Source organism: Cryptomeria japonica, chromosome 7, assembly GCF_030272615.1.
Source record: "Cryptomeria japonica chromosome 7, Sugi_1.0, whole genome shotgun sequence".
Taxonomy (NCBI): Eukaryota; Viridiplantae; Streptophyta; class Pinopsida; order Cupressales; family Cupressaceae; genus Cryptomeria; species Cryptomeria japonica.
In genome coordinates, this window is record NC_081411.1 from 469,109,691 (window position 1) to 469,181,779 (window position 72,089).

The window sequence follows — 72,089 nt, forward strand, 5'->3', positions numbered from 1 at the left end:
GTCAATGATGTTTTTATTATTAAGTTTTTATCTTATAAATTAAACCTTTTTTATCTTAGAAATTAAAATTGAGGTAAAAAAAAATTGGTTTTTGAAAAATTGAATAAGAGATATGAATTTGACATATTAACATCTTGTAATGTTTATTTATTAACATATTATAGTAGAATCATAAATAATGATTTTCTTTCTATAAAAATTAAAGACAAAAAAATTATGGTGTGACAAAATTTGTCAAGAATTTGAAATAAAATTTGTTTACAAAAACTTTGAAGTTAATTTATGTTAAATAATTAATTAAACAATATTAACTTTTTTTTTTAAAAAATATTTACCAAATATTTATATATAATATATTTTTCAATTTAATTCATAATTAAAAAAAAAAAAATTAATAAGATATGTTTGTATTTTATTCAATTATAAAAATTACATGTAATTTAAAAAATACAAATTTTTACAAATCTAATCTCAATTTAATATTTTAATTATAAAAAAACTAACATTCACTTAATATCGATTAAGATTATTGTTACTAACTTTATAGTCAACTATAATTACACATTTATTCATTTTAATATAACTCACTATAGCAAAGTGTTTAAAAGGAATTAAAACATATAAACGTATATTTAGAGATGCATTTTCAGCAATAATGGTTCTACTTATTTTTTATCCAACATGGTATGGATTAAGGTGTTAGTTTAAAAACAAGTAGAGAAAACACATAATGGTGAACAAAAATAGCAGAAAGAATAATAGACACAACAAAGAACTCAAGGCACAAGACTAACGTGGTTCACCACTAAGTGGCTACGTCCACCAGAAACGCAGGGAGAATTCTTATTAACCAATATCCAATTACACAATACATCATGTATGGGATGCACACAACCATTTATATAAACATATCAAATATGAAATGAAGAGTCTTCTGGGGAAGACAAACAACTATGTGACTGTTGGGCTTCATATACCTAACAATCTCCCCCGTGAAGTCCAACCGGCACAGCCTGTAACCTTCCCTGCATCTCCATTCCAAAGCTCATACTGCAACCAGCTCTTGAGAAGATTTTAATATCGCCAAACTCTGTTTATGAATAGTGCAAATTAATCTTCTCCAAGTCAGAGCAGAGTTAAAAACATATTCTCTAACTACTTCATCGGGTAATCCATAATCGGGAACACTACTATCAACAAATGCATAATATACTCCTCCATCAAAGTCTCTTGCTCTTGTGCTCCCCCGTAATAAAATATCTAGAACATCACCATTATCAGATTTTCATACCCAAATATAAAACTCTCGTATAGGTGTGAATAGCCTACAAACATCACTTCCAATTCTCATGGTTGCCTCACTAAATGAATTCGTTGTATTTTGTGCAAAAACTTGTGCAGTACCTGCAATCACTCCACCTCTATTTCTGCAATCTAGAGCAATAAATCATCACTCTTTTGTTCTTTTTGAAATTCATTTTCCTCAAAGACCTTATCATCAGCCTTTCCGAAGTCTTCTAGATCTTGCGCAGCCTTGAGCCAGAGGCTCTCTCCCGCCTCCGTGAGCTCTATAATCCCTGCGCTCTTGGGATATTCAATCTCCAGGAACCCTGAATCCTCTTGTGGATTCTTTCCACCAAAGAAAGGCTTTCCTATCAACAAGGCATACATTTTTGTGAGGAAAGAGTCCTCAGTTAAGAGCTTCCCATCACTTTCCTCTTGCTGAAATACGGTCTCTTCAGAAAAATCTCATTCTTTCTCAAAGTTATCTTTTCCAATATTCATGATGCGACACAAAACCATCAACTTCTGGTCCATACAAATCAGTTTGTCGGTGAGTACGAGATTCTCTTCCTTCAACCTCATAATTTTTTCTTTTTCATAATCCTCCTGAGACTTGGTCTCAACCTCATCAACTTCATCCTCACTTGCTTCAGCGTCCTCCTCTTCAGCATCCTCTTCTTCAGTCGAATCAAGAAAATCTTCAAACAACGAATACTTCAAACCCTCTTCTTCTTCAACCGAAGTCTCCTCATTTTTCCAGCCATCCCACCAATGAACATGGTGTTTTGTTTTAACTTTTGCTTGCACAATTTTACTCTCCACCGAGTCTAAATTTGCAAGAAAATCTTCGATGACTAGATCAGTGTCTTCGTCTTTTGGCTGCCTTTTAGCCTTCTCGAGAAACCAACAATTTTTTTTTACGTGGCCTCGCTTGCCACAATACCAGCAACTAGTTTCTCTAACTTTGAACTTCTGCATCTTCTCGAGAATTTTCAATCATTTATCTATCTACCTTTCCATCTCTACTCAATCACTTCACCTAAGCTCTGATACCAATTGTTAGTTTAAAAATAAGCAGAGAAAACACATAATAGTGAATAGAAAACAGCAGAAAGAATAATAGACACAACAAAGAACTCAAGGCACAAGATTAACGTGGTTCACCACTAAGTGGCTACGTCCACCAGAAAGGCAGGGAGAATTCTTATTAACCAATATCCAATTACACAGTATTGTTAGTTTAAAAACGAGCAAAGAAAACACATAATAATGAACAGAAAACAGCAGAAAGAATAATAGACACAACAAAGAACTCAAGACACAAGATTAACGTGGTTCACCACTAAGTGGCTACGTCCACCAGAAACGCAGGGAGAATTCTTATTAACCAATATCCAATTACACAATACATCATGTATGGGCTACACACAGCCATTTATATAAACATATCAAATATGAAATGAAGAGTCTTCTGGGGAAGACAAACAGCAATGTGACTATTGGGCTTCATATACCCAATAATCTCCCCCGTGAAGTCCAACCGACATAGCCTGTAACATTCCCTGCATCTCCATTCCAAGGCTCATACTACAACCAGCTCTTGAGAAGATTTTAATATCGCCAAACTCTGTTCATGAACAGTGCTCCCCCGTAATAGAATATCTAGAAGATCACCATTATCAAATTTTAATACCCAAATATAAAACTCTTGTACGGGTGTGAATAGCCTACAAACATCACTCCCAATTCTCACGGTTGCCTCACTGAATGAATTTGTTGTATTTTGTGCAGAAACTTGTGCAGTACCTGCAATCAATGCATTCCACTCTGCCTCCACTGCTGCAATCTGCAACAATAAATCATCACTTCTGCAATCTGCCTGTTCTTCTTCAGGGTCATCCTCATTCGCTAGATTTGAGACTACATCCTCCTCACCTCGGGAGGCATCCTCCTCATCTTGGAAGGGAAACAAACCAATCTCTTCTTCAAACAACGAATGCAACAAACCCTCTTCTTCTTCAGCCGAAGTCTCCTCCAATTTCCAGTCATCCCACCAATGACATTTGGTTTCAACCTCCACTTGGACATCACTCTCTACCGAGTCTAGACTGCCAAGAAATTTTTCGATGACTGATTCGACTTCATCATCTGATTCGGCCTCATCATCTGAAACTTCTACCTGTTTATTGATAACATAAAAGCACCTAACTCCATAATCAACTATCCAATTGGATCCCGTCTTTGCTCAATATTTCACCATAGCTCTGATACCAATTGTTAGTTTAAAAACGAGTAGAGAAAACACATAATAATGAATAGAAAACAGCAGAAAGAATAATAGACACAACAAAGAACTCAAGACACAAGATTAACGTGGTTCACCACTAAGTGGCTACGTCCACCAGAAACGCAAGGAGAATTCTCCTTGATCTCCTCTATGTTTGCAATCTCCACCATGTTGTATGAAAATGGAATCGCCATCAAGCACAACGAAAGAAGAAAAAATAGCTATGTATGCAAGACCCTACATTTATACTTCCCAAAGCAACCCACTTGGATGAAATTTCTTAGCATTCCCCATGGTGTCTATCACCTGCACAGACTGAACTGCAACAGTTAGTTATAGGCAAAACTTTAATATTGTATGCAACGAGACTATATAGTTTATTTTTCTCAAATTCAATATCAATATTGAAAAGAAAATCTGAGACCCATTTAGCTCCGTTGTTTACATGCCGAGAGCCAGATGTTGCTAATTCACGATGACACAAGTAGCTTCCTAAATCCCCTTCCAAAACTATCTTTTTTACCAGATTTGTTCCTTCATTCCCCAAGTGGGAGGGATCAAAGTGGTAGGGTGAAGTAATCGAGGGCAAGACAAGAGGAAGGCGCCAATAAACCCAAGCGATTGAAGCAACTCGATGACCCAAAGCGGAAGTGAAGTGAATTAATGGGTAAGAAAGCAAAGTCTGGTTGAAGTTCAGTGAAGGACTAGATACAACAACAAAAGCAACATTCGATTGCAGAAATAATGAGGGCAACTGTTGGAAGTGAAGACACTCTGAGAGGGGGGGTGAATCAGAGTGTAACAAATTCGAAAAGAAAAACACCTTAAAAATTGACAGCCTTGACTAACAATAAGGACAAGTGAACAACAGTGAGCAAGAGTATTGTAAATATGAGCAAATGCAACTTAACATCTTAAACCAACACTGTTATCAAAGAATATAAAACTGATTGAAACAGGGATAGATGAATAGTCTTTGATTTATGCCTTCAGAAACCAAAATAAGATTGCCATTTTCACAAAAACATACAACTGTTGAATGTAAATTACAATAATTCCATACAATACATTCAAACACAGCAGAGTATGAAAAAGCAAAATAGAAAAAAACTAAAGTATCAGAGCATAGACAAATGAGACAAAAAGAGACAAGATTGGACACATGACATCATAATTTTTCATGAGTGGAAAACCCTCTTGGGGTAGAAAAACCACTAGTTAAGGGATTTCTTTTATTATCTCCAGAATGTCAACTCAATACACTGAATTTAGAAGCCACAAAGCTTCAAGGAGCACCCACCCCTATGCCTTTTATAAAGTAGAATATTAACTCAAGTTCCAGACAATGGTAACCTTGTCATTTTATGAAAGAAATCACAAGATTATCACTGGTTGGAACAAGTATAATAAAAATCTGACTATGGTTCCAAAACACTTCAATATATCAACATCAGAGACAGTAAGCTTGATCTCCGGATTACACAAATATTCTCAGTCTCCACGATAACCAGAAACACAAGATACTCTGTAACAAGATCAGAGTTCCCTTTTTGTTTTCAAAAAAAAATGTGTCACTGTATATTCCTGCAACTGCTGTATGTATACAGTTAAAAAAAAACATGTGTATCAATTTCTAGTCCTCTTTTCTTTTCTTTTTCCCCTTCTTCAGAAAAACTTCTCATCTGATCCTCATTTTTATCACAGAGAACTTCAAATGTAACCCTCAAAAAGAAGTTACCCAACAGAACTTCAAATGTAACCCTCAAAAAGAAGTTACCCAACCCTAGTTAGAGTTGTCATCAACAAAACTGTTCTTTGTAACAAAAACTGGGTCTTCCATCTGATCCGGAAGAGCGCGATGAACTGAAACGAATTTCCTTCTATATCTCTTTTAAATACACGGAAACACAAAAAAAATTGTATTTTGTTTTTAACAGAAAATCTTCAAGAGTAACCCTCGTAAAGGATTACCAAACCCTAACGGGTTTTGAAAAAAACAAAACAAACTGAAGCTACCAAGAAAAAACAATTTTTCAGTTGCATGAAATTACCAGAAATTGTTTTTCGTTTCATTTCATTTGACCAAAGAACAAGTATAAAATTGCACGATATTACCTGTAGTATGAAGATAGAAACGTGAGAGATTGATGGTAAGAAACCTGTACAAATCCCCATGAAATCGGCCACAAAATCCACCATCTGAAAAATTCCAACTTATCGCTTATTTTGTCTGACACCCACATCAAGATTTTACAAAAACAGAGCATATTAACTTCCTTCACCTCTATCGTGCCGGCAACACAAGTTAGGGTTCAAGAAAGAACTCAAACGGAGACATAATGTTGAGAGAGTTTAATTTTACTTTAAACAAAATACTGTTTGCTTTTTAAAACTGGTTTGAAATCCGCATCGTCAAAAATAAACCAAAGATACTTTAATTAAAAAATGCCAACTCATTCTCACGTGACCGCAATAAGAGGGCCCACTTCATATTTTGCAGATATATAACAAACAGCTGATAACCCGACCAATTAAATGACACTTTTTTGTCACCAAGGACAACTACGGGCAACAGGCAACAATATCACAACATACTAAAGCAAGCGATAAAATGACCTGCATACTGCGTTGAAAAGAATTCAAAGCGATGTGGATCAAAGGTGCAGGGAAGGCGCAATGATGAATGTTAGGGCATACCGAAAAATGGTTGGTGAAGCAAGTAACGCGAAAGAAGTTGCCAACGCTAGGACAAAGAAATGAAGAAAAAGACACAATCACCAAACATGATTTAGGCTAAACCTTTGTGAGTAAAAGGCAATTTACTTATGAAGGAAAGAATCTACAACATGAGTATGACTGTCATGATCATTCAAATTTGAAACAAGGGCGATGAAAGGTAAATAAGATGTGCAGTACTAATGCCTATAATCTGAGGTATAATGAGCATCTTTCATGTTGGATCGATATGCAATGAAAATCATCAGCCACATTTGCAATTATGATTTTAAGAAACGCATTCTCTCTGGAACATGAAGATCGGGTTGTAAACCATGAAAAATGAGATCATTCACGTGCTGATATATTGATGAAGGGAGCGATATATACGAAAGGAGTCCATTACGGGAATATTAATCCAAGCCCATGTTTCCTCCTTTCCTTTGAAATAGACTTTATTTCCCTCTTTTAATGGAGTTCATAACTTTAAATTGAAATGCTTCAAACAAAAAGGTTTAAGATTCCTTTAAAGTGCTTTCAATAATAGTTTAAATTATTTTTAAAGAAAGGCATATATCTAAATTTCTTTTCTCTTTGTCGGAGGTGAAATGATTTGAAGAGAGAGATTTTGGGAGTACAAAGGATATAAAGGAAGTGGAGAGGAGGCAAAGTTGGAACAAAAGTCAAATTGGAGTCAAACCAAAAGAAAGCTCAACGTCAAAATCAGAAGGTTTTTGTTTTAAAGACAAGTTAGTTTTTGTTTTAAAGACAAGTTTGCATCATCAACTCGAGTCAATCTTGAGTTGCAAATGAGAATTTTCCTTTTTCTAGAGTGCTTACATGCACAAATTGAGAATCGATCTGATGTTTCTAAATTGGGGAAATATCTATAAATTGGAGCTGAATGTTCATTGTAAGGGGTTAGATACTCAAAAATTAGACCTTTCAAAATTAGGAATAGCTTAGTAGCTAGAAAGTTTTTGGAAACTGGCTGAAGGTCATTCCAGATTATCCTTCATTGCATTTTCATGTTAATGTAGCTGAGAACAATTTGATTGAAGGCAGAAATTAGAAGTTTTGATGTGTTAAATATGTTGGACGAGTGCCTCATTCGAAGGTGAATTTATAAACTCTAATGCAATTTCATGTTTCTTTCAGATGTTTTCTTTTCATATGATGAATGTCTGATATCTTTTTATCTGATTTAACTTCCTGAATTAGGAGAGAGCCATGTTTGCATTGCTTGAATTTGTGCATGCATATTCTGATTGATGTTAATGTCAATGTGGTTTAGTCTTTATTTCCATCGAATCTAGCTTCATTGGTATGTTAAATTGTTGATTTACATGTTGATGTATGAATGTTATGCTTTCCTCAAGGTTTAGTTGATATTTTTAGATGGATTGAATGTCATATGTTTATCATCTTCTTGCATTCCCTTTCTCTTTTGTTGTTTCTTTCTCGTTGGTTAGTTTAGATTTAGTTTTAGTTTCCTAACTTATGCAAATAAATCAGAAAGTTATGAATCGGCAGGCCCCTTAACAAGTACATCTACGTCAACCACCGAGTTACCCAACACCATCATGACCCAACTACAGAGACCTTGGAGTTATCAATCTTTTGAGATTGATTTCTTTTTAGGAGAGGTGGTGTGTGAATTCATGTTCTACCTGCCTGTTGGTGAGTGTGCCAAAACACCTGTCGGCATGTCCCTTGTAAAATAGGTGGACAACAATTTATAGATTGAGAACTCTCCATAAGTAGTCATAGACTGAAAAATATTCTTTTCCATGACTAGGATTCCCATTATATTATAGGTAGCAATACTCATGAATGTGATCATATCATCTTGTATGTAAATGCACATGATTGCAATCAGTCATCCAAAATCAATAAATGTTATAATCAGCATTATCATATGGAAACAATAGTAAACCAGAAATGCCAGCTATATGAAAGATTGAATCAACCATTCAATAATGGAAAACCTCTCCATAAAAATCTGCACTCTTGTATAACATTTCAAAACCAACAACTTACTCCTCATTATAACTTGATTGAAGTAGGCAATTTCAATCTCCCATGTAAATTCCTGATACAAATTAGTTTTGAACTTCATAGAATGTTGAATCCTCTATCTTGTGGTGATCCTAGGGACATGTTATTGAAGATTGTTCTATGCTTATTTGGAAACATCTAAATATTAAAATAAAGACTATAGTTCTTACCACAACCTGAAACGGTACACATGTTCTCTAAAACTAGCAACTCGATACACTAACAGCTTGTCCAATGTAAGAATTCCTCTTATCCTTACCATCATCTAACAACAAACACCTTAATGTGACTATCTCCATTTGTCCATCACCCATAGTTTTTTCTTCAATCATGATACTTTGTTTTCATGAGTTATCTGCAAGTTGTGAACATTGACTCTTCACAAGGCAATTAGAATGTACAACAAATTCAACAAATTTCCTTTTACTCCAAATGTGAGAGATGAATAACTCGGTAATTGTATCAAGGCATGTATCCATTTAGAACCTCAAAAGATCATTAGGAACCCATATGTAAAAACAACATTGAATTTGAAGCAAAGATTCCCCATGCCCTATACTGAGAGTTATAGTCCTTACTCTATCACCCTTGTTAGCATGCTTTCCAAGATGAATAGATTTATGTGGTGACATAAGAGGAAGAAATGGATATGAAATTTGATCATTAACTACAGACCTTAGATTGCCAACAATGAGCTCAACCTCCTTTGATGAGGTAGGAATACCCTCAACATGTATATCCTTGTAACTCCAAATATTTTCTTCAAATGCATGCCTATCCATGATGCTACTATGAAATTCAACCAATAGATCACCCTTTGAGATTATAGAGGATGGGGCACATTCCTTCATCTTGAAACCCTCAAATCTAACAAGTAAATCTCTTTCTTTATTGACATTATCATTGTTTTGTTGACACATGCCATCATTAAAAGTTAATAAAACTCTTTCAATTACCAAAGGATTTTTATTTGCAACCTGTATGCTAGATTTAGTTGAAACGCCAAGATCCCATAACATCATCCATGAGATATTTTGAAGTTGAGAGAAAGGATTTTCATTCTACTTCGCACTCCTCATCTTTTTTGCATTGTTAGAATGCTTCTCACGATGATAGATACCATGCAATAATGTGGAACCAAGACGGTGCAATAACTCTTCTGTACTATTATCCTCATTATTCCTTGAACTGCAATCAAAGAAATGATTAATCCTCTTACCTTCTATTGCTGATTTGAACATCCTTGAAAGATTTGCAATAGTATTATCAAAGTGAACATCATCAACTAAAATATCCTTCACATATTCACATCTACTGGCATAGTTAATTTGTAGACCATTCTCACATATTGATGGTGTCATCTTTTCCATGGGATAAATATTGATAGGTGTTTCTTGAACACTATTGAAAATCATTGGAATATTATCTTCTATTTTTAAATCTTTTTCTTCAATATGAAAAACTCATTTTAAAATGTTCTCATTGCTACAAATATTTTCTTCATGTGGTAAAGTTTGTAAGACATAAATATGTATTAAGGAGTCTATATTTGGGACATCCAAGGTAGGTTCCTTTACCTCTTTTGGATCTAGTTGCAGCTCCGATTCGAGCTTCCCTTTGTTGATCTTTTGTGGTTTTGTTGTAACCATCACCTCTTATGGTACTAAGGTCTTCTTTTCTATGTCTTCTAATTCTTTCTCTAGCTTTACCTCAACCCTTCTCTAACATCTATGATGTGTTGGCAATTGACACTCATTCGGGTTATATGTGTTGTCATTGGTGGCAACACACTTCATGGGAGATACAGAAATCAACGTAACTGGCATTCACTACACCGGTATTCAGGGAATCGGTATTCTAAGGCCGACATAGAAGATTGATTCGGCAAGTGTGGAAGCGGCAATGGTCATATTGTTTTATGTTTATATTTTATCTGGGTCGACATGTGCCTTATCTTTTGTGATATGTTTGTAAGACGACATAAGGCATTTGTGTTTATTCTTGTAAATGGGTAAATAAGTCAGTCCGGGTTAGGTCATTTTGGATGATGTGGATATATGGGAGATATAACAGATAAGTGATGCGAAAGGTTTTGTGATGTTATCTTGATCGATAGAATGTGAATGTAAAGATCTGCAATCGGTCTTGATTATTGGTCTAGAGGATTGAAAAGCAATGTAAGATACCAGTAAGGGAGGTTACAGTATAACCAATCCAGACAGTGTTTTAACCGGAACTCATGCAATGTGCTCTAGGCAGTGTGTCTTTCTGCATGTGCAGGCCTCTCTTGTAATATGTATTCATTTGGCCAGTGGATAGATATTGTGGGTCTCCAATCCCACCACGGTTTTTCCTCTTTGAGGTTTTCCACGTATAAATATCTATGTTATGGTGTTGATTCATGTGGTTGCATTGATATTACTTGATGTTACTTTCTTTTATGCATATCGATTAATAAGTGGATTTGTTAATAAGGTTAAAATTACTCTAATCAACAGAACACTAATTCACCCCCCTCTCTCAGTGTTCTTGGATTCTAAGAATTGGTATTAGAGCCTTGTGCCTCAGAATAAGTCTAACAGCTTGAGGAAGATCCTGATTCCGGAATCCATGGAGATGAGTCTACAGAAGGAACTTGAAGTAGCACTTGAGGACTATGATGTGGAAAGGTTGAAGAAATTGAAGCTGCAAGATGAGTTGAATTTTGCAAAGGAATTCATTCTTACCCTACAGGAGAGGTTATCATCTGCTCAAGCTAAAAGGGAGGAACTTTTACAAAATCCGGATGATGAAGAAAAGAATACCCTTAAGAAATTATGTTAGAAGTTGAGTCAGGAGAATGGTGTCTTGAAGAATGAAATGCAAGCCATGACTATGAGGATGTCCAAGGAGATTGAAGATCAGAAGAAGAATGAAGAAAATCTTGCTATGTCGTTGAAAGACAGATCTAAGGAATGCATTAGGTTGGTGTATGAGAATGATATGTTGAGAAATAAGTTGGTGCAATCACAGAACAATGAGCAAGAGTTGGAAAGAATGATGTCAATCCTAAGAAGTGATATGGATGCTGCAAATGAATACAAAGAAAATTTCAGGGTCAGTTCTGCAAGGCTTGATAAATTATTGAAGGATCAAAGAGACACTGGAGACACTAGAGGTCTTGGATTTGAGCATGGAGAAAGCTTCGATACTGCAAATCAGGGGAATCCACCAGACAACCAGAATTAGAAATCACTGATAAGGCACCCAATGCACATAAATTTAATGGTAGATGCTTTGTTTGTAATAAGTTTAGTCATAGAGAAAGTCAATGCAAAAATAGAGCAAATCAGAATAATAATGTTGTTCTCGGTCAGTGTTCAAAGTGTAATAAGTATGGTCATAAAATAGAAGATTGTAGAATGAATGTGAGACGTCAAACATGTGGAAAGTTTGGACATATGGCTAACCAATGTAGGTCGAAGAATGGTCAAGGACTCAAAAAGGCAATTTAAAAGAACAATGTTACTTGCTATGCATGCAACAAAATAGGACATATTGCCAAATATTGCAAAAGAAAGAATACATCGGAAGGGAATGACACATCAAATGAGAAAGGAAAGAAAAAGGTTGATGAGATCCGGTAGGCTCATGCTAAACAGTGGATTGGGAAGTCTGAAGATCAATTGGCAGAGATAAATTCTCTAGTTACTCAATTGGCACAGCAAAACGTTCCTGCACCGGCAGGAAACTTATCTGGTAACTAAGGCTTTAGTCTTAGGGAGAGGAAAATTAATGACAGATCCTGCATTGCCCCCGGTAGAGGTCTGAAAGCTTGTTTTACATCCTGGTGAAGACAGTCTGGAGATTCACCGGCGCTGAGATAATGGATTTTGTATCCAGTATCATATGTCGGCATGCATTAATATCAATGGGAAATTAGGGTTTTGTAGATTAAAAGGGATAAGTAGCTTCATTTTTTATCACATGACACTCAAAGTGAAGTAGAGAAATTTTTAGGCGATCAAGGGAAGTAAGAGCGTTTTCCAACGATTTCCAGTATTCTCTGTGCGGATTTATCAAAGGTTTTCATCGGCTTTGGTTGTGAGGCATTTTCTCTATTTTCATGCTAGTTTTCCTGAAATCGGAATGGCTTCTAGAATTGCTCCCGCTCCAGCAGATGTGGTTGTCCCTATTGTGGTGGATATTAAGGATCGTCCACGTCCAGAATTCAAACAATGCCCTCAAATTGCAAAGGTTGATGACTCTTTCGACGCATTTTCTAGGGTTCTCGGCAGAGTTCTTTATGTTGAAGATGTGAGAGCATATATTGATTGCACTCTGGAGGATTTGGGTTCATCAGAGATTAAATCAATGTATCTATCTACTTTGCTAAACAAGTATGGATTAATTAAATCTGAATTTCAAATTCTGAAGGAACAAGGTTTCACTAACATTCTAGAGATGCCCGAGTTGGAGGATGAGATGACTCGATATGTGCTGAGCCGAGTCCATGGTGAGTTCATGTGTCTTGATCGGCCCTATAAAATCACCAAGGAGTCGATTTGTGCTATCACCGGCTTACCCCAAGTCGGACAGACACTGAGTAGGAGAAAGATTTCGAACAATGAGGTGAAAAGGCTAACCGGTGCCACCTCTGACAACAGGTCGATGCGGATTAGCACTTTCAGAGATAAAATTGTTCAATTTGCAAGCATGGTAATTGGATACAAGGTAACTCAATCAAACCGCTTGAACTCTATTTCCAGTTCCTGTATTTTTTTAGCACACAAGATGATGAAAGAAAATGAGAAATATGATCTTTGTCAGTGGATGTGTGATGAGTTGATTTCTAATTTGGGAAAGATTAAGGGAGATAAGAAAGGTACATTCTGGTATGGAAATTTCATTGTCTGTTTAATGCTTTTCTTTTTGAATGAGATATCGGGATCCGATAAGAGGCAATGGGCCTTTGATATACCAGTGGGTAAACAGATCAAGGATGCATTGAGAATCTTGGGATAGGATAGAGACTATATTTTGTGGGGTTATTTCAAGGCATTTAGAAAGCTATGAAGAAGAGGGAAAGGATCCCTAAGCATATTGTTGATAATAACTCTACCAACATATGCTTGATGGTGAAAAAGGATGAAACTTTGATGGAGGCAGTGCAACCTAGGACTATTTGGGTTACTGAGATGGGCTATGAGGTTGATGCACAGATGTTGGACCTTTATGCCAAGATGCTTATAGATGCCACAGTTGATGAGAAGGAAAAAACATTTGGAACAACTAAGCAGAAGAAAGTTGAGGTGAAGATTAGTTTCAACAAGAAGAAAAGGGAAGAGCAAATCAAGAAGGTTGGACAGGTTGTCCAGAAGATGTCCTCTGAAATCAAAAAAAATCATTGGTTTGGCAAAGACATCTCCTCCGGCAGTTGTTCAGGCTTCTCCGGTAATAGGAACCAGTAAGGGTCTATCTAAGAGGAAGACATTTATTGCTCCTGTTAAATCTGGTTCTGAGACTGAGGAAGAAATCCTGAAGATTCCTAAGATCTATATGAGGATCCATAGGAAGAAGCCCGAGGAAGGAAAGCTGCAAAAATCCACAGTCACTCCTCTAGCAACTCAGAAGAAAATTTTGAAGGAGAGGAAGCCTACTGAGAAAAGGAAACCGGCCAAGGAGTCTACTCCCACCCCCGGTAAGAAGAAGAAATCAGATTTAGATATTTCTCTTGAATCTGGTAAAAGTGTAAAGGTTATTGCTCCTCTTTCTGTTGCTAAATTGATTGATCAGATCACAAAGGATGGTATTTTGAGTAACATACAGCACTATCATGATGATATGGATGATAAGGAACAAAAGGAGATTGAGGAATCAATTTTGTTATATTTAGACATATATAAGAAAGCTTTAATTGAAATTGAGACTCAAATAGAAGCAGATTTGTATAATAAGTTAGATGCTAGGAGGTTATCGCATATTGAGGAGGATAAGCATATTAAGATTTGGGAATTATTAACTATTTGTGGTGCTATAACTAATGAAGAGATGTAGCAATGTCTAGAGTTTGCTAATAAAATAATATTCTAGAGTAGACATCAGCATATAAGTCCTATGGTGGAAAGAGTAAATGAGATTGTGAAAGAAAGTCATGAGGCTTGGGTTAAATTCTTTGTGGATAAACCAGGTTTCTTTACATCAGTGGATATTCCGCCTAAGTCTGACATTCTAGACATCTCGGTTGATGCTAAAGGCAAAGGTATACTAGGTGGAGATCCACCGGTTTTGGAACGAAAAACATCTGAGGACATTCCTCCGACAGTTACACTTGTACAGGATGTTGAGATCAATAAACCAGTAGATAATCCTTCAATAATTGATGTTGATACAGTTGAAGTTCGTGAGGTTGAGACAGTGGAAATAACTGCACCACGTGGCGAAGCCACCGATGCTGAGGAGATAAAGGATAAATTAGATTAGAAGGCAGAAGGTCAGGTTGATCAGATTGAAGTCTACGTACCGGCACCTTCACCGACTGTTGGTCCCTCATTATTGGCACTTGACTCATCCAGTCAAGAAGATTTTGGTCGTCTTGGAAATAAGAACATTAAGCAGCTGAGCATCTTTGAATTGATGTTTGTTGCAGCTTAGAAATTAAGGAAGGAAGGGTCCAAAGATAAGCAGGTTATTGAGCAAGCTATTCCTATTTTGCAGCAGCTTGCACCGGAATACAAGATTGATCAGGTAGCTAGTCCATCTGGTAAGTTGAAAGGTTTGACTGAGCACATTGCCAAAGAGTATAAAACTCTTCAACAAGTGTCAAACCGGCAGTTGGTAGAAAGGTATAATGCAGCTAGGAAAGTCACTTGTGATAACATGATCACATCCGACGAGGCTAAGCTGACAGATGAGATGACAAGGATTGATGAGGCTCTTCATCAATGCAGTCGAATATACCGATCTTGCACTAACACAACAAAACTAACAACAAACCTGGATAATAAAGTTAAGGAGGATAAGGACAAGTTGGAACAACTTGTAGTTAGTTTTGATGGTAGTGAATCATTGACCAGCACAGTTGATGGTCAAAATTTTCTTTTAGAGTTTGAAATTTCAGCCCTAGAGAAGGAAAAAGACAAGTTAATCTGGTGGGCCAGAGAGTTGAGAGGTTTGGTAAGTCCTCGGCTAAATACTTTGTTACTTCATGAGCGGGAATGTATGAAACAGATGAGTTTGCCCACACCGGCAACCCTAACAAAGGAAGAACTGCACGCTTACATTCTGAATGGGTTTGTATCACATTTTGGTTTGTACAGAACTTCATTTCTTATTCTTTTTGCCCCAGCCTTTGGCATTGTTGTCAAAGGGGGAGAGGCAGATGTGAAAAATGTCTAGGGACATAAGAAGTAATGTATAGATCAGGGGCAGTGGTCTTCTGAGATCAGTTTTGGGAGATCAGTTTTGGATGGGAACCGATACAGCACTTCTGCGATTCATTTTTCACATGAGTGTTGCCATCAATGCCAAAGGGGGAGATTGTTGGCAATTGACACTCATCTGGGTTATATGTTTTGTCATTGATGGAAACACACTTCATGGGAGATCTGGCAATCAGGGAACCGACATTCACTACACCGGCATTCAAGGAACTGGCAAACTTGGAACCGGTATTCTAAGGTCGACATAGGAGATTGATCCGGCAAGTGTGGAAGCGGCAACGGTCATATTGTTTTATGTTTAAATTTTATCTGAGTCGACATGTGTCTTATCTTTTGTGATATGTTTGTAAGCCGACATAAGGCATTTGTGTTTATTCATGTAAATGGGTATATAAGTCAGTCCGAGTTAGGTCATTTTGGATGATGTGGATATTTGGGAGATATAACAGATAAGTGATGTGAAAGGTTTTGTGATGTTATCTTGATCGATAGAATGCGAATGTAAAGATCTGCAATCGGTCTTGATTATTGGTCTAGAGGATTGGGAAGCAATCTAAGATACCGGTAAGGGAGGTTTCAGTATAATTGGTACAGACAGTGCTTTAAACGGAACTCATCCAGCATAGCAGATGTACATTCTGAGTTCAGTTTTTGTTTGTAATCCAATATTTGGATATGTAGTCAGTGAGGCTCTTTTTATGATGAGCAGTGTGCTCTAGGCAATGTGCCTTTCTGCATGTGCAAGCCCCTCTTGTAATATTTATTCATTTGGCCAGTGGATAGATATTGTGGGTCTACAATCCCACCGTGGTTTTTCCTCTTTGAGGTTTTCCACGTATAAATATGTGTTATGGTGTTGATTCATATGGTTGCAATGATATTACTTGTTGTTACTTTCTTTTAAGCATAACGGTTAATAAGTGGATTTGTTAATAAGGTTAAAATTACTCTAACCGGCAGAACACTGGTTCACTCTCCCCTCTCAGTGTTCTTGGATTCCAACATGATGTGTATCCCAAGGCTTTTTGCAAGAAAATCACAAATTTTGTCTTCTAAGAGTATTTTTGCCGCTTCCTTTTTCACTTTCTATAGGATACCTCATTTCTTCTTTTTTTTTTCCTTGATATCCTCCTTAGCAAGCTCAGAATTTTCTTCCTTTTTAAACTCTCCTAAACATCATTTTCAAGGAACTTAAGGAATTTGTCAATCCCATGAGAATGGTGTGTCAATACTTCTCCCTTAAATTTATTCTTCATCTCTTCATTACCTTTATTCATGTAATTTTTTTGACCTCTTTTCTGAGGTTCACTCTTCCTTGCATGTTCCACATATTCTCGACAAGACATTTCAGATTTGATCTCTTCAAGTAGGGAATTGTAATTTGTATGCCATCTACAAACCTTTTTAGGATCAAGAGCTTTATACCTCACATCGCATGCCATGTTCAATTTGTTCAAATGGCTTAGCTCTCCCAATTGCTCTAGAATTTTCATGCCATCTTGCAATTTTTGAAGTTTATTCTCCAATTCAATTAAACATTAAGATTTCTCCCATATTCGAAATCAACAACTTAATTAAACCTATAGGCTAGCAAGACCATGCTCTAATACCACTGTAATGTCCCCAATTCAATATTCATAATAATTTCAAATCTGAAAATAAACTTATAATATATTCTGCAAATAATACCAACAACTATCAAAACTAGCTAGTTGTTCTTGAACAAAAGAGGCCAATACAAATCAAACAAAGAATGTTATTGAGACTTATTTTTCTAATATGAGCATCATATAAAATCGGGTCTGAAATTGATTAATAACATCAGTTTAAACTTTCCCAAAACCCCAAAATAATAAATCAAACCCACAAAACTATCACCCTCATAATCCACCTAGATCACTTAAAACACCACCAATGTCACTATTTGACTTCCAAATGAAAAATACACAATTTATTATCTATTACAAATATTATAACAACAACGTATTACTATAATGCCCTCACAAATAACTCAACAAAAACAACAAACAAGCAACTATGCTCATTAAACCACTTCAAACAACTCAAATTGAAATGAATGAACTAACAAATCCCCTATCTTTCTTCAACCCAAATGCAAACTCTAGATGAGGCTGCCCACTGTGAACAAAGGGTTTTTTTCCTTTGACCACCTACTGCTCATGGTCTTTCATCCACAAGCCGTCTACTCTAATGGGGTTTCGTCCCTTGAAGAATCTTCGTGCAAAACTGCATTTATAAGAGAAAAGTGATATCCAAAATCCCTCCAAATGACCAAAATTACATGTGAGAAGTGACTGCGTCTTTTTGTCGGGATTTTCATCCAGACAGAGGTCGATTTTCCACTGGGAGTATTTTGAAGAGTTTTGAGTCCGGATTTTCATCCAAACTGAGGTCCTACATGCAAGATTTAATGTATTCATCATTAACTATTATCTTTTCAGTACATTAATTTATCAAGTAGTAGTATAAGACATGTAATACTACCACATCTTTCTTTTTAATATCTACAATGACCTCTATCTTATTTTATATATCTACAATGACCTCTTTCTTACAACTTTTTCCATAAACATTTAATGGATTTAATGTATTCATCATTAACTATTATCTTTTCAGTACATTAATTTATCAAGTAGTAGTATAAGACATGTAATACTACCACATCTTTCTTTTTAATATCTACAATGACCTCTATCTTATTTTATATTCTAATAGAGTAATTTTACATGACTTATAGGTTTTAGTACACTTATAGGTTTTCATCATTAATCTCTATTAGGTATCTATCCTACATGCAAGATTTTGGAGCCCGAATTCAACTTCCTTAGGAATTATTGCTAATTTGGTTATGACAATTATCAAAAGTCATCATTGACCTATCCAAGATTCTTCGCCACTTGTAACAACAAAAACTTTCTAAAAATTGTCCTACAACTACTTTTTCCAAAATGACGCAAAATCAAATTCAAACTCCCTCCTTTGGAATTATTGACAATTGTCAAAAGTTGTCATTGAGTTATCAAAGATTGTCCTCTAGTAGTAAATGCACAAACTTTCTAAAATTCATCATCCAACAACTTTCTCATAATAGCACAAATTCCAACACCCCACTAAGAATTTAATTTGATATTTAAATGTACTTTTGATATTGAGAATATTTGAACATTTCTAAATATTAAATTTATTATTCTCTCTTAACTTATTCAATTAACCCGTGAAAGAACAATTGAGTTAATAAATGCCAAAATTAGAAATTAGAAAAAGGAGACATGACATTGATTTTCAATTCTTAACTACTTAGTAGTTACACTGATCTTAAATTTGTATATAATGTTAAACAATTATTATTATTTCTCTATAATAAAGTGAGTAATAAAAACGATTAAGATTGAATTTAGATATGTACGTGCAAAAATTAGACTGATTAGCGAAGTTAAATCATAAGAAAATGACCCCACACACATTATCCCATCGTTGCTCATATAATCTCTCATAGTTTGAGCAATGATATTTATTTTAAAATTAAGAATTATGATTTAACAAGATGCAGATAGTAGGCAAGTACATAACCTCATAGAGCATCAGTCATTTTTTGGGCAGGTGTCAATGTTTATTGACGAAATTAAACTTAAAATGAAATATCACAGAAACTAAAGTTTCAATCTTCAAGGATGGATTGTCAACCAACCTCGCTCACAATTGGAAATAAAGTTGGAGTCAAATGAGTTAAATACAATAATCCTTGTAAAAAAACCTTCACCTACGTTTCAAGATTTTACTTAGCATGATGACAGTTGGGCCAAATGAAAAGAGGCCTTTCTCGAATATTCAAATATTTTTGTTTAGCATGATGACACCAGTCACAACCAGAATGTAGTTTAGAGCAATAATCTTTATTTTTCATATTTTTGTTTTTTAATAAATATTTCACTCGCTCACAATAATATTTGCATAATTAATTATAAATAATAATAACTTCAAACTTATAGTTTTGATAATTAATCATTGTATTTTGCCAGAGAAATACAATGTTTTTAAACCTTTCTAAACAGAAATTTCAGTAAAACCAGCCAATCTAGTTGCAAACCATGAAAGAATAAAACCATAAATGATTAGACACAAATCTGAATTGACAAAAGAAAAGTTGCCATTTACTCATTTAGAACATGATCAACATTCATTAAGTCCTATCAGGCTTCAAAATCACCCTCGAGCAGCTACTGAAAGCAAACTCATTCCAGAGCTTAAAGGTCAATTACTCTGGAGAGCTTCTGAATACGATTCAAAAGAAAGTCTCCTTGCTTAATTGTTGCCTGGTAAAGAGCATTCTTGGCATCTGGTCTGTTGGTTTCTAAAACACCAGCAACTTTATCAATTTTGCAATGAAGCTTGCCTGCAGCTATGAAACGAGAGAGCTCCCTGCAAAACATGTAAACATTTTTAAAATGATGACAGCATCTGAGCACTGCTTCAACTATGAACATCAACAAATTCTCAAGTATCAATTCAACATCAAATGAAGTTTAAAAACAATGAGCTCATGCATAACTCAGAATGCTTACGTGTCAATGAAATCAACACTGACACCAAAAGCTTTTGCCATGGCCTCCATAGTTACACTTTTGTAGGATTCTAGAAACTGTGAATATACAACAGTGCGGACCTCTCTCATGTAGTACCGAAAATGTGGATGCAAGTAGCGATCCAGTTTTATTTGATCTGTTAAACCAGCTGAGAGAATCCAGTAAATTTGGTTAGATGTATATGCTAATTCCAAAGTAGTTATGTAATTACAAAATGACAAATTACACTTTTTTGTGTATTTCATCTAATTAATAGAAAAAGTGAAGTGCTTTTCTTGGGCTTAAGCTCGAGAGAATAAAATGGTAGATGAATACTCACCAAAAGCAATAAAAAATGACTTGTACTGACAGCCATATAGGGAGTTAAGAAAATCAGAAAGATGTGGTATCTTGCTAATCACAGTCAAAATCTCAGGTGCATCCACAACCTGTAATGTCACCCCAATGGCATTTGTCAATATATCATCTGTGACAATTACAGTAAAAGAACATGCCTGAGTGAATTACGTACCTTTTGCTTGAGAGAGACTCTGTCCAATGAGATGATACTGGTCAACACAGTGTAGAATATGAAGACATCATATGGGAAAAGCTCATAAGTTGTAAATGTTGATATAGAATCTAAAAATAGTTCTGCTGCTTTCTTGAAATTTCGTGTAGACATACAGTAAAGGCCCTCATACACCTTCAATCGGTTCTTCCTTTCCCAATCACCTCCTTCATCGAACAAACTGCATTTAGACTACCAAAGTTAACTACTACAAGACTGACCAAGAAGGCTTATGAAAATATCCGAAAAGAAACAACTACTAAAAGGATAACATACTTCTTTGCTTTGTCAATTCCTTTAGAAATTAGATCAAAGTCCATGAAGAAGAACCCAAGCTGAAGGGTGTGGAAAACCAAGTCCATCTTCTGGCCCACGGCAACAGTCTTGCCTTCAGTGACTTTCATTTGTTCCAAAGCCTTCTCCTGCAAAGCAGAACCCAATATAGTTCAGATATTTCCTAATAGAACAGCAAACATAGGCAAGACAAAAAGGTCAGGGAAATAGCCCTCATCATACAGCTATAGAGGAAAGTTATTACACACCTTATCACCAATGCGTATGTAATACAAAGATTTTGCAAGGTGTGCCTCTCGTACTTCACTTTCACCTAGATTTTCCTCTGCATCAGTAATCCTGCAAAAAAATGATAAAACTTTAAATAATCTGACTTTGCAAATAGACAAAGAAATTGATACAATTATATCTCCTTCACATTCAATTATATTCAAAAACTTGAATCATTTGTAAAACAATTTCCAAAAACAAGGAAAAATTACATGACAATAAATTGTTTGAAAAACATATGTTCTCTTGTGCAAAACGGTATTCGTGACAATTGCAACTTAGAACATACATACTGTTTCAAACAAATGCAAGTAATTAAATCATGAAAATTTTAAATCGTAACATGAGAAGACCAACATTTAGAAAATAAAGGAAAAAACAAAATGATATTCCAAGATTATTTGGCTGCAATTAAAATATAGACTAGACAAAGAGTTAAAGGCAAATATCTTGTCAACTTTACAGTACCCTCTGTAATTTTAATTATTTAATTGAAAAATGATTGTTTCAAAAAGTGTTTGTTTCTTTCTAATCCAAAGCATTAAACCAATTAACAAGTTGATATTTTCAAGAGTGAGCATAAGCCAATTAACAAGTTGATATTTTCAAGAGTAAGCTAAAGAATAAAACAAAGAGGAGTACAAATATTTTTTTGCTTTCGAAAAGCATCTAGGGAACAAAGCTAAGTTGGTGCTAGTTGCCATTCAAAGACATTTACTAGATAATAGTCAAAAAGCAGAGAAGAATGCCACTGAAATAGTGGATGCATTTACCAAAATAAATCAAAACCAAAAATGAAGGCACAGAAGAAGACTTTGCTTGTTATAAGGAGATGAAAAGATAGGTTTGTCTACCAATCTGCAATCACAAGAAAATAGAAAACAAGATCCTTCAGTTGGAGACTAGCAAGTGAAAAGTGTTGGACCCATGAGGACATTGGTAGAGAGGTTGTCAGACTCTGAAAAAAATTGTTAACATAATCTGACAAGAATAGGAAGGATGCTAATGTTTCCTTCTTAGGCAGCAACTCAAAAGCTGCAGTGAAGAAAATTGTATTCAAATTGCAGGGAGATAAGGCACCAACCAAATACGTTTCAAAAAACTTCTAGCAAGAAGTTTGAGCTCTGATTGGCAAAAAAGTCACAAAATACAATGGAAGAATCAGGATTATCCCATGTAATTTTGAAGGCTTTAAATACCACCTTCATAAATATTACCATAAGGAGCCAGATGCCTGCTCAAAAAATTTTGGGCACTCTGCTTTTCAACACCATTTACAAGATCATCTCTAAAATCCTGCAGATAGATGAGTGCAGGCAAACCTTGCTTTCCGAAACTATTTACAAAACCATATCTAAAGTTTGGCAAACAGATTGAAACCTGCTTTGACACTGAAAATCTCTCAAGAGCAAGGGGCTTTTGTGAAAGGGTGGTAATGGAATCACAGTTGCACACCAAATTATTCGTAATCTTACTGCTAGGGGTTGAAAATTGAAAATTATTATCATTAAGTTGGATATTTCTAAGGCTTATAACAGCATGTGTTAGAATTTCTCAAGAAGACTTTTGAATGATTCAGGTTCTTGAGTCAGCGAACTAGAATACTTCTCAACATTGAAATTCTCTATCCTCGAGAATAAATCTCCCACAATCTTTCAAATTCTTCATAAGGTCATGTTGATGTGTTTTTTATGCACTTCAAACACAGAATAAAATACCAAGGTATCTTATCCTCTCTTGAACAAAGTCTCTCAAATGCTATGCTTTGTGATCAAATAAGACAACTCCAAGGTTTCTACTGTCAAGTCTTGACGCGTGGATAAGCTCAATGGTTTGATGTGATAATGCTGGAATCACAAGGGGACTTACGTTGAATGCATAAATGTTTGAACATTGTTGGAACTTGATCATTTGATATTGCAATCTTGTGATGCCTTCTCTTCTAAACTAACATGAATTGAAAAAAAAGGACAAAAGAGGAAGGGTTTATGAAGCTAGTCTAATCCTAGGAATGTAAGAAGTAGTGAATGACTTGATGAAACTCGACTAGACTTTGCTTTGACATCAATGAACAACTCCACAAAGCTAGTGCAATCTTCTAAGGTAAATATATGATGTTCATAATACCACCCACAACATAAACACCATCAAGGCAATGCATATCAATATGTGAATAGCAATTGAAATTAAGCTTGAATAAGAATTCTAGTTGACCACTAAACAAATTGATAGTAGTATGGATATGCGAATTTCACCATTAATCATCCACAAAATCTTTCATTCATCTAATCAACATAAAAGCAAATGAGAAGTAGAAACCATGCAACTTGTTGAAACAACACATTTTGCCATATCTTCAATGAAAAGAGTATATTCATTTACAAGTCTAGCAACAATTTCTTCTTCTCCTATCCTGCTTGATAGGGAGGTAGGGCAAGGGGGGCTTGTATTTTTGCTAAGTGATAGGTTGCTAGTTTCAAGCTGTAGTCACCAAAATCAGAGTGCAAAAAGTTTATAGGCGACCTAGCAACTCTCCTTGATCCACCTCCCTAAGTCAAACACTCCCTGGTTGCTCAAGGGCTTCAACTCCATTGTTTTAGGCTTTGTAGTCTAACATCTTACTCCCTCAATTGGAATTCATTTCCTCTATCCCTGACCTGTTCTCTGACTGCACAAGGTCTCCTCTTGATGAATTACAAGTTTGTGTCAAGTTCTACCCCCATGGGTGTCTTTGGTCTTCTATGGTTTGGAGTCTAGTAATCCTTCACAAGTGCTACAAACCGACTTATGGAGCCTATCTCACCAAATGTGTTAAATGCATGCAAGATTAACTTGTTTCAACTTGATTTGATGGGTTTTATGCTTTACGTCCTTCCTTTGTGTACCCGATTTGACAAAAACCATATTTTAGGCCTAAAACGGGCTACAAGGAATTAGCCCTCCTTTTGGGGTTTTGTGCTCATCCTGCTCCAACGATGGACTTCCAAACAAAAAGAACCTTATATTCTGATACCCTTTTGGAAGTTCTTGAGGATTTTCTAAGTCTTAGGGTCCATTAAGCCTCCTCCATGACTGTCCCAAAAATGGGTGCAAAAAAGAAGGGTTTGCTAGGGTTTTGATGGCAAGAATCAACTTGCAAGCTAGAAACCTTCAATATGAATCATGCAACCTTAGTTCTACCATGTCACATACTAATTAGGCCAAAATAAAGCAGTTTTACTCCTTCAAAGGTTAGAGAACAAGATTTTACAAAAGATGCTCATAAGGAGTGTGCAACATTTACAACTTTTTCCTTTCTTGCTTTTCACAAACACATCATTGCATGAGTACCAATTACATTCAAAACATGTAAACATGTCTAACATTAGTGACAAAGGAGAACCACATTAGCCCTGCACAAAAAGGCATTAGGCAATTACAAACCAATGAAACATTCACTGTCAAAACTTGTTATCACTGCACTTTTCCTCTGCACTGCATTTTCACTTCAACCTGCATTTACCACTGTCAAAACTCCTTTTTCAAAGGTCTATCTAATGCCTTTGATCAATGCTCTGTCTTTGAATGTTTGTTGACCTTCATACCTGCTATTTGGAAAAGGAAGATTGCATAATCAACTCACTAAAATGCAAAAATCAGTCACAAATGACTGTTATAGCCAGCTGGGCATTACAACTTTGCCTAAAGGATCATTAACTGATCTTGGCAAACTCAAAACCCATGGGCAGGGTCAAAGACCACTCCTTGTTCTTGTTTGCAAACAAATAAAAGGAGATACAAGGTTTTACAAGCACCAATATATGGTGGAGAGTAAGCAAATAAGTGGAAACCAACACCAAAACAGTGACTCACTGTTTTATACACAATTTTCACAAACTGAAAAGTGCAACCATCTTTATCATGGCTTTGAAAGCCTCTTTGCTTTCACATACAACTTGAACATCAAGACAAGTCTGTCCACCTGATGAATGCATTTGCTATAGAAGAGCAAAACATCAAACTTCTTTAAAGACCCTAGCCAAATGGCACACTTGCCTAGGGCTCCATGGCCACAAAACTTCTTGCACCTACATTTTTGAAATAAAAACATGTATTTACATATCTTACAAGTTGACCAACTGGTTCTTGGGAAGCCATGAACATTTAGGACTTCAAGAAGCCAAGTTGGTCAAGCATCCTTGCCAAATTCCTAAACAAGGCAGTGAAACTGTCAAAACCAATTAATTTTGCTAAGAACTCAAAAATTAATGAAATTTGATGCCACCAAAGGGAAAAGTTTGAGGAAACATAAGAGAACTTGAAAATGTAAGAACAGTACGGCCAAGTACAACAGGTGTACGGACTGCTGCTCACATGGAGTTAAATCTTAGAGGAAAACAAGATAAAAACTAGTGCAAACTTTCAAAATGCTTCATATCTCCACAAAATCAACCCTTACAATGGTTAAAGCAGGAGAATAAATACCTCTACAAGTCAGTTATCCTCCTGTACGAACAAGTACATGTCCAAGAGCACTCAAATTTGACATTTTCATGTCTAAAATGACAACTTTTAATGCCTAGATGATGCAAGATTGACCTCAAAGACTACCAATCACCTAAGAACACTACTCACACCTAAAAACCAAACACAAAGCATGTCTAAAAACTTTTCAAAACAAAAACAAATTGAAAACTCAATTTTCCCAACATTTTGCCAGGCAACTCCAAACTGGCAACTTTGAGCAAAAAGATGAAAACAGGAAACATGACCACACAATCAGTTCAAAACTCACCCAAACAACTTAGAACAACTCAAAAACATCTTAGACAAACTTTCCAACTCAAGACTAATAAAAATCAAACCTGTGATCAAACCTGTGATGAAATGAAGCTAGGTGCTCCTACACCACTGCTCTAACTTCTAATTCCTAATTTCTTAGCAACTATTCTCCTACTCTTCTAACATTAGCCTTTACAAATGAGAGCACTAAGCCTTATATAGAGGTCTCATTACAATGAATAGCTCAGATTTATTCAAGATCAAGGGCCAAGATTGAAAGATAGAAACCCTAATTATGGTTTGTTACAACAACCATTACATTGGCCAATGAGAGATGAGGATAGGTAAGATAAATAATATTTGATGTAGCGCCATGTGTCACTTGCTCCATCCTTGAATGAATGCTGACTTGGTACCCTCTGATTGAACGAATGGTGACCGGAATGCCACCTCAACTTGCATAGTAGACTTAATCAATTTGCCTTGAACATTCTTCATGATGTTTGGAATTCCTTGTGGTCATGTCCTGGATTTGTCTTTCCCTCACTTGTTCACCATCATGGTGAAGCTTTCTTCATGTTTGAGCTAGTCCTTGTCTTTGCTTTTTATGAAATCCTTGTCTTGAAATACTCTTCCCATCCTTGAAATGTTGATCTTCCTCATTTGCATTGTGATGTTGTCCTTGCAATATGCTTGTAGAGTCCTTTCTCCAAATCGTACCTTTATCTTTTCTTGATTTTGAACCTTGATTCCTCCTCATAGCATTGTTTAAGTTTCTTAATTCTTGCATTTCACTTGCTTGTCCTCTTGGAGCTGATCTTTCATCACTTGTTGCTTTGAAGTGTTGAGCCCTTGGTATCCCTGCAAGCTACATCCTCTTTCACCTCAAGCCTTGATCATCATGCTTTCCTTCCTTGCAAGGCCTGCAAAACAAACAAATATTGAATCAAACACTATAGGATAAACCTTGTTTCAACCTTGGTAGGAAATCGATCCTTGTAGGGACTAATTCAGTCCTTGAAATTTATCACTGTCTTCATGATCATTTTCTCATGATGGGAATTTGAAGTCATAGGGACCCCTTGCTCTTAGCAAATTTCACTTCATTTTGATGCCTTACCTTTGGAGTGGAGATTCGATCTCCATAATGACAAAATCAGTGCTTAATAAATTTTACATTGTAATGTTTTTCATACCCTTCGGTGGAAAATCGAACCCCATTGGGACACCTCAATGTTCCTTACTTTGTCCTCATTCCCGATGGGTAAGTTGATCATTATCCCTGAGTGGAAAATAGAACCTCATAGGGACACCTCAATGGTCCTAACTTCTGTCCCAACTTGTGATAGGTAATTTGAACAACTAATTTTCCAGAATTAACTTAGGTTCTGATTTTCAAATGATTTTCAGACTTATGAGCTTTCTAAAATCAAAAATTCAAAGTTATGAAACATAATTCTCAAAAATACAAGTGTTTGGATCAAAATCTAGAAAATTTGCCTTGAATAAACCTGATTTTCAGACTTAAGATAGGTCTGATTTCAATGTGTAAGTCAGAAAATGCCCTTCCAAACCCAGAAAATGAATGATATTGCAACACAAATTGATGTTTCAGATCTGATTTCTGAGTATAAAGGTCTGAAACATCTCTGAAAATTATGTGCCATCAGCTAGAAATCATCCCCCTTCATGGCGCAATTCATGTAGTTGATGTGACTTGCATTCACTTGGCTGGAAATGATGTGTTTTCAGTCTGAGATCGTGGCTGGTAATAGTGGTCTCAGCCAACAAATCGCACAAATACCTCCAATGGTGGCGCTATCAATGCCTTAGGCAAAATCGCACCCCCCCTTCGGCAATTCCAATCATTACTTCCTTCCAGCTCGCTTGGAGTCAAATCAGCGACTTAATGATATAATATTACTTGCTGGTCTGTACTTTTATTCAGCTTTGCACCTTTCATTTTCACCACACAGTGAATATGGGATAAAAAAATGTTACCTTCAGCAAGGTGAAAAATCGATATGCATTGGGACATTTAAACTTAGCTTGATTTCCCTTTCAATTTGTCCACCAAATGGAAGGGTGGAAAATCATTCTTCATGGGGACTGATTTTCCGTTAAAAGCATATTCCCTTTGCCTTTAAAAATTCATTTGATCATGCAAGGGGAAAATCGATGGCCATTGGGACACTTGATTTCCATCATTAATTCACTTTCCTTCACATATTTTCCCCAAGTGGAAATTCGCCTTGCATCAGGACTGATTATCCTTGAAAAATCCTCACAAAACTTAGTCAAATACCTCCTAGTGGAAAATCAATAGTCATTTGGACACTTGTTCAAATCCTTGCAAATCAGCCTCAAGTGGAGATTCAATCTCCATAGGGACACTTGAGTCCTTATAAAAAATTTACTTGACTTGAGTGGAAAATACAAGGTCATCGAAACGAATGGATTCACCCACTTGCAGCCTTATTCACTTTCATCCCACTTTGTTCCACTCCATAATGAATGTGGGATAAATATTATAACATACCAGCCTGGTGGAAAAACATGGGTCATCGGGACACTTCATTGTCCTTCGTTTTGTCTTGAGTGGAAATTCCTGAATCATCAGGACTTTCCACAAAATCACTTGCAAACTCAGTCCTGGACTGGAAAAAGACCTCCATCAGGACTCTTATAATCCTTAACATTAAATTTAACACTTTCATGCTCAAAATGAAGTGGAAAATCATGTTCCTTCAAGACACTATCAATTTTCATCTTTATTGCTCAGTGGAAAAACGCCTCCCATCGGGACTTTGTGTTTTATGCCTTAATTGCTTGGTGGAGAAACATTTTCCATCGGGACTAAGTTGATTTTCACACTGTAAAAGTCCAAACTTACCCGATTTCATCATTTTATGCAGTGGAAATTCTATTTCCATCAGGACTTTTAACATTTTATCAAGGTTTGAAGGGTGGAAAATAGAAGTCCATCAGAACTTTGTGCATTTTTGACTTATTTTACCTCCCATGAGTGGAAAAACGATGCCTATAGGGACTTTTAACATTTTTGCACAAAATTTACATCAATTTACAACATTCTCATCATTTTTCACTTGAATTTAAAGACAAGTTGAAACTCAACACTTATAAAAAAAAATTGACAAAAAAAGGGCAACTTGACACTTAGGATCATTTCTTTGCAATTTTAACATGACACCCTCTCATAAGCAAAGGCAAACCCTGGGAAAGTATTGCCAAACTAAGACATCCTAGGCAAAACATCTACCCTAAAAAGTGAAAAGTGCGGGTCCCCATTTGCAATGGGGCGATGTGTGAAAAGGTTACAACAGGTCTGATTAGGGCAGGGAGAAGGTGGCGAAATTTTAGGGATCCCAAGAACATAATCAAACATCTTCAATCCATAGATATGATAATGTTGATGGCAAATCAAACCCTACAAAATTGCAAGTCTATCAAACAGATCTTATGCAAGTAAGAAGCGAGCTCAAGGCAAGAGATAAACAAAAATAAATACACAACATTGTTCATTAATAAAAAGAGAAATGAACATAAGTAGTTCTAAAGAAAATAACACTATGAAAATACTTATCTCCTAGTTATTTACTTTAGAATAATCGGTTCACAAGGAGAGAAAAAATCAATCTATGGCTAAGACTAAAAGATGATTTAAAAGCATGCATAAAAGTTGGAAAAGAAAAACTATCCTTGTCAAGATAATAGACTCTTACTAAAAAATGTTCTTAATCAGTTTTAGCAAACTAGTTTTACCTGCTAGTAGGTCCAGAAGAAATTTGTAGAGTTAAATGAAACAATGAAATTTTTTGGCAGGATACAACAGAGCAGTGGACCTTCCAACAAATTGGGTGATAAATGGTCTGAGAATCTGCAAAATGGCCAAACTTTTCCCCATGGCTAAATTGGTTAGAAGGAAGGATTAACAATGGAGCAAAGTGCTTGCGGTGCTCTGATATGCAAGAAGTACGTTGATAATAAGGAACATAGGCAAATTTTAACCAGTTTAACTTAGGAAAGGGGTTGGCAATTTGGAATAATGTGACCTTTATATTCTTGTGTAGAAAGAGCTCTCTTTTGAAAAACCAGCTAATGAGAAATTTCGGGAGGGCAATTAATTAAAAGATCACCCAACTGCGAAACATTTGGAGCTGAAGCAGCAACATGCTAGGGTTTGCTAAGCATGGTGAACGAAAGTGAAGGATTTTTGGGCCAATGAGGAGGGTTAATGGAGAGAAAGGTTTTTGAAGGATGTCGGAAACCTTCTTAAGCATGTCTAGCATAACAATTACTAGAATTCGACACTCACTGTATAGCTTTTGAATAACTTGGAATTAAAATCCCAAAGTGCTTCACTAAATTTATGTCAGAGGATTCAAGGTCTAAGTTTGGAGGAAGGCCTAATCTACATCTTCCCACTTGGCAATGCAAGAAAAGCGGCCCGGGAAAAAATTGCAAGTTAAAACATATTAAGAGACTTCTAGGCATCAACTCAAACATGCCAAAGTTTTGACAGCCATATTTCTAAAAGCTGCAGTTGCAAAACATGGGGACTTCTGTTCAAGAAATTAAGATTAATTGGTTAAAATGTTGGGTTTTCATTGTGGAAACCCAAGTTCAATTCCCCGTAGGAGCATCTAAAGTGGAATTCGAAGTTGTGACTCTTAGTCTTCCATAGTTGGCTTCTAATATGGAGGAGGCTTCTAAATAAAAGTGGATTTCTAAGGAGTGACTCTTGGTCTTTCGTAGGTGATTTCTAATGTGTTTGCTCATAAGGAGCTTGTATTGGTCAATGTTAATGCTCGTGTGAGAAAGATATTTGTAATAAATATTCAACTAAAAAAAATGGAGACTTCCAATACTTTGAAAAATCAAGAATCAATATTGTAACTGGAACTCACCATTATACTTCCATTATGCAATCTCAAGTCATTCTCTTTCGCCAGATCCTATTAAGTCACAAAATGCCAACATTTTCCCAATGCATTCTTTGTCATGACGCAAACTGTTCCGATTTGTTGACATTAAATTAGACAAAGCCATCTTTGACTTGAGAAAATCATATTCTTCAACACTAACATGGTTCCACGGGAATTTTGATTTGACACAACAATATATTTGTCAACACACAAACAACCTTTTTCATATGAATGGCTTTGCTTGTAGATTTTCCTTTTTTAACCACATCCTTTTTGATTGTAACTTCCTTTTCGGGAAGAATCAAGTTAGTGGTGAGGTTCTCTTTGACTGTAGGCTGAGCTTTCTTTGCCTCGCCTCTTTTGAGTAATACTTTTCCTTCTAACATATCTTCCTTTTTAGCTGGGAAGGTTATAGTTTGGACCATACACTCGTTTTGTTCAGGTTGTTCTTGAGAATTGGCCTCCTCTTGGGTCACATTGATAGTGGCTTGAACATTTGACCTTGTTGCACTAGGTTCACTTAAACTATTGATCACTGCCTCTTTAATTTCTGACACTTTGAGCAACTCATAGAGTGGTAAACTCACCTTGACTTTCTTGAGTTCATCCAATACCAAGGTGGCCAATCTTTTCATTTCATTTCCCACGGGAGGTGAAATATTTCTTTGTCTGTATTCTTGAGTGTTTTGTGGATATTCAGGGACGTTGCTAGCTTGGGGATCCGGCGGAGTTGAAAAATTGTTTGGAGGAATCGATGTTGTTAATGGTTCAGGATTTCTCTGATTCCGGTGATAAACTTTTTGGTTCCCACCTGATGATTGGTGGAATACTTCCTTGATTCCTTCTACTAAAACACTGTCGTTTAATGGTGGGAAATAGTATTCTGAATCCTCTACAGGCCCATTTGCAGATGCTGGTGGAAATTGAGATCCTGGTGGTACCATCGATCCATTGGCCGATTCTGGAGGAAATCTCCCATTTTGTACTTGATTAATTTCTTCTTGTGAATATCTGCAGGTTTCAACGATCATGGCTTGACCATACTGCGTGGTTGGAACAATTTCGTACCCTGTGATGGGAGGATTTTCAGGTGGATTGGTGGTACGCATTTCTTGTTGGAAAATGTCGGCCACAATTTTAAACTCAGGACACTGTAACTCGGAATGCTGGTTCGTGTTGTGGAGTCTGCACCAACTGGACAAGGCTGCTTCGGCTAAAAACACTTTGCTTGAAGAGGGGTTCTCTTGACTTTGCGCATTTGGTGGATTGTCCAAGGGCGTTACCACATTTCCATTGTTTGGAGCCGTGTTCCATGGTCTTCTTTGGAAACCTTGATTGTTATTTCCTTGATAGTTGTTTCTAAATCCTTGATTATTATTCCCTTGGAAATTTTGGTTGTGATTGATCCTTTGCATGCTTTGGAGCTGATTATTTTGGTTCCTCAAATGGGTGACCTCAGTTGATAACTTCTTGACTTGCTCAATCAGCTCTTTCATTTCATCTTTCTCTTCTTGTGTCCTTGACGAATTTGTAGCATTTTGCAGGTACACAGGTTGAGCGGGTGGGGCTTGAGAGATTGGAGCTCCTGGGTGAAGGACCAACTGATTTGCCGGCTGTACGCTTGGATAGGTCGCTTGCGGAATTGGGTTCATGACTGGAGTATGGTTGGCCAAAGCCGTGCCAACTGCTTGCATCTGGTTAGGTGCTGCGACGGATCCCATATGTAGTAGTGGTCCAGTGATGTTTTGTCCCATATGCTTACTCACTTCAATGGCTCTTATATATGCCGCATTTAGATCATTCGGAGTTGGATGTGTCCTTACGAACATGGATGTGAGATGATCTAAGGCTCCATAGTAAATTTCCCTTGGATCTGCAATAAGATAAGGAGGACGTAACATTGTGTATGCTCGGTGAAATCTGTCGTTGAAGGAAGTAATAGGTTCATGTTCCCTTCTTCGAACCTCAACAAACTGTCTGTATAACTCTGCTGGTGTAGTTGGGATGCCAAATTTAGCAATGAATGCGTCCTTCATTGCGTCCCAAGTCCTGATGGACCCTGTAGGCAAATGAATAAACCAAAAGTATGCCTCTTCTCCCAATGAGTAGGGAAAAAGCCTACATGCCACATCTCCATATTCAATTTGTCTGTTACGAAGAAGGTCCTCGAACATCTTGATGTGATCTTCTGCTGTGCGATGGAAATCACTAACATTGAACTTGGAACAAAAGTGTTCTGGATTCTTCGGCATATCATGATAAACTGCAAATTCCAATGGTGATGGATTGTTGACTAGCCACGTCGCACCATTAAGTACATGAGGAGGAGGAGGTGGAGGTGGAGCACGATGAGCCATTGTATTCCTTGAAACTGAACTTGATGAACTAACTTGGCTCTTTGTTTGTGAAATTGCTTGGATACTAGATTGGATCGCCGCTTGGACTTGTTCTTGGAGAACTTGTGATGACTCAGGAGATCCTTCCAATCTCAGTTCGAACTCTTTGGGAGTGTCCTTTCTCTTAACTCGCTTTGCTTTGGAAGTAAACTGAAGTTCACTTAGATCTTTGATGCCTGGTGTGGACCTCAACAACCTTTGATGTTTCTCGGGCGAGAATGAACCAATGCGATCCAGCGTGAAGTCTTGCAAGGATTATTGTACGTTCCTTTGATTGCGAAGATTCCTAGCTATGACCCTTTGATGTTCTTCGGCTCTCTCTTCCTCTTGCTCTAAGATGATTCTGACTCTGTTATATTCGACTTGACTTCTCCTTGCGTTCCAAGCTACTTGATTCAATTGGGAAATGATGTCTTCTTGGGTATTGCCTACTTGCAAATTGGGTTGCACCACTTGATTCAGTCCTTCATTCGGCAACACCATCGTACTTCATGATCATGTTTGCAATATTTTTCTCTTTTCAAAATCTTCGGACTTCGAACTTCGGAAACTAAAGAGCCCTCCTTCTAGCGCCAATTCTGTTGACGTGTATTTTGTACACAATCATACACAGAATAAAATACCGACAGGCATCTTATCCTCTCTTGAGAAAATAGTCTCTAACTGCTGAAGATCTGCAAAAAGGATCAGTTAGATGGACTCCAAGGTTCTTTTAGTGGGGTCTCCACGTGTGGACAAGCTTTTTAGTGGTATGATGTGATTTGCTGTTTCCTCCAAGGCGTCTTACGTATTCAAAGCTCGAAGATTTTACTAATCTAAAGGTACTTTCAAAAAAATGAAAAAAGATAGGGTTTAAGGAAGTCTAGTCTAACCCTATGAACGACTTAGCATGAATGAGATTTGGCAAGACTCAACTAACTTCAATTTTGCCATAAGGTAACAACTCAATTGAAATTAGTGCGATCTTCTAAGGTAATAATGGTATTCAATACATCAAAGACCGAGGACACTACTATGAAAGTACATCTCCTAGATGCAAAAATGCTTGAAGGTTAAGGACTCAAAATGTTTTCCAGTCGACCACGCAAGGCGTTCCTACAATCAGCAAGAAGCTAGTGGTTTGGATTGTGAATCCTACCAAATATCAAACCTCACACTTAGCCTTTCAAATTAACAAACTACTTTGATTGAGCATGATTCAAGTACATCCAACAACCATGAAGATAACTTATGAAATTTGCAACAAAACACCGTAACTTCAATATTTTATTGATTTCCAAGTCATCATATACAACAATTGCTTGAACTTCTCTCTTCAAGACTCAATCTTGCTACAAAATAAAAATTGCTTACAACTCTAATCTCCCTATTTCACTCTCAACTCTATTCTCTATTTTTCTATTGACTATTCTATTACAAATGAAATGGAAAATGGGGGTATAAATAGCATCCCCAGTTACAATGAAAGGTCCAGATTGAAAGTAAATCAATGGACAAGATCATGACACCTAAACCCTAATTAGGGTTTGTTACAAATGACCTCCTTTTTACTGAACAATATTAAATACATAGCCAAATATTAAATTTGGCACAAAAATCTAGGAGGTATCAACCAATGAGAAATAAGATGTCATGTCATCTGTAACAACCTTTCATCTAGAATCTTATTCCCTTTCCAATTCTCTTTCTTAGCATATGCAATGAATTTTGTCACGATCCCTTCGATTTCTGTGCTTGGAATCTCGGGAAGATTCTTGATACTCTCTTCTAAGTGGATAACCTGATCAAATGCATCTAGAAGAGCTGTGTCCCAAGTAGGTTCAAGTTCCTTCGTTCTATCAATCAGGAGCATGGTGGCATACATCTGATCATACTGCTCATCTGTAACATCTGCGTCCTTGCGAAAGATGATCTTGATTCTATCTTCAAATTCCTGTAAATCCACATCTGTCTCGACCTCGATCCTTCTGCCAAGAATGGTACGAAGTACCTCAAATACTCTGTCCTGGATCGGATTGATCACCTCCTCAACTTGACCACATCTAACACTGATGTCCTCAAAGAGAACACTCTTTATATGGAGTAAGGTTGACCACTGAAACAAACTGTGAGAATCACCTTCTAAGATCTTCTCCTGTGCTAGAATTCTTCTGGATGTATGTCTTATAACTTTCAAGACAGGGATGACAACGTCCTTGGTATGGGCAAATGCAGCTACTGTTGCCATCAATCTGTGGATTATCTCAAGAACTTGGATAGCCTGATGGGTGATCTTCGACATCCTTGTAACAAACTCAATGGCCACCGTGTGAGATCTATCCATCCAACTACATGTACGCTGGACCATATTCCTGAATCTTTCTGCTTCATTGATTGATTGAAGGGGCAATGCCTGCAATGGTGATCTAACTGGATCCTGACGTCCCAAAGGTTCATTGATGTGACTGAAATATGTCCTCCATGCACCGACCTCTTTCTCAAGCTTTCTATTCTTTTCTACTTCTTCTCTAAACTTATCCTTCAATGCCTCAAATGTGTCGGTGGCATCATCTAAAGTCTGCTCTGCTGTGGACGGTCCTAACTCAATAGTCTGTATATGATAGTCCTCTGCTAGGATCTCATCCTCATATTTGTCTGCTGCCGGTGTAGCTATCTGCAGTTTTCTAGATCCAGTCTCATCTCGAATCATCTTGGACATCTTTGTAGCCTTCTTCTTCTCTGTTGTCATATGTGAACGTCCCACGAGGCTCTCTAAATCAATTGCACTGTCTTCATCCTCAATTACGATTACCTTAGTCAATCTTTCCTTCAACCAATCTGGGATATTTGATCTTGTCTCTTGAACTTGAATTTCTTTATGTACTATTTCTTCTTGTCTGGGAGGAGATGTTACTTCGTTATCATTATCTAAATCATAGTCTTGGAGAGATCCATCGGATGAAACATGCTGTGCCTGTTCCTCTTCCTGTCTATCATTCTGTACCATTGATTCCATGGATTCTTCCACTCGAACTGTTCTATCCTCTGGCCTGGAAGAAGTACCTGGCGTTTGATCTTTGTTAGCACCTTGCTTTTTCTTGGAAGGCTCTTTCTTTTCTGATCTTTCCTTTCTCTTTGAACCTCTCGAATGGAGATTGCCCTCACTGGCACATCGAAGGTTACCTTCACCTGAATTCCTAGGATTAGGATTGCCTTCACTAACACTGGCTCCACCTTCGGCTGGCTTTTCTTCCAAAGTAAAAGATATGGCTATGCCCTGTTCTCTCAATTTCTGATGCTGAACGTCTACCCATCTGCGAGTACAAGACAAGACTGGTGCCATCAAATCATCTAAATCCACGGCCTCGGGCTCATTCCAATTCAAACTTATTGTCTTGCTTTCTCTATCATATGAAGATTGGATGTGCCTGCCGTTGTCCTGAGCTTGGTCGGCCACTCTGTAAATCTTACATTTCCTGATGAAATCCAAAGGCAATCTAGAATGTATCTTTCGTTTCACTTCGAGATCATCTAGGAGATTCATCATAAAATCTTCAATCTGGTACTCATGTCTAAATCTTCTACCGACTGTCTCCTCTAAATGTCCATGTGGATCAAAACTATTCCTCCAAGCAAAAGATGAAAAAGGATACAAGGCTAACTCCCTCTCTGCGTCATCCATGGCTGAGACATTGGGACATACCTCAACTGAATTACCCAAAATAATAGGTACCTGAACTCCATTCTGATGTCTGTGTCTGAATTCCTTCACATATGCTGCCAACTGCCTTGTTACTTCAAGTAACACAATCCTGTCTGTCGGGTACCTTGGCAACATGTATGGAGGTAAAGGACATCCATACACTCTAATGTAAGTGAACTTGGGAAACTGAATGAACCAAGCACCGTACCTCTTGATTAACTCCTGGGCATCCTGAGATAATCTGTTGTGAATCCCTCCTTGCAACGTCCTTGTGATGTTCATCGTGAAAGTATCATTGATTAACTTGTAGTTCTTCCCTGGTGGATGATGCAAGTAGGTATAGGATTCACAAACTCTGACCTCGCCGGGTCCTCTTCCAATCACTCCTCTGTGAGGTAGTCCTGCGTACTCAACGCTCCTAATTAAGGCATAGATGACGTATGAACTCATGTGGAAGGACTTAGTAGCCCTGAGTCTTCTCAACTGTACGTCTAAGCAATGGCTAATTATCCTAGCCCAATGTATTGTACCCTTTCCTTGAACAATCACCTGGATGAAGTAAAACATCCATTTCTCAAAATAGAAGGCATGAGGTGCTCCTGTAACTCTGTTGAGCATGGTGATCAAATCTCTGTACTCCTCTTGGAAATCGATCCTGTGTGGTGTGTTCGGTACTTTGCTCAGACGGGGACGACTCTTAAGTAGCCAGTTCTTGTTGATTATGCTTAGGCAAGCATCTGGATCATCATCGTACACTGATCTGGCTCCTTCAATGCTCTTGTATATCATGTCCCTGTGCTCTGGAAGATGGAAGGCTTCACTTATGGCTTCCTCTGAAAGGTACGCCAAAATGTTTCCCTCATTGGACACAATTGTCCTGGACTGTGGATTGTAATGACGGGCACACTCGATCATTAACTCGTGGCACTGAATGGCTGGAGGAAAACCGGCCGCCTTGATGATGCCACTCTCTATTATTCTCCGGGCGACAGGTGATGGCTTGCCGATGTAAGGGACCTCTCGGAACTTCTTCGTACTAAAGTTCCCCAAGTTTGTATCTCCAATGTTGTTCCACTTGGACACGATCTTGGTCTCCACTTCTTCAGTCTTCTGATCTTCTTTCATGAGAGCCGAGCGACTGGTGGATGCTCCCGTCTTTGGGGTCGCCATACCTACACAACATTTCATTATAAGAAATAGATTTTTGCAATAAATAACGTAGATAAGAGAGATAAATTTTAGGAAACCTTATGATAAGCCTCTAGAATTATCATTTCCTAAAATACAACGACTGAGCCAAAAGAAATTCAAGATTCAAAATTTCAAAATTTGAAATATGACGATAAAGGAATAATAACAATAACAATTAAATCGCCATACCTCGATAGAGAGCTAACTCTAGAATGCAAAAACAAAATTCGCCTAGGCAAAATTGAGGTATAAAGATAGTCTTCAATATGATCTCCTCAAAATTGACTTCGCCGCTTCTGGATAGAATGTGATCTTCACTTATCGCCTTGGACGTGGTCTCAAATAGATCTTCAAGTTCGCACAAATAAATCTCCAAGTCTTTAGCAAATTCGCCTTAGGCGTGGTCTCGGATGGATCTTCAAATTCGCACCACCTTGGGAATGTCTACGCCACCTTTGGTTTGCAATCGCACCACCTTTGAACACACTTCGCACTATATTCGCCTCCCTTAATTCGCATGTAGAGAAGGTAAAATAATGATGTAGAAATGATAACTTTTACCCCCCTTATATAGCGCTTGCATCCTTTACCCCTTAGGCCGACTTAATAAGAATAAAACCATTTTTTGAATGATTTTTAAATGATTTGCAATGAAATAACAAGGCCAACCTCCACATATGAGCGCTCAAATCGATTTTTATTAATTAATTAATTATTTGATGCCTTGCGTTTTTTTATTGCAAATTTCGATTTTTAAATAAGGCAAAAATAATTAATACATGTTAACGCCATATTAAATGCCAATAAAAAATGGATTTTCGATTTTTTAAATTGATTTAGCATTTAAAGAAATTCGAATTGTTTAAATTTGGCGCCAAAGATATGAAAATAAAAGGACGTACCTCATCGCTCTGGTCCCTTGGAGAGGGACAGGAGCGATCCATGATTTTGGTCTAGATTCTTGCGTTTTTAACGTTCAACTCCTTCATTTTCACCTCCCAAATCGATCATCTGGTGGTCCTTCGAATTCGAATGCCTCTCTTGTGCGAGCAAATGTATCTTATGATCATTATCGCCCTGGTCCCTTGGAGAGGGACAGGAGCGATCTCCATGTTTTTGCTTGAAATTCTCCATTTTGGTACGATCCTCCCCTTGTATCATCTTCCAAATGCCAATTAAAATCCTGTGCGTCCTCGTCTTAACGTGACTTTCAAAGAATGTCATGTGTTTTATCTAACATCGCCCTTGTCCCTTGGAGAGGGACAGGAGCGATCTCCATGTCTTTATGTTCATCTTGTATCTTTGACCTTCGAACTTATCAACGCTTGTGTCCCTTGCGCACGTCCCACTCGCTTTTGCAAGGTACCTTCGATGTTATAAGGATCATCGCCCTTGTCCCTTGGAGAGGGACAGGAGCGATCCACATTTCTCCTTGGTCTTGGCGATTTTTAAACTTCGATCTCCTTTGCAATGTCTCCCCGACGATGTCCTTCGCATTTCCTATCCTCATTTCGCCTTGATCTTTGAAGGAACGTGAGTGTTTTGATAGGATCGCCTTGGTCCTTGTCCAAAGGACAGGAGCGATCTTGATTTTTTTTTACGTTCAATATGCATTTTTGACCTTCGATCCTTTATTGTGATGTTTTCCAAACGCCGTCCCTTGTCTTGCTTAACCTCGCCTTGGTTCGATTTTGGAGAAATATGAGCGCTTTTGATAGGATCGCCCTGGTCCTTGTCCAAAGGACAGGAGCGATGTGAGGCCTTTACACCATTTGGCGATGTTTGGACGTTCAAAACTCTTGTCTATCACCTTGTTATCATACCATGGGCCCTCCAGAACATTGCAATATATTGTCCTTATGTGAATTTTGCATGAAATGATCAATACATCTAATATCGCTCTGGTCCCTTCCTGAAGGACAGGAGCGAAGTCCATTATTAGGTGCTTGTTCTTGTTTTTACCAACTTGCAATTATCTTCATTGCGTGGAATGATGTCCTTTCGACCCTCTTGGTAACTCGAAACTTTTTTGTCTTTTGAAATCTACGCCATTATGTAGGTATCGCTCTGGTCCCTTCCCAAAGGACAGGAGCGATCTGGGTCTTAGAGCGCAAATCCTTCCATGTGATGATCTTTGCAACGTTGCGCTTGATGGAAATGCCTTGAGATGTCTTCGCCACCCTTCGTCTTGACTTGGATCGGCCTTGAACTTTGGAGGAACGACCTTGAACTTTGGAGGGATGTATCATCACCATTGTATCGCCCTGGTCCCTTGGAGAGGGACAGGAGCGATCCTCCCTTTGTGGCCTTCATCTTACTTTGCCAGGTTCCAAGTTTATATTCAACGGAGTCGTCCTTCTTCACTCTATCCGCCCATGCCTTTACATTGTTTGTAACTTTGCAAGAAAAGCAATTATATCAAAAATCGCTCTGGTCCCTTCCTGAGGGACAGGAGCGAACTAGGCATTTAACACTGTTATGGACTTCCCAAAAATCTTTAATTATATTCAATGCGTTCATCTCATGTTTTCCCTTGTTTTTGAACGTAAACTTGCCTTGACCCTTGTCTGGATTTTGCAAAATGGAGGAAATCGCTCTAGTCCCTGGGAGAGGGACGAGAGCTACAAGGTACCTCGCCCTGGTCCCTTGGAGAGGGACAGGAGCGATTTAGTCAACATAGGTCATTTTCCTTCGTTTTTGCATCTCAAATTATATTCATTTGGCAAAGCATCTTCCCTTGGACGTCCTTAAATTGCTAAGTCATTAAAATCTTGCAAGGACGAGGTGAAATTTGAATCGTAGCTCCGGTCCTTCACTGAGGGACAGGAGCGATTTTCTTCCTGGAGGCCTTTCTGTGCTCATGAAAATCTTCAATTTATATTCAATGGAAAGATCTTGTCGTTCTCTATCACTTCAAACGTAAAATTTGTCTGGACTCTGCAAGGATGATGAGATATTTGAAATTGAGCTCCCGTCCTTCACTGAGGGACAGGAGCGATTTTGCTCCTACAGGCCAAAATAACAAGATTTTTCACATTTTAACACTTCACGAGGCGAAAACAAATCAACTCCAATGCCCAGGATCAAACTTCAAAAAAGTCAAAATTTGGTCAAAATATTCAGTCAGACAAAAATTCATATTGACGGTCATTATTTAGACAAGTTTAAGCTCTGCATGAACATTCCAATTGAAAATTAGACCATTTTGGCGAATTCATTGCATTCAAAATTTGCATTCTAGAAAAGAAGCTCAAAAAGCTCTCAAAAATGACTGGATTTTGGCTTGAAAAGGCAAAATTTAAAACCCTAAGGCTTGGCCCTAAATCCAGACGACTAACTAACTACAAAACCCTAAAAACGAAAGCGAAAACGAGCAAAAAAAACAAGCAAAAAGAGGGGGTCCCCATTTGCGATGGGGCGATGTGTGAAATGGTCACAACACATATCTAGGTACATTGAAACTGACTCATCCCAACTACACAAGTGGAAGGCACTGAATTTAATGTACCTAACCTGATTTCTTATTGGTCTGAATTCAAAAGGACATGTGTCCAATACATTGTAATGATCTCATTGGTCAAGAAAGAGTTAGTTGTAACCAACCCTAATTAAGGTTTTATTGTTAAAGCTTGGCCATTGATTCCAAATCAATCCAAGACCTTGAATTGAATTGAGGTATCTATAAAAAGGCCTGGCCTTCTCATTTGTAAAGGTTAATAGACAAGAGTTAGAAGTTAGAAAATAGATTAGTTAGTGGTAGAATAGGAGGAGGAAAGAAGATATTGTTGCCAAGACTATGGTGACATCAATACATAAGTTCCATTGAAGTTATGGTGGTTATTTGTGTTGTGTCTTGCATTTTGCACGATTTCTTGTTACTTCTCAATTAGTTAAAGTTCATTGATCTTAATGGAGCGATGCGATGATATATGATGAATTCCTTGGTTCATACTTTTTGTGATTTGCTAATTATAAGCTATAGTGCAAAGTTAGCCTGAACCTCATTGTTGCTAAGTTTGATTGTGAATGTTTCATTTGGATTGCGCCAACATTGTGTACTCGAATGAAAGGCTCGTAGTACGAAAATCTTTCATTTCCTTGGGAAATTGCATCCGTTTTATGTAGTTGTTGTTATCATAGCGAAACAAAGCTCAGTTTGAAGGAGTTTGTCTATCAAAGCATTATTCATTATTATCATTGTTCTTAAGTTTTAGCATAGATTAGTTTCTCTAAACCCTTTACCTTTTGTTTGAGTTTGAGTTAGTGTAGGAAGAAAGCATCACTGAATTGCTACATCAGATGATCAAGTTCTAGTTGTGATTCATAATCGTAAGTCCCTTTGTGATACCAGCATATCACATCATTACAACTGAGTTTATCCATTTGCAAAGTCGAGACCTGACTACAGAAACCTTGGGGTTGCCTTAATTGATCACATTTTTTGGTATTTGAGGTTTCCTTGTTTGAGAAAGGACAGAATGCGTAGTATTTTTTCTATGTTCGAAGTGCATAAAAAACACATCAACGGGTCTACACATTTGTTAATGCTTGCACCTTCAATCTGTTATGGACCCACCCTAACAGTAATCAGTGATGCGGTGCATAGAGAATGAAACAGAATGAACTCATGTCACCTATCTCATGTATGAATTTATGAGTTCTGATTCTGTATGTTATACTGCTGTGGACAATAAGATCTGTTAACTTGCAAAACTATGTATGTGTATCGAGCTGATTTTATGAATTAAGCAAGCTGATTATTTTTCTCTGGGCACATATTCTGAACTTCAAGGTTTACTGAGTTGATGTATTAATCCGGAAATTAGATTATGAATTGCCAGGTCCTGCTGTAGGTTAAGTTACTGTGAGATTTGCACTATTTTCTACACTGCTATACTTCAACTACATACAATTGTGATCGTCTCAAGGGAAAATGACCCAGGAACCACAAATGACCACAACTATTTGGGCATTGGATAAATATAAACTGACGCATGTAAGTATCAAACATGCAAGTAACACACGTAAAGATAACAGATAAAATCTGAAAAACTTCATCCCTTGCAGTATCTTTCCTTACTCTTCTATTAGCTCTTAAGCATACATACATGGATTATGGCATAGTATGACAAAGCGGATCAGGGAAGGATTCATTGCGGTCAAATTCAAAAAAATCACAGTCCAGAGTTGGTACTCTTCCCCTAGTAGCTACATCAATATGCAGCATAGCATCACATATGCAATGCACTCACACATGCACAGAAAGTTAAGCCGTAATATACACATCTCACAAACAAATTTTAAATGATACAAATAGTTTATATATACAAAATACTCTCACTATTCTCTCTAACCTCTAACAAGAATGCAGGTATGATGCTGAAATTAGACATAAGCAAATCCTATCAAAGAGTTCAGAATTTCTGATGCAAATTCTGCTTAAGTAGATCTCTCTTCGGATTGGATTTACTGGATTGAAGACCGAATTTCCACCCAGATCTTCTCTAATCTGGTTAGTGGTTCACCACACCTTATATTTTCATTATCTGGTCTCAGTTGGGTAGAAAAGATCACTATTGAGAACCATTATTGAACAAGTGCAGGATGACCTAAACTCTTTGAAAAGCTTTGAGAACCATTATTGAACAAAATGCAGGATGAACTAAACTCCTTGCAAAGTATAGCTCTTCTCTATTCTGCATGTTTCAACTGCTATAGTGAAGGAAATGAACACTCTCCTTTGGTCTTTCTTGTGGAAGAGTAGAATCTCCCCAAACAGGAATACTATGAAAGTAACAATATCTTCCTTAAACAAGAATATCAATGGTGCTTTCAAACCAGAAATGATAAATTTTCCGAAGCTGAGTCTCAATTTCAAACATGCAACTCAAGATATCAGAATTGTGAAAACTCAGAGTCTGTAACAGAGTTTAAATATGAGAAGCAATTTAGAACCTGACCTTAAATTGCAAGTAGATTGCACCAAATGGGCTCAGATTACTAACGATATGCAATGCCTTAACCCCCAGCATTGTAAGTCGCTGGCTATTACAAAATAGAGATTATCAAGTGCACAGATATGACTCCACAGCTTTTACAATAAACCATTGCACAGCTCTGAATAATAGCTATGCTTAAGTAAGGCCTGACCAAGTATGCAGCTGTTCTTTTCAAGAGATTTATCAGTTGTCATCAAGAGCCCATGCAAAGAATCCACAGTTCGTCAAATTAATATGCCACATAAATGAGACCCATTCCAATAAGACCCACCACGGCTTTAATAAAATAAGCAGAAATAAAACAGTGGCTGTTTGTAGCTTCACATCCTCCCGGCTTTCGTTGAACCTCTGTGACTCAGAAGAATTACCTCCCGTAGATTCACGGCAACCATAAATCACTTATTCATTCACATTAAACTTTTTAACAAATAATATTTTATCACCCCTTGAATGTACCAATGTGAAATATAATCTCCGGGAAAGCCAATTAAATATTAAGCCTTAACAATAAATATTCGACTTCTCAAACTAATGTCACTTGACCAATCTCACAATAGCTTGGATCAAATAATTAAACTCCATAACACTGCTCCTTTACCAAGTCCACGATTTTTGCAACACAAATCACCAATATAAAAGATTTCCACCAAATATTAAAATCCAGCTATTCTTAAGGAAACCGCCACAACATTAACATTTGGCACCTTTAAACAGCAACGTGTATTTTATCGGCTACAGCAGTCTCACAATATTACGACTATCTTTTGATCACCCACAGCTTTATAATTTTGATTTGTCAAAGCAGCTTGGTCAAGGATAATTAAAATCTACAACTCATAAAACTATCAAATTCTTTCTTTATTCCGCCACAGCCAATATGAATAATAATTAAATAAATGACCTTGAATATTCGGCAATACAAATATCATCCAGGAATTATACTATTCAGAAACAATAATCTTATTCCCGCATCAGACATGAATAAAACTTTATCTCACATATCTTTATTACTGGAACTTATCTGCAATTTTGTCTCCATAAGAGACTTTAGAAATTCAGCTCAGCTGTGAATTCCATTGCCAATCCACTCTCACGAAGAGTTAGGTTTTTGTCCAACCCTTTTGTCAAACTCCTTTAGGTTTTCATCTCCGGAAATCACAAAACGTTTATCAAATCAAAAGCATATCTAATCCTTCACCAAGAAACCTTATAAAGATCTCTAGGAAGTATTTAGAAGACAGGCCCACTAGGAGAAATATGTTTAAGAAAGTGACATAATAATATTTTATTATTTTATTGTTATTAAATTAATTAATATTAAGTCATTTAATTATTTTATTTGTTTTGACAACTTAATAAAAAACAATTTAATTAATTGTCACTTTAAAATTGGGAAACATTACAGAGAACAACACCTTGAATCATAAGTTTGCCTCAGTAACCAGGCAGGAAGTTTTATCTTCCCAAATCCTTTGTCAGGCTGGCTTTCAATAACTTGGAGGCATCCAATTTTGTGTTGGGTACTAAAAGTTGGTTTGGAGGTTCTTCAAGGATAGTAGAAGTTTATGGAGTGAGCCTGGAGAAGCAAATAATTTGATAGCAAGAATACTCTCAAGCAAAATTTATGTGGCTAATGACCTTCTTGGTTCCAAGGTTTGGAATTGATTCCTTTGCTATGGCCACAATATCATCATTAAACTGAAATGGGCAGTGGGTGACGGTAGAATGATTCAATTCTGGTTTAAGTGTTGGACTGGTCTGCTCGCCTTGGCAGCAGACCCTAGTTAAAGGCTTTGGAAGATAGGCTTCTATCTGCTTGGGGCTCCTATCTGGCAGAGCATGGTAGTCTACTGTCTGGAAGGATCTGAGCCAGATTGCAGATATTGATGTTGTGGGGGCAAATATTCTATGGAATCTTGTCAACTCAAATCCCTACCCTCTTCTTCCAAAAGCAGACAATCTTGTTTGGTCAGGATCAGCAAATAACTCCTACTCAGCTAGTGCAGGCTACAAGTCACCATTTGAGCACAAAGAGCAGCTTGGATTCCCTCCGGATGGAATCTGGAACTGGAGCTCCATGCCCAAAGGTATTGCTTTCCTTTGGTTGGCTGTGAGAGGCCATGCATTGACATTTAAAAGGCTCCAAAGTATGGAATTCTACGGACCCTCTATGAGTGTCTTGCAACACTGCAAAAGAGAATGCTTCTCACTTCTTCCTGTATTCTCCTTTCAGGTTATTTGACTGCTTAAATAATAAGCCCAAAAAGGGCATTTGAAAGAATCCCAAGTCTGGACAGGTAAGATCCTAGCTCCATGTTTTCAATTTTTTATCAATTAAAATATTTTATTATTGGTTTTGTCTTGATGCTAAGCTGGCAAAAAGTAAAGATGTTCATTTAGAGAACAATGTCCTTAAAAAACAGTAGCTGTTGGATCAATAAAGGTTGATGGCAGATAGAATGAGTAAAACAAGGAAGGAAAAACTAATTTCTCTCATATCCTACCCATTAATACATATATAATAGAAAGTGGTGATCAAACCCACTGATCAAACACCTCAGTCTACAACAACATCTAAACAATCGACAAGAATATGAATAAAATAAGGGAGAAGGTAGCAAGTCACAGAGAATAAACATCAACTACTTAATAAATACCAGAGAGGTGAAGGAATCTAAAAATGAAAAACCGAAATAAAAGGCAAGGGTTTAAGTGAACCCATGTGGAGGATAATCAACAATGCAAGTGGTTGTGGCAGCTGCAACTGATATCTGTAATGTCCACTTAATTTATTCTTTATAAATTAGGGAACAATTAACTTATCAATCAATTGTAAAAGACTTCTTTCTTAAATTTTGCAATTAAATGAAAAAAATAGTAATAATCAATATAGGAATGACTTGATACACAATGATTTCTACTTGATATGAAGTCAATCTCACTGCTATTTCTGAATAAACAATTAGATGTATGCAAATGATCTTGATCAATATATGTGTGCACTAAGTATAATGCCACTTATAGCATCTATAGATGGATTATCTCTGCTTTCCCTGATATGTTCGATAAGGAGTATGCAATGATCCATCTTATGAAGATAGCTGTAAAGCTATATAAACTGCTGTCTCAGATATTCCAATGAGAATGTGCAGATGTAAATATTGGTATCACCTTGCTGTGATACGTTGCTGTTCCTGGTGTCAAGTTATATGCTTGCAGCAGTTATATGATATGCTGTTCCTGATTTTGGTAGTGAATACTTGCAACAATGATGGGGCTGTCTCTGATATGCATCTGATTCGTGTACGCACCCGATTATTGGGCCTTCGGCCTTGCTCATTACGATCTCTTCCAAACTGGAATAAGAAATAAGATATAAAGACAATTGACGATGTTGGGAACAATTGTGAAGGCCTTCTTATATCTTGTTTTTGGAATGATAGGTTACGTTGCCAAAAGACATGCCTTGTGTTCATTCATTTACTAACCGCACCACTTCATTACCATTTTGGTTATCGATTAGACTTGCTTATCTTATGATAATCGCATATGTTATCTTGTCTTATTCGATATGCCTTGGTAGTAATCGCTGTTGTTGCTTGTGATTATAATCGCTGTCTTTTGTATCTTAATTCGTGTCTTCTGTATACCAACAATAATGATTATCATGATTGCTGCATTCATTCAATTTGTTGCCTTTACGGTATTAACACAGTTGGTCTATCTTCCATTGCTACTTTGATGATTAACATCTAATTGTAATCTGTATTGCCCATTAACATAACCACTGTTACATGATTGCTGCATATCGCGCCATATTGGGTATCTTCATAGATATATATATCGATTGTGTATGGATAATATGATCGATCTGTAGTGATGAATAATTGGTAGCCTTTGATCCTTAATTGATCCTTTGAATGCACGTATATATATTCTTTTTGTTTGACTCCATTAACACTCCTAGGTGCGGTGATGTATCCATTATCCTGTCTTGTTCACATTAATTCCTTAATTGATGTTTAAGGGAATCATGGTTCCTTAAGAAATCGCTGACTAGTCTCAACCCAAAAGGCTTATTTAAATTGTTCCTTTATCATGCATAATTCATATAAAAGATTGATCTGAAACGATTGGATGCTTACTGTTCTTATGTCAATGTTTATGATTATCTTCATGGGAATACTTATTGTTCAGTGCTTGACTATTGACCAAATCTTCTTATTGTCTGTCGATAGTATGTATTCAAGTAGTGTCGGTATTGGATGCATTTTGATCTTATTTTAAACATCATACTTGTTGTATTAGCTTTATATCTCTTACTGCCACCAAGGAAAATCATCTTATTTATAAGACTTCACGATTTTCCTTACTTCTAACTGCCTTCTAATTATCTGATGGTGCCCAAGGTCCACCACTCCTTCACCACATAAGGGTTTATTGCTATTATATTGTAATTGCAAAGATGAGGTCAACGCAATATCCCAGAAGATTGATGCAAAGCCAAAGAAATGGTACTCAAATTGCCTGCATTGACCCACGAAATTCAAATGAAGAAAAGCTGCCACCTAAGTCAAGGCAGTAGCAAACATTGAAGCGTGGACATGTGTTCACTTACAAATTTTAATAGAAGATACATTACAGGGATCACTCGGTGATTAGGACAAAATATACAACACTTGAAGCCAAAAGAAATTTAATAAATTATTGCAAAATAACATGTAAATTTGCATGGAAACCAGCTCAGACAAAAATGATATTACGTATCAACATGCAATCCAATAATAAAGCATTGTTTTCTAAGAGAGGAGATTTGAAACATATGTACACAATGCCATTGATTCAATCAAAGAAGCAAATCCAAAAATAGAATTTAAAAAAAGGTCCTTTTAAGGCCGCCCCTGATAGCTGGCACCCAATACACCTGTGCTCAGACAACAAGATAGTTTTTGCTGCATAAGAGACCACCCACTTAAGCACAAGCTCTTCACTCTAGGCCCACTCAAGCACACACAACAAGATAGTTTTTGCTGCATAAGAGACCACCCACTCAAGCACAAGCTCTTCACTCTCAGGCCCACTCAAGGAAAAAGGAATGCAACTCCAGTCTTCGAAGTGTGTGCTACCAGATTGTAACTTATAAACATACACCAGGGCTACCCAATAATCTACATGCCCAGAAAGTTAACAGATATGGAAGCAATCAAAGACTCAAGTACTTAAAAAGAATAAAAACCAATTTCTCTCATATCCTGCCCATCAATGCATGTATAAAAGGAAGTGGTAATGAAACTCGCGGATAAAACAACTCATTTAATGCCTACAACAACATCTACACAATCAACAGGATGCCTGGCTAGATTCTGTTCTACTAGAAAAACAGCTAAATTTTGATATCAGGAGAAAAAGTAAAAGGGGTGCAAAAAGTACTTTTCGTCGAGCTTGATTAGGTCGTCTTGAATTTTAAGTTGCATAGTTTGCAAGAGGGTTTGATCCATAGTCCACCCTAACTCTGAGCATAATGATTCGTAGAGCAAGGCCATACCTATACCCACACCCGTTCAATCCATTAAAATATAACATTGCTGGGCCAAATTTAAATATTTGAAAAAAGGATTGAAAAACTTACCATCAGCCTGAACGAGACTGAGAACCTCGTCCTTGAGATTGATTTTCTCGATGTCGGGCACATCGGGATGCCTGAGAAGAAAGATCTTGTGGGCTAATACCAACTTGGGCTCCTGAATTCCTTCTTGACCCTCCATTGCCTCTTCAATCTTACCTACGCAGATTTATCGATTCTCTGTGTTTCTCAAATGTTACAGTCGCGCTTTAGGTATGTCAAACGTACCCCTCTAATTTTGCGTAAGCGCTATTTTGCACTTCCACTGTCTAATACACTTTACTACTTAGGGCAGTTATCAATACCATAAAAGAAATTCTTCATCTTAATATATATATTGAGAAGCTTTTACTCAAAGTTATATACTTCACAATTTTTTTACTAAGATTTATTTTTCAACTTAGATGTCTTAAATATTTTTTCATTTATTTTTCAACTTAGATGTCTTAGATATTTTTTCATTTTTTTTTCAACTTAGATGTCTTAAATTTTTTTTTAAAGAGTTATTATTTACTTAACAATTATTTTAATTTATAATTATTTGAGAATGATTTTTTATTTTATTTATATTGTTTATCAAAAATTATTTAAATTTATTTAAGAGTTGTTTTTATTTAATTAAAAAAAAATTAAATTGGTAATATAAAAAATTAAGTTTAATTTGAATAAATGTATTATATTAATATGAATTGTCCAAATGCGGCACTTTGGGGATGAGGATGGTGCAATGTTTATCAATTCCATGTCTACATTTGGAAGGTGATTCACAAATAATAGTAAATGCTATTATGAAAGGAGAGGTTACTTCCTAGAAATCAAAAGTTTATTCAATTGATAAAATTTGAATTAGAAACCTTCTAGTCATTTCGGATTTCACATGTGCTAAGGGAAGGTAATGATATAGCTGATGTACTTTCCAAAACAGCTATATCATTTCAGGAGGTGGGCGGTGAAGGTGTGTGGGAAGATTTTCGAGGTATGAAATTGGATGTAGTGTGAATCGTATATCATCAAGGGAGGGTGCTTTAATGATTCTTAATTGGGGATGTGACAAGGGATGCCTATGTTGTTATTTAATCACAAGTGTGCGCAGTGAGCCTGATTCTTCAGGTTGAGGTGTGCAGAGAAAGCAAAAGAAAAAGCGATGGAAGATGGTGTTTGTGAAATAAACAAAGTGCTAGAATGGAGGCTAATTTTTTGCTCCACTCAATGAAGCAACAACTTGCCTTTGCTAGCAAAATCTCAGAGAAAAGACTTGGGGGTTGTCTAAATTCAATGACCACATTTTTCTGTAGATATCGGATGTGCTGCTCGATGAAGTTTACATGAAGTCAGAGTTTTGTTACAAAACAAACATGGACATTATCTCCATGTTGGTTGTGTGGGGGTTGGTGCTCGACGTGAAGGAGGAAGTGGTGTGGGTGATGCAAGCTTATGTCCTAGAAAATTACACATTTGGGATGACTTCTATTCTTACAAGAGCGGAATTGGGTTGAGGATTGCAGTTGCGGTTTGAAGAAGGCATTATCCAAGATGGAGACAACTTAGAATTTAGGCCTTTTGTCCTTTGGAACAATTGAGCAGACAAATCGCTTGGACAAAGGAGGTGTGTGTGGGCTAGGAAGCATTGAAGGACTTTGTCCGTGAAAAGAAAGTGGAGCAACGGATGGCAAGAGAGGCAAAGAAGAATGAAGCTAAAAAGAAAATGAAATTTGAACTTGAAGAATTTTGGGTCAATGGACCAGGTAAAAAGAAGAAAAACTATAAATTTGTGTCTATTTTTATTCATCCTGCGAGTTTATAGATTTAGGGCATTTTTTTTATAGCTTTTGTATAGAGTAATGGTGGTAATAAAGCCACATTTTGGCAGTGTTCATATAGTTTAATGGGTGCAAGCAGGTGTTTAAAATTTTGTTTATAAAATATAGTCAATGCAGTAAGGTGCCTTTTAGTTCAAAGAGAATAGGTAGTAGAAGTGTTTATCTATGTCTAGAGACTTGATACAGGGGTTAATCCTTGATTTTTCTATCTTTTATGTATTTGACTTTAATCGTATTAATAAAATATACTCTTAATTGCCCATCAAAATAAAAATACAAATAGTTCAAATATATGGGTTCAATAGTGAAAGCTCCATGAAACATGTAAGTCTCTAGTATAAATGACAACAAATTCAATATAAAGGTTCAAACTTATGAGAACAATGGATTGGTCATTTATTGATGACCTCAACAACAATGTCATTCTAATCTTGAGCTTTCTAACATCCCCATGGATTGTGGAAAACTAATATCATCAAAGAATACCACAATTTATCTATCTCATTATGCCATGAATAATTTAATAGACCAACCACCTTGCTGAAGCCATGGGTGCCTTCCAAACATTGCAAATTGCTAAACAATTACGATGCAGGAAGGTGTGGATTGAGGGTGACTCGAATAACATTATTCAATGCCTAAGGGGGGAAAAAAAGCCTTCTTGGACTATTGAGAATATCATCAAGGCCTCTATAAATATAATCAAAACTTTTGATGAGTCCTACATTTCCCATAACTATAGGGAAGTTAATTGTGTAGCGGATTATTTTGCCAATATGGAGGTTAGGCTTAACTCGAGGAAGACTTGGTTTAAGGAAGACACCCTGGAGGTTGAGGTTCGGTCCTTTCTCATGCATGGTCGACCACGTGGCCGATTTGAGGAGATTCCTACTAAATTCGATGATGCAAGTGATTAATATTGTCATCATTTTTTGGCTTGTTTTTGGTCTAAATGCCTTCGCTTATAATTATTACATCCAGACCTCTCACGCTTTATGGATGTTACTTGTTTTGGAAGTTGTGCTGGTTTTTTTGTTGTCGACTTTGTTTTGCCGAAGAGTGTTGTTTTTGTGTCAAGAATTGAGACTGTGGGGGGTAAGAGATGCAGAGTGGAGGCGGCTAATTGTGCTAACTGGAAGAAGAACCCTACCATTTGGCACAGGTTGCAAAAGGGGGGTGTGGCATCATTCTTGGAGAAGCTGCATGGGCACAACCAGAGTATTACTAAGCAATTTGTGAAGGGGTGGAAGAATGGTAACGTGACTCTATTCGATAGGGTTACAGAGATTAATGAAGAGCTTATAGATGAAGTGACGGGCATGTCTATGGAGGGGATTAAATTTTACAGAGATAGAAAGATCTCGAATGTTGTCTTGAAGAAATTCCCTAAGAAAGATAAGGAGCCTGAGCGCCTGGTGAAAGCGAACAAGACCCATTTTGAGCCGCATCAGATTAAGGCCATTTGGAGGGGGCTCTTGAGGGCGATTATGGAGTTTTTCACTTTGGATGGCAGGTTCACCAAAATCTACGGGTATCATTTTGTGCTCCTTAACCATTTTCGCCACAATGAGAAAATTTCTTTTTCGTTTAATCTGATGTCTTCTTTGAGTGCTAGTATCTCTAATTTTAAGGAGAATCCCCATATTAATCCGGTTTGCACCAAGGATTAATATCTCTTATCTACGAGCATTTGAAGGTTAGGGCTTCTAAAAACCCTAGCAAGCCCCCTCACATTTTTGTAGAAGAGATTGAGGATAGTGAGGATTCAGAGTCAGAGGGTTGGGATATTGATAGCAATGATAGGGATTTCCTCCCCCACACCAACAAAAAGGCTAAAATTGGGCTTTAGTTGGTTGATTCGAGTGTTAGTAAAGGGTCCCCTAATGTTGGTGTAGAGGGTTCGAGTAAACGACCTAAGGGGAAGGCTTGAAAGACCACCTTGATGGTTTCGGACACCTCTAGTGAACAGGATTCCCCAGATCAGACTCAGAATGTTGAGGCATCTTCTTCCTCTCATGGTTCAGAACACAATTCCTAGGAGTCGGTGGATTTTACTTCACAGGACTTTCATCCTAAACAAGAGATCCTATTTGATGTGTTGAACATTGCCAAGAACAGCTCTCTGGAGGTTTTCTAACTTTTCAAGTGGGTGTTTTATGAGATTAAGAACATTAATCTCAAGAAGCGGTCTTTATCTTCCAAGATGGAAGTTGTGCAAGCTAATGTGAGTGCTGGAGACAAGTCGCATGCTACAGTTGGTGCTTATCTTGTTAATACTGGTCAGGAGGTGGTTGAGGGGGCTTCAGCGGGTGTTCTATGGACTGAAAGCGAAAAGCAAGTTATGATTGATTGTATGGCCAAAAACATGGAAGCCACCCAAAAGGTGAAGGAGATCTATGATAAAAAAAAAAAAAAAAATTGTGGATGTTGAGGCTGGGATTGCCAAATGTGAGGCTACCCTTTGGGGCATTATGGAAACCAGTCATAATATTGTTAAGGCCTTTGCTAAAACTATGTCCACAATGGTTAGCAAGTTAGAGAAATCTCACATGGAAAGGACTGTTGTGGATGTGGATCAGGAAGTGGTTGCTGGCGCGAATGAGTCGGGTCCTCCAGGTAAACATACTCGTGCTAGCCTAAAAAAGAGAGTTATTGAAGTGCCCTAGCACATTCTGGAATTAAAGAATGTTGCCAAGAAGATGCATCAGCTGAGTGCTAATGTTGCTGCGAATCTTAAAAATCTGGGTTGATTTTTTGTTTCTATAGCTATGTCAGTGCTGGTTGTTTGCTGGCTTTTTGTTGTCTTGGTGGGTTGGGTGGTATTTTTTGTTTGTATCTGTTGTCTCTTAGCCCTGTTGGGTTTTGTCCAATAGTTTTGTTCTGTTTGGGCTTTAAATGATATATCTTTTGTAATTTTGTTGTAAAGGGTTTTGGGTTCCTTCAAAACCTGTTTTTTTCCGTAATAAAAAACTTAATACTATTTTATTTACTTAAGATTTATTTTATTCACTTAAAATTATTTAAAAAGTATTTTATTTATTTATATTATTTATTTTATTTTTATATGGATTCTTTTCATTTAGTTTTTATTTTACTTCAAAATTATTATTTTATTTATTTATTTAAGAGTTCTTAAATAATTTTATTTTTTAAGTGTGTATCAATAATGATTTTTTTAATCTCACATTTTATTTTACTCTAAAATTATTTGAAAGAATTATTCTGCATAATGTATCTAATTTTTTTATATATATTCTAAATAAATACTACATCTTAAAGCTTTTTCGAGTTTGGTCTATTTATTGATAAAAGTTGCATGGACAACTTACAAAGTCTTTGAAGATTTGTACAGAATAAAAACTTCCACCAAATCTTATCAAGTCTCTATGGCATTGTATACATTAATTAATCATTTCATTAATATACCATTAATGATTTATTCATTTATCACATCATTATTAATAATCTTTTCATTTATTTTTATTTTATCTATTTAAATAAATAATATTTTATTATTTAATTAAATGTGATTTAATTCTTAATTTTTAAATTATTTTTTTATTTTTCTCTTTGATCTTTATTAGAAAACTCAATTTTCATCCATTAATCAACTCTTCTCCATTTTAGAAAATTCCTCATTCTTCACTCGACTCAATTGCAAATCGAAACTTCATGTGCACATTTGTCCATTAATAAAATAAATAATTCAATATTATCCTCTCGTCATTTTGAAATGGCAAATTTCTAATTATAGTTTAGTTGACTATGCATTCAATTCAATTAACCAGAGTTTTGATTCTTAAACATTATCTTTTAGTTGATTTTTTTCTCAAAAAATTACAAATAGATTCATCCCTTCACCATTTCATATCTCACATCTTATGCAAGTCTACTATGTCAAAAGCTACCATCAATCAAATTGAAATTATCTTGTTATTAAGGTGCATCCACATTCCAACACGTAAATCAATGTCATCTTTTTGGGGTTTATAGTGAGATTGGTAAAATAGGAATTAGATTTGATCTTTTTAATGTTTATTAGTCTTTTATATTTCTTATTTGTTAGTTTTGATGCTTATATTTTGAACTTGACATGAACACGCTAACCTTTAACGTTTTTTTGTTTATTAGTGTGTCTTGTTTATTTCTTGTCTCTCAAGTTGTAGGTGTTTTCAAGAAGTTCTAAAAATCATATTTTATAGAAGTCTCTTGGAGTAAAAATATTAAATATTATCCAATAATTGAATTATAGTTGTGTTGTGTATGTGTCATCAATAAAGAGTAGTGCAAATGTCTAGTCTTCAGTTTGTTGTCAATATTCATAATTCATTTTCAATCACATTTAATTCATTGTCAAATTTGTTAACACAAGTATAGCATGAATGTCAAGAGTATTGTATCTATTTATATGTGTTGTATACACCAAAAAATGGCTTGAGATAAATTAATTAATCCCTATTCCTCTATTACTAAATAAATTATTTAACTTTTTATCGACAATAGAGATTATTTTTATTAATAAACAAAAGGAAAATTACATAGTAATATCAGAAAAAGCTAAAGGATTTCAAGAGCATCCACCCATTCAAACCATACTTCACTACAATTCCCTGCATTCGAAAAAACCTATCACTCGAGCACCCATATAGAAAGAGACACCATTTTTAATAGTTGCCTTTGATAAGAAAGAGCGCCAACCCTACTGTGAGGATAGAGGACAAAACAAGCCTCGTCAACACCAAAACCTACCCAAACCTACAGACACACCAAAATACTACCCTGATTACAATTTACAACTATATCTTTCATAGGGCATGTATGTCATTTACAGACACCCATATGTATACTTTTTGGCCGCACCAAAAAATTTGGGCCAAAATACTGCAAGACCAAAAAAGACAATGAAAAAAACCAATTTCAACATTAAAGGGCTAAAGCCCATCCCTCACAAGGCATTTCACACTATCACCCACTCCATACGCCTTGGTCGCCAACACCTCTGCTCCACCTTGTAGCATCTTCTTTCTTCCTCATCGTGCCTTCCCCAAACCCTCACCCTTCCTTTTTTCTTTCACCTTCTCATCTTGTGTTGGAAGCCCACTCTCTCTAGCTTCGCAAAACTCAATCTCCTTTTCTCACAGATCCGATTTCAAATATTCCCATCCAATCGTCGCATCCACACATTGTTCATCTCAGTTCACTCTGAATGGCCATCGTATGGAGGGAACCATTTCCTGAAATTCATGCACCCCATCAATGTCAAGGCCCTCCCCCACATCGAACTTTGCACCCGGCATGGCCATTTTTTAAATCTCATTCAGTCCACACAACCCCACAAAACCTACACAATTGCATCTTATTTCTCTCTCAATTCAATCCCCCAAGCCAAAACCAATGTGACAATGTCAACATTGGTTATCTGTTTGTGCATTGTCCTAAAAAAAAGTCACCCTGAAGGGTTTCCATTATCTGCACAAAAGCCTCATCCCCATGCTTGAAAAAGAATTTAATCTTCGTCGAAACATCCCCCACAAATGTCAATTGTTGCATGAAGTGTAGAGTGTAAATGTGGCCCCCATACACACCAACACCTTGCCACAAACAACCTCAATACATGCCAAAAACAAACCCTGTCGCCTTTAAATAATGAAAAATTACACCTTTTCCTACACATCCGGCCTCGCAAAACTATAATTATCAACACTTGTGGCATTGTATTCTTCCCCTACACTTCATCATCTAGGTGATCTCGAAAATCCTCAACGCGTACTTCATCCTCACTAGAAAATGATAACACCCACTTTAAAAGGATGTTTGCCACCTCATTCCCCTCCCTTCGTACATGGGTGAAGTAGTAATTAAATATTTTTAAATCATTTAAAATGGTGAAAATATATTTGTTGAGTGTCATGCTCAAGCCTCCCCTTAAATAATTTTTTTAATAATTATTAAAGAATTGCCTTATAGATGTTGATTTTGAATACCCAATTTTACTCTCCATTGAATCACCAAGATGGTCGCCTTTGCCTCTACTACATTGTTCGTCCCTTCTAATAGATTCTTTGCTCCCATCACCAGAATATTACCCAACCAATCTCTGATTACAAACCATGCCCTTGATATTCTTGGGTCACCTTTAGATGCTCCATTGAAATTTTCTTTATACCACCCCTGTGGAGGAGAAAGTTCCTTTTTCACATCAGATCATTGGTGTACCACCGTATTGAATTGAGAAGGCCCATGTGTTAATCTAAGAGGATCTGGTTAATACTGAGAAGGGGGGGTGAATCAGTATTAACAACAATTCATAACTTAAACTTAAACTTATAAAACTTCACCAAATCAATCACAAACCAGTAATAAACTATTTACTAGTACCGGTAATCACTGATATCCAACTGTTAAACTGATTTATCAAAACCGCTCATTAAGTGTTCATCAACATGCATAAACTGAAAGTATATCAAATCAACACATCAGAAAGATTCACCACATAAACACCAAAATTTTCATGTGGAAACCCAAATAGGGAAAAACCACGGTGGGAATCAGTACCCACAAAAATTGTGCACTCTTTCGGAATGCGCCCTGTTAGGAGCCTAGCCCAGTTAGGAGCTTACAACGATGCCCTGTTAGGAGCAGACCTTGTTAGGAGTCACCCCATTAAGGGATTGCTATGATGAGCCCTGTTAGGAGCTTTGCCCCATTAGAAGCAACCTCACAAGAGGATTTAAGACTCAGAAGTTGAGCTACCCGGTTAAGGGATTTACAATTTAAGGCTTGTTAGAACTTACCCGGTTAAGGGATTTTGATAGCTACAACTGTTAGGGAACAATAGATGAATGATATGGAAATAGCACTAACTGCTTGCTTGTTCAGATCCAATTTAGCTCCAATCTTCTACACTCTCGCAAATACACCACATCGGTTCAACTTCACACTCTTTTCTCAAATCATCGACACAACAAACATCAACAATACTGACCTAAATAACCTTTACATCTTAGTCGATTACAAAACCCTAATAATTGCAACATAGATCATCACAGATCTTTACAACTCATTACAAACCATCAAATGGATCATTACAATCAATTACAGTCATTGAAAGATCACTGCACCTTGATCTGATACACTTTCAAACCCTTAGCTTAGTCTACTAAGCACTTCACATATTCCCAAGAAATTTGCTCTTTGATCTCGCCAAAATATCATTCAAACACTTCACGTGGAACTTTCAGCCACGTCATCACCAACTTACAAACATAATGTAATACACTGTCGAACTCAAAATCATTACCGGTTCTTAAACCCTACAGAAAATACAACAGAATTCATAAACATGATTTTCGGTAATCAAAGCATGATGCGGTTCCGATCAAATATACATTACAATGATACAAATACATGTTCCAAACCTCAACATTTGACTCATCACCAATTACTATAACCAATCAAAACATTTCCACATTTATCAGTTAAGGTCCTATTCCTAGTTCACTATCTTCATTACCGATAAGGTATTTCCGGTAGACCAAAAAGACTTAAATGACAAAATAAACATGAAAAATATAGTTGCCACATTGTTTTCCATCAATGGCAACACAAATAACGGATCAAAGTCATTAAGCCAATAATCTCAATCTCTTCATCACTATATCATTACCAATAGTCCTTTACCGGTTCATCAACATTCTCCATCAACATCAGTTATGCCAATCATGCCAACACCATGAACGAGCCTGAACTTAATCCTTAGCCAACACTACTTGATTCTACTATCCTCCTTTGTGAATATAACCTTCTATTTATGAAGTTGTAAAGCGATAGCTCTGACCACCTCCTCAATTATAGTATTTATCCTATTGCAGACTCTATCTATAGATTCGATTTTATCATAGAAAATCTACCTATTTCTTTCTTTCCAGCTTTCCCAAACTATCTATTAGAACCTACCAAAATTGTGAGTTTCTTACAATCATGGTATCCCAGAATTATTTTCCCACTACTGTCCATATGAATGGTTGAACCAAATGAACTTGAGTTATATATGTATATTAAATAAATATCATGTTTGTCATAATTCAATGTGTTTTCTAGTAAAAAATCCCAAAGGTCAATACTAGAGCCTTGATAACAAATTAAATATTTGAGCCATTAATAGACCCTAAAGGATCATGCCCTTTCTAAAAACCCTATTTGTCAGTCAATAATTTTATATCTATTAACATTATTTTGGGGTTGTTCGTAGGCGACATTTTAATCGGGTGGCACCCCTTTCTTTTGACTTCCCAGTTGCGCTCATCATATAGGCCAGGTGTCTTTTCGGCGTTGTTCCTGATGTCCTGTTTTTTCTGTTCGAGGTTAGGGGCAACACAGATTTGCCATGGCTCGGGTTTTGATGACTGTGCATCCTATTGGACCCCAATTTGCATTGCGCGAAGATAGGGACACATGGCGCCTTCGTGTTGCCCGTCCTGTTTCTGTTTAGATATTCCTTTTCGAATGTCCTCGAAGCTGTCGTGTGTTCCCCGTGGTGACCTGTATGGAGATGATACGACAAGGTGGAAGCAACAACCTCAGAAGCGATTTTGCTAGGTGTGTTCTTGTAGGATACCACAATGGTTTTTTCTCCTCAGAAGTGGTTGCGAGAGGATGGCGGATGCTTTGGACTGTTAGCCGAGTCGTGGGCTCTATTTATGTGGTTTTCTTTCCTGTTTTAGGGGTTTAGAACTTTTTTTTTAAAAAGAACAATTAAGTATTCTAGATAGCATTTTTTAAGCCTTTTAGTTGTTATTATTTTTCCAGGAAAGGATAATCAAATTGTGCCTATGGCCTCTGTGATATATGTTTTTAGTATGTTGTAATGCTTTTCTGTGCATTCTTATAATTCTGATGACTTTGGAGATATATGTCTAATACTCTACCGATTAAACTATGTTTTGCACTTGTTATATGGTGGATGCGTGATGTATGTTTATTTATGTTAAAAGGAATATTGGTTGTGTCTTGTTTATGGTTCTGTTCAGATAGATAGATTGTTGAATGGGATTTAAAACCGGATGTTTCTAAGTTTCATAACTTGTTTATGTTTTTCCCAAAATGCTCTAGCGCATCGCCTAAATAGTCTAGATCATTTTGTTTTAAGTTTCTTCTTTCCCTTTTCCCCCAACCACAAGGAAGAGTTGGCTTCTTAAATCCAGAGGTCATTCAGTGATTTTAGCACAATAGGTCCCTCGTTTGTTTCGAAAGTAAAATTTAGAGTAAACACTTCTTTTTCTGGCACGCCCGATGGGACCATAATTTTGAAAAGCCTGAGCTAGTTTATGAGTCATAGGCCCGTTACCAGGAGTCAAACAACCCTAAATCCCAGTCTACTCCTACCACCCCTGGTAAACGTCCATTCGGCTGCAGCCTCTTCTTCCCAGAGCTTACCTACCTTCCCTGCAGCCGCCCTTATAGCAATGACACATGTTCCTCCTAGAATTTTTGTGACATAGAATAACGGAAGCCCTCTCATTCCCCCCACTCCACCAGTTGTATGGGGACCAATTCCCTCTTCGACACTCAAAGTTATCCTAAAATTTACTGGGGAATGTCACAAAACCCCCAGAGAACGCCTACAAGACATAGCCAATGTCTGCACTATCCATGATATCACCGAGCAACATGTAGCCTTGAGACTGCTCGTGGCCTCTTTCAAAGGAAGAGCTTTAGATTGGTACAGATCCCTGGGTTTGAATACTATAGCGGATTGAGACTAGCTAAGTGACCGTTTCTTTCAGAGGTTCTCTGACAAAGCTGATAGATCATCGTTGATGCACCAGTTGATTACGATAAAGAGATCCCCCAGGAAGCACTGACAAAATTTAATTTAAGATTTTAGAGGACCTGGCAGAGAATTCCTTCGTTTGCCCATCCTCCTGCGGATATGGCATTCATCTTTTACCTGAAGACCTTCAATTCTGACATATCAGTAATGATCTAGTCGCTAGGAGGCAATACCCTCCCACAAGCTTTTGAGATAGCGGTCCAAGCAGGGAATAACTTGATCGATGTAGGCAAGCTTGCACCACGACCTCTAATGCCAATCTTTCCTGAGTTGTCTAACCAAGCCCCTGAAGAGGTCGCGCCCAACACATCTGCTCCTCAATCCATGTATATGTACCCTAGCCCCTAGCAAGCGTATGCCCCTCCACAGTCATCTTTGGTCATAGAAGTCAGCGACATGAAGAATTTATTGAGAACCTTCTCCAATGAGATTGTTAATCTAAAAAGGGCCCTAATCTCACCCGCTAGACCCCCTTTCCAACAAAATTTCCAAGGGAATAGGCCCTCGTACCAGCAAAACCAATATGCAAACAACTGTATTGATAAATCTACCCAACCAAACGATCAAATAGTCTTGGTCCCCAATCCTTTCCAAACCATTTACCCCAGCACCAGTAAGGAATTGACAGTGGGGCAAAACAATCTAGCAGACGACACTAACTCTTGGTGTTTTCCATGCAATAATGCTCACGCTCCCAAAAATTGTCTGCGGGATAATTTGCAGCAAAAAAATGCAGAGCAACGGAGCTTAGGCATGACACCAGATGAGTCGGCCTATGTGTCTCCGAACATGGAGAACACATCTCTCATCGCCCAAATGCAAGGTATTCTTTTGGATGGAGGACGAGGATGTCATACTCACCAATGGTGCAACTACCTCAAGGGAAGGGGGCCCCCTCGTGCAATCAGATTATAACCTCCATTCAAAAAGGCGTTTCACTGGGGAAAACACAAACGCACTAGGAAAAATGCTTGCAGATAAAGTTCCTGAACAACCCACGGTTGCTTCCACGTACCCAAAGAAGGAGTTTATCCCTTATAAACTAAGAGGGCCAAAAGCATCGGTGCCAACAATACTAGACGTGGTGGAACAACTAAAGAAAGCTCCAGCCAATGTCTCCTTATGGGATCTCCTCAGTATCCTAGAGCAAAAGAATCGACTGAAAGAGGCTATGTCCGATATTGGGAAAAGTGCAAGCGGGAACGCCACCGAAGCTCCACAGATCAATGAGGAAAGGTTTCCACCCTCTATGGATAGACCATTCCCTCCAACCATGTTAACTAATGAAGCCACACCTCCTAAGTCTCAAGCGGAAGGTAAGCACAAACCAAACCCTTTCTACCTGACCCTCATAGTCGGTGATAAGCTCTTACATAATTCTATGATAGATTCTGGTGCCAACACCACCGTCATGCCTAACCAAATCACGGAGGTCTTGAATACCAAATATGAGCCCTTAAATAGGGGTGTTATGCAGTTAGAGGAAAATAAAGTCCAAACCATAGGTCTTATCAAGAACCTTCCGCTGACATTATTTGCATGTCCTAGTGTCACCGTCCCCCAATAAGTGGTAGTCATCGACATCCTGCCTATTTTTGGGCTCTGTCTTTCCCGAGATTTTACAGCCAAAATAGGAGGCTACTTGTCCTTAGACTGGTCCCATCTTATCCTCCGCACTCAACACGATGCCAAACTCAAAATCCTTTCAGATCCCCTTCACCCTAAACACGTAGCAGATCAGGCCATGCTCAACTTTGAACCCACTCACACTTCCATCTCAAATGAAGAAAGAAAAATCATAGAGCTCCTGAAGGATGAATAAGTGACCGAGGATATTCTACCCGATCAGGAGATTTTCTTAAATGAATTCATAGACTGTGATCCATACTCCAATGACCATACCATCGGCCTAGGTACTTATTGCATCTTTGACGAAAACCAGGTCATCCCGAAACTTATCAAGGAACCATTTTCCGAAGAGGAATTGTCATCCGCACTCTGGACCCTGCACTTTGATGGTGTGAGATGTAAAGTTGGTTCAAGAGCTGGGATTTGCCTCACTTCACCCTCAGGTGAATGGATTCTGAAGTCTTTCGGTCTACAATTTGCATGCTCGAATAATGAAGCAGAGTATGAAGGACTGATCCAGGGTTTGAGCTTGGTGGAGAGGATGGGTATCAAAAAATTGAAAGTTTTGGGTGATTCTGAGCTGGTGGTGCACCAAGTCCGAGGAATCTCTAATGCCAAGCACGTCCGCATGAGATCCTACCGTCACAGAACATGGGATCTGATTGAAAGATTCGATGCTTTCAATATCCAGAGAGTTCCTCAAAAAGCAAATTTTGCAATCGACTAGATGGCCACCATTGGGGCGCAATTTGACCATGTTGCGGACCTGCTTGTCGATTCCCAAATAGTGTGTGTCATTGTTCGACCAACTATACCAAATAACGACACTCATTGGCATGTCTTCGAAAGTGATGAGCAGATCGCCCTGTTCATTCAAAACTCAGGGGAGTTTGCAGATCAACTGCAACCTAAGGTGAAAGAGGCTTATGGGAACCAAATCATCCAGCTGAGATCCAACAAGCTTCCTAATGGGTTGATCACCCTGGAAAATTTGTTCGACCATGATAATGCCAAAAATGATAAGCGAAAGCTTACAGCCGATAAAGGAGACTATCGAAATGTCGGTAGGAGGTGGAAGAATGCTCAAGGTCGGGAAGGACGTTCCTCCAAAGGACCGAAAAAGATTGGCCCGATATTGTGATGAATATATGGGTGTACTGGTGTGGTCCTATGAAGATTTGAAAGGTTACAATCCCAACATCATTCAACACACCATCGAATTCATTGATGGAGCTAAACCGGTCTGCCAAAAGCAGAGACCGGTCAATCCGAAGATCGAATCCCTCATGGCCCAAGAGTTGAAAAGCTGATAAAATCCAGAATCATCTACCCCATCAAGCACAGTACCTGGGTATCCAACCTCGTGCCAGTCAGGAAGAAGAACAGAGACATCCAGCTTTGCGTTGATTTCCGAGAGTTAAACCAGGCGTCTTTAAAAGATCACTACCCTTTGCCATCAATGGAACAATTGCTAAGCACGGTGGCAGGATTAGAGATGTTCTCAATGTTGGATGACTTCTCAGGTTACAATCAAGTCTTGGTGAAGCCAGAGTATCAACACAAGATGACTTTCACAACCAATGGGGAACATTAGCCTATCAAAAAATGTCTTTTGGGTTGTCAAATTTCGGCGCAACTTTTCAAAGAGCTATGGACCTGGCCTTCAAGGAGCTCATCAACAAGATCATCCTCATATATTTGGATGACTTAACGGTGTTTTCAAAGCACATAGAGGATCATTTTGATCATCTTGAGTTGGTGTTCCAAAAGTGCCTAGAATTTGGGCTCTTTAAACCCCAAGAAATGTATCTTCAGAGTCCCTCAAGGGAAACTACTAGGACATATAGTGTCAAAGGAAGGGGTCTCCATTGACCCCGACCGAGTTAAAGCAATAAAAGAGCTTCCCCTCCCTGTCAATAAAAAGGGGGTCCAGTCTTTCCTAGGAAAGATTAACTTTTCTCAGTCGCTTTACTTCTGATTTCGCGGGGATGGTAAGGCCCATCACCTTGATGCTCAAGAAGGAAACACATTTCAAATGGACTCTTGAAGCTAAGGAAGATTTTGAGAAGATCAAAGAGGCTATCTATTCAGCCTTCGTGCTATCCAACCCGGATATGTCTAAAGACTTCATAATGTATGTTTTCTCTGGTCACTATAGCATTGCTATGGTCATGACCCAAAAAGACGCAGAAAAGGGGAGTGAGCACCCTATAGCCTTTCACTCAAAGACCCTAAAGGGATAGGAGGCAAAGTATAACTTTGTTGAAAAACAAGCTTTGGCTGTGGTCAAGGCCCTGAAAAAATTCAAGCACTTCATCACCTGCAATAAGACTATAGTGTATGTTGCTCATCCAACGGTCAGAGAATACATCATGGAAGGTGACATCATCGAGAAAAGGGCAAACTGGATCACTAAAATTCTAGAGTATGATATTGACATCAGGCCCACCAAAATAATTTGTGGCAAAGGCTTTTGTGAATATATAGCCCAAGAGTGCCAACCTCAAGAAATGAAGACAACCACAAAATGAGTTGTGATGGTTACCTCTGAGCCATCAGAGACATGTTGGATGGAGGCCCGAAAACACTTCATGAAGACAGGGAGCTTCCCTGAAAGTCTTCCCCCTAAAAAGAAGAGATTCTATAGGCTTCAGAACAACGGTTTTCGCTTGGTGAATGGCATACTTTTCAAAAGAAATTTCGATGGAGTCCTACTCTACTATGTGAGCCAAAGCTAGGCTGGCAAGATCTTATAGGAGTTTCACTATGGCTCGTTAGGAGGTCACTTTTTGGCACAAACGAACATCATCAAGATCACCCGTGCCAGATATTTTTGGCCCTCCATGTTCAAAGACGTGCACTCCTTGGTGAGGGAGTGCAAAGAATGTCAGTATTACACTGGCAAGTGTAAAAAGGCGATAATGCCACTTAGACCCATAATGGTGGAGGAACCCTTTGCTCAATGGGGACTCGACTTTATAGGGATGATCAATCCCCTAAGCTCAGTCGATCATAAGTGGATCCTGACCGCTACCGACTACTTCACTAGATGGTCTGAAGTTGCTCCCTTAAAGAATTCACCAGAGACCGAGGTGTTGACATTCCTAGAGGACCTGGTGTGCCAATATGGTCTGCCAAAGACCATAATATCAGATAGTGCGCGTGCATTCGTGGGTTCACAAATCACCCAATTTGCCCTCAGCAAAGGCATTTACCTAAAAACCTCCTCTAACTACTATTAGCAAGGAAATGGGCTCGTCGAGTCCACTAATAAAAATATTATTAGACTCATTAAAAGAATAGGCTCGGAGTACAAGAGGGAGTGGCATCACCACTTGAGGAGCGTGTTATGGGCTGACCAAATAACACCCAAGCAGGTCTTGAAGAACTCCCTATACAAGCTGGTCTATGGTAAGGACACACTTTTTCCCATTTCCTTGGAGATCCCAGCCTTGCAATTACTCAAGTCCATCGAAGTAGTAGAAAATGGTCCTATGGACATAAGATTGGTGGAGATTATGGAACTAGAAGAGGCTAGAGAGGCAGCTTTCGTGTCTCTCCAGAACTATCAGCAAACCGTAAAGAAGTGGTTTGATAGAAAAAAGAGTTCTGACTCGGGATTCGAACAAGGCGACCTCGTGTTGAAATATAATGAAAGAGCGGCCAAGCCCGGTCAGCATGCTAAGTTCGATGGATTATGGGAGGGACCCTTCTGCATCGTAAGTTACAAAGGTTTCAACTCATTCAACCTTGAAGATATGCAAGGGGACTCTCTCTTGATCCCGGTCAATGAGTTTCATCTTAAACCTTTTCATTAGTAGTTTCTCTCTAAATGTATATAAAGTATATAATGTAAATAATGCCTTGTGTGCCTTATTTATTTAATTATTCCTAGTCATTTCCCAAGCAAGCAAAATGCAATCACAAGATATGCCATAATAAAATAAGAGAAAATAAAAGTCATTATATTATGGGTGTTTTGTTGTTATACAATTCATGGACAAGCCCCTGGCCTTCTTTTTTACAAAAGTTGCAAGATGAAAGCCCTCAACGACATGTCGCCATTTTCTCAAAGACTCTCTCCATCTTCATCATCCTCCATCTGAAAGTCAGGGTCTCCACTATCATCTGAAGTATCCTCTCCCTCTGACCACTCATGGTCAGAAGCACCACCAGGCACCCCACCCATGGAGATAACAACCAGATTTGGTTGAATGTGTGATGTTAAGACCCATGGGAAAATGTAATCCCAGAAATCAGAGTACCATTCGATACCATCCGGAGCAAGAATTATCAGATGGACACAGAGGAGGAACTCCATAGCAAGCTCTGCTCGAAAACGGTGGACTGATAGTGTCATTGTCCTTAGACCGTCGATAAGCGAGTGCCAAGTCACCTCCTTGCCGGAAGTAATAAAGTGCCTCAGATCCGACGCTAGAGGAAGGCCCTTGAAAGGGACGTAGTATGCCACCACATCTTCTAGCCCTCCCAGATAGTCTTGGTAGAAGAGTGCCTTGGTGAGTTGCAAGGTCAATAGCCCAACCAATTCGGAATCCAGCAGTGAAGCAACAAAACGCGAACAAATATTCATGTTCACATGGTATTGGTCCATGTTATCTATAAAATCCTCGCCAAGCACCCATTTGATAGCAGCAACAATCAGCGGATTATTTCGCCTTGTCATCATCTGCAACCTCCGGTTAAAAATGTTCCCAAGGAAAGCGACCTGAGCTTTGCTGCTGACGAGTCTAACAGGAGTATCCATATCCTGAAGAAACTTCGTCGTCAAAGAAGAAACTACGCAAAAGAATGTCTGAAAAGACATATTTATAACAGATTCTCAGCTCAGGGTGACAAGTGACAAATACGCCAATGCTCCCAATTTCCAATGCTCCTGTCATGTTTCATTAATTCGCATGATAGAGCGAGGTCTGATTTAGAATTGGCAATGTCATGCCTGGTACCTCGAAGAAAGAGGTCACATAAACAAACGCCACACGTATGTGTAGGTACATCGCATTTTAAAACATAACTCCCATAGGACTGTCTTAGCTTGTGCGAGCTCCGCTGGCTGCCGATTTTCTTGGTAAGAGAGAGGATTCGTCCGACCGATACTTTTTTATCAAGTGGCTTTAATTAACGGCGGGCTAAATAAGTTTCCTTTAGGAATCATGAATGGTGGCACTCCTCCTTTTCAAGGTTAATTGCAACTGCAAAATGAGTTAGCATGCGTGTAAGCAGACGCTTGTTTTTAAACGTCCCCTGTTACGAAAATCTAGGCACATAGTGCATTAAAGGAAGTGGGTCACCCAATGATCATCTTATTGCTCTTTCCGTAACCTAACTATCCACTTTCTTTTGAAAGGTTGACAGAGAAAAGCCCTCTTGCAGAAAATGGAAGTTGAAGCTTCTTCCTCAAGTGCTACTCAAGGGAGGTTGTGGGTTGATGTTTTTAGAGAACTCTCTTATTCTTCCCATGACATACCGCCTAGGGAAGATTATCCAAAAACCAAGGTCAGGTTGAAGACAATTACCCACAATACATCCGCTGTAATTGATTCTTTTGAAAATGTTGTCGAGCTCGAGCTTTGCAAACAACCCAAAAGCCTCAGGGAGGTTGCATGCAGTATAATGTTGCATCATAGAGCGGAGCCACAATCCATGGTGGCTCGATTTTGGAGCAGTGGGGCACCCCAATTTGTGGTCCCTATGGTTCCTTACTATCTAAAGTTCGCGGTCGCGTGCGCCTACGGGTTCGACCTCGTTTCCTGTTCGATCGACGACTCATCCTTAAGAGTAGTGATCTCCCCATAAGCTATAAGGGATATGATGTGTTGTCCCATTTTTTACGGAACAATGGTGTTCTCTGATAATACTATGGAAGAATTTTGGAACACCGTAAGGGATGCCTTATCTTTTTTCCAGAGTGTCCTTAATCAGAATGTGTCCTTCGGGCTTCTGAGGCTCCCTTTGTCCTTCAGTGACCTGAAACATGATGAACTCAAAGATATCTCATCTACTCTTGCATGGCTATGCGGTCATGAAAATGACTAGGAAATCACGACCGCTATGATGGGTTTCCTTTTCAAATGTCATAAACAGAGGGAGTCTTTTCATTTTGATTTCTTTGTTTTCATAGCTAGGCCATGATAAGGCAACTATCAGAATTTCAGCAATTGCGGCGGTTCAAATTCACCTCGGTCCTGGTCCATCTGTTCTTGCACCAAAATGAGGCCTTCTTCAGCCAACACATGTGGTTGGCTACCTGCGACGAGTTGGGGAACCAGATGTCGGTGTCAGCTTGGACACCCGTTCTACTAGCTTCTTACGATGCATATCATTTTTCTGACTATTTATTAACTCTCATCCTTAGGGGTTCCGGTTCAATCCCTAATGAACCGCTTGCACGCTTCTCTCAGTTTCAAATGAACTGGATGTGTAATGAACGCCCCCCTGTGACTGGTTCATAGATAGTGATTTCTCTTTCATCTGGGTGCATGATTTCTCCAAGGAACCATTTCGCTTACCTACCTATGTGACTGAGAGAACCCTTGCTCTGGAAATTGCGCGACAATTAGTAAGAATGAAGAGAGCCATCGGGGCGTTAAAGCATGACACCTCCATCACTGAAGACAACAAGGCAATTGGTCCCATTACTCTATTTCAGAGAAACAAGAAGTGAGGAAGTCTTGATATCCAAGATGGTGCAACTCGACCTAGTAGTGTTTGATGATCATTAGAGTTACGACCCAAATGGGTGTCTTAGCAAAAGGAAGAATGCAGTGAAGCACGAGCCTTGGAGCTCATGGGAAGGACACACAAATCCATAGGTGAATGACCCAATTTTGTATGTCGATCTCAATGATTTTCCCATCCTAAAGCGACCCCCGTGGTTGAGCTTCTACGCAACCATGCAGAAGTATAACCCAACAAAGCCCATTCCCCGGGCAATGCTAGAAGCCATGACTGTAGACTCCTGACCCAAAAAGAAGGAGGATTTTTTGATCTACCCGCAAGAAGTATGTCAGCCTAAGGATAACATCGGGAATGCCCCCTTTGACAAATGTTTCAAGCTAGAATGGTGTCAGCACAATAAATCTGATGAAGAGACAAGTGATAGTTCCCCACGTGGGTACTCGTCTCCCGAGGTAGCCCAGCGACAGGATGTAGAGGTTATAAGTATCAAAGAGCTAGATCCTGAGCCCCATATTCTTCTTCCTCTCGCTAGGTCCTCTCACGAGCCCTGTTCTTAGGCTAGCAAGAGACAAGCCAAGAAACAGGTGCACGACTGCCCTCCTAGTAAAAGGCAGTACCTAAGTTCCACAAAGAAGAGTTTGTCTCCTCAAGCCCCAAGGTTTCCCTCAGATCCTCAGCGGTTGGTGACTTCCACGGTTCAGGTACACCCTTCTTCGCCTTTTCCTTCTACTCAAGTTGTTTCTTCTACTGCCCCTCTTGTTGCAATGCAAACCTAGATTCCTACCGCCCTTACACTAGCACCCGCTGGAGCATTGGTTGATCCCCAAGAAGCATTTCCGCAAGCCTCTATTCTATTCCTGACCTCTATTTTTGTACCCATATCTTTTTCATTGCAGATGTCTGAAGCAGCCACCGTCTCGCGTAGTCTTGGTTTTGGAGAGTCCACTCCTCCCCAGAATGTCAGAGCAACATTCGTTGATCCGTTCCCCTCAGGAGCCTCCCCCTTTCTCCAGCCATGCTTGCACAACCTATCCAGACCGCTTTTGGTGGCCCCATTTCCCAGTTTCCCTTTACGGTTCCCCCTGGCACAGCTTTTGCAGGCCAAGTTATTCCCAAACCAGATGATTTACAGCAATAGGTTGCCTATTCCAAGACCGCCCGTATAGGCAAGATTGACAAACAAAAAGAAAAGGAAGGTACTAGGCCAACCCATCTACACCTAAAGATGCATTTCAGCGAGGAAAAAGATTATCTTTTCTTTGCAAATATGTTCCCCAAGGTTGATAAGCCGAAAGCCCAAATGAGACCCAATGATTACACTTTGCATGCTATTGGCGTCAACCTCCTAAATGTTACAGCATCCGACAAAGTTAAGATGATGGAGGAAACTTCAAAGGTCGTGTCTTCGAACTTCATTGAAAAGAGTCATCGCCTGGAGAAGTTGCAAATGGAGAATGTGAACCTCCGGGAATCTCTGGCCCAACACAGAAAAGAAGATAAAGCTCGAAATGCCGAGATCAATCACCTGCAAGGATTGTTGACACAGGCTAATTCGAAGAAAGGAAAGTTACAAGATGTTCTTAATAATGTGAGTTCTTAGCTGAAGGGCCAAGAGATAATGAGAAATGTATCTTTGAAGGAACTGCAGGAAAAGGACCAAGAGATCCAGCAGCTAAAGGTAGCTTATAGAGATGCCACCCAAGTGCAAGCACAGCTGCATGAGAAGATTCATCTGAAAGAAGAGTACGCATGGCAATTGAGTGATGCGTAGGTCATGCTTTTGAAGGAGAAAGCAAGATTTGAAACATAGTTGCATGAAAAAGACAATGGCATAGAGCGAGCTGAGAGAAAATTTCTAGATGCGGAGGTTTTGCTACAGCAGGGGCAAGATCGTATATCACAACTCCAACAGGCTGTGCAGGATGGAAGTGCCAGCGTCCTTGCTCTGAAAAGACAAGTGATCATCGAGCAAGATAGGTACAGGGAGCTGCAACATGAAATAGTGACAAAGAGTGAGGAAGTCTCATGACT

The 72,089-nt window shown here is 38.0% G+C and overlaps 1 protein-coding gene across 1 annotated transcript; it reads right to left on the reverse strand.

Moving 5' to 3' along the window:
• Positions 1-19,915: 19,915 nt before the first annotated feature.
• Positions 19,916-50,403, reverse strand: LOC131065723 (26S proteasome non-ATPase regulatory subunit 6 homolog). Its single transcript, XM_058000331.2, has 8 exons — positions 50,088-50,403; positions 49,889-50,003; positions 21,462-21,552; positions 21,196-21,341; positions 20,881-21,100; positions 20,689-20,797; positions 20,349-20,517; positions 19,916-20,205 (listed from the first exon to the last, which is right to left on the reverse strand). Exons 1-8 carry the CDS (start codon positions 50,221-50,223, stop codon positions 20,031-20,033), a joined length of 1,161 nt encoding a protein of 386 aa, XP_057856314.1. The 5' UTR covers positions 50,224-50,403; the 3' UTR covers positions 19,916-20,030.
• Between the last annotated feature and the right edge of the window lie 21,686 nt (positions 50,404-72,089).

What these genes read in the sequence shown, in the direction of transcription:
- LOC131065723 (XM_058000331.2), bottom strand. Translation starts at nt 50,223, where the DNA reads ATGGAGGGTCAAGAAGGAATTCAGGAGCCCAAGTTGGTATTAGCCCAC. An exon ending in GGAATTGACAAAGCAAAGAA is followed by an intron (nt 21,101 to 21,195) that starts GTATGTTATCCT and finishes GTCTAAATGCAG; the next exon opens with TTTGTTCGATGAAGGAGGTG. An exon ending in GTCATTTTTTATTGCTTTTG is followed by an intron (nt 20,518 to 20,688) that starts GTGAGTATTCAT and finishes GGATTCTCTCAG; the next exon opens with CTGGTTTAACAGATCAAATA.